General features: G+C 43.3%; 3 protein-coding genes across 13 annotated transcripts; all 3 read right to left on the bottom strand.

The window, feature by feature from the left end:
• Positions 1–2,185: 2,185 nt before the first annotated feature.
• On the bottom strand, positions 2,186–10,828 carry LOC110534008 (histone acetyltransferase KAT5). 6 transcript variants are annotated; one of them, XR_016483730.1, is made up of 15 exons: positions 10,756–10,828; positions 10,582–10,648; positions 10,121–10,189; positions 9,691–9,953; positions 7,416–7,484; positions 6,846–7,028; positions 6,654–6,734; positions 5,833–5,898; positions 5,383–5,578; positions 5,094–5,183; positions 4,856–4,996; positions 4,604–4,697; positions 3,623–3,782; positions 3,442–3,523; positions 2,186–3,332 (listed from the first exon to the last, which is right to left on the bottom strand). XR_016483730.1 is itself a non-coding variant. In XM_021618628.3 (15 exons), the coding sequence occupies exons 1-15, from the start codon at positions 10,777–10,779 to the stop codon at positions 3,198–3,200; spliced, it is 1,773 nt and encodes a 590-aa protein (XP_021474303.2). In that variant the 5' UTR covers positions 10,780–10,828; the 3' UTR covers positions 2,186–3,197. The 6 variants fall into 6 exon arrangements, 4 of the variants coding, with proteins under 4 accessions (XP_021474303.2, XP_090042893.1, XP_021474304.2 ...); XM_021618628.3 differs by having other exon boundaries at positions 5,330–5,578; XM_090186767.1 differs by having other exon boundaries at positions 5,330–5,578; positions 9,817–9,953; positions 10,756–10,816.
• Positions 10,829–12,740: 1,912 nt separating this feature from the next.
• On the bottom strand, positions 12,741–37,591 carry LOC110534009 (fermitin family homolog 3). Of its 6 annotated transcripts, none has more exons than XM_090186769.1 (12): positions 37,378–37,591; positions 36,595–36,690; positions 28,013–28,167; positions 27,717–27,879; positions 27,503–27,571; positions 27,040–27,384; positions 26,842–26,891; positions 26,417–26,541; positions 26,028–26,184; positions 25,401–25,616; positions 25,174–25,299; positions 12,741–13,148 (listed from the first exon to the last, which is right to left on the bottom strand). In XM_090186769.1, the coding sequence occupies exons 6-10, from the start codon at positions 27,133–27,135 to the stop codon at positions 25,577–25,579; spliced, it is 468 nt and encodes a 155-aa protein (XP_090042895.1). In that variant the 5' UTR covers positions 27,136–27,384; positions 27,503–27,571; positions 27,717–27,879; positions 28,013–28,167; positions 36,595–36,690; positions 37,378–37,591; the 3' UTR covers positions 12,741–13,148; positions 25,174–25,299; positions 25,401–25,576. The 6 variants fall into 6 exon arrangements, with proteins under 6 accessions (XP_090042895.1, XP_090042899.1, XP_090042896.1 ...); XM_090186770.1 differs by lacking the exon at positions 12,741–13,148 and adding an exon at positions 16,474–16,954; XM_090186772.1 differs by lacking the exon at positions 12,741–13,148 and adding an exon at positions 16,474–16,954 and having other exon boundaries at positions 36,595–36,719; positions 37,378–37,511.
• Positions 37,592–40,228: 2,637 nt separating this feature from the next.
• Positions 40,229–56,062, bottom strand: LOC110534007 (stress-induced-phosphoprotein 1). Its single transcript, XM_021618627.3, has 14 exons — positions 56,025–56,062; positions 54,837–55,046; positions 54,592–54,733; positions 54,330–54,471; positions 53,933–54,098; positions 53,492–53,618; positions 52,789–52,891; positions 52,388–52,508; positions 52,163–52,259; positions 45,738–45,862; positions 45,539–45,575; positions 44,370–44,473; positions 41,123–41,298; positions 40,229–40,987 (listed from the first exon to the last, which is right to left on the bottom strand). Exons 1-14 carry the CDS (start codon positions 56,031–56,033, stop codon positions 40,915–40,917), a joined length of 1,632 nt encoding a protein of 543 aa, XP_021474302.1. The 5' UTR covers positions 56,034–56,062; the 3' UTR covers positions 40,229–40,914.
• Between the last annotated feature and the right edge of the window lie 296 nt (positions 56,063–56,358).

The following is a 56,358-nucleotide window of genomic DNA, read 5'->3' as shown; positions in this document are numbered from 1 at the left end:
TTGTGTGACGCATGGTCTAGAAGTTGGGCATCATCAGTCATCATCACCATGTAAATACCTGAGCTCATTATGTACATTTTCTTGAATTTTTATTAAAGGTGCACCCACATTCTAATCTGCCCTGTCCTGTACATTGTGGTGGAATACTTCACTTTCCTCAAGTGAGTAAGCTTAGAAATGTTGCAACAAAACACTACAGTATGTTTATTTTACATTGTGATTTTCCCTGCATAGTCTATTCATTGCTGTCCTTGTCAACAACTTCCAACTGACAATCAAGAAACGGATAACGTCAAAAGATCCAAAAGCTATTCAGACCATGACAAACAATAGGGCAAGACAGATACTGGAGTAGATTTAGCTGAACATTACATTCTTTCTCTATTCTTTTCTACTTTAGAGGACATAAACTCAGCAAAAAAGGAAACGTCCCTATTTCAGGACCCTGTCTTTCAAAGATAATTCATAAAAATCCAAATAACTTCACAGATCTTCATTGCAAAAGGGTTTAAACACTGTTTCCCATGCTTGTTCAATGAACCATAAACAACTAATGAACATGCACCTGTGGAACGGTCGTTAACACACTAACAACTTACAGACGGTAGGCAATTAAGGTCACAGTTAAGAAAACTTAGGACACTAAAGAGGCCTTTCTACTTACTCTGAAAAACACAAAAAGAAAGATGCCCAGGGTCCCTGCTCATCTGCGTAAACTTGCCTTAGGCATGCTGCAAGGAGGCATGAGGACTGCAGATGTGACCAGGGCAATATATTGCAACGTCCGTACTGTGAGACGCCCAAGGGCTTGTAGGCCTGTTGTAAGGCAGGTCCTCACCAGACATTACAGGCAACAATGTTGCCTATGGGCACAAACCCACCGTCGTTGAACCAGACAGGACTGGCAAGAAGTGCTCTTCACTGACGAGTTGCGGTTTTGCCTCACCAGGGGTGATGGTCGGATTCGCGTTTATCGTAGAAGGAATGAGCATTACACTGAGGCCTGTACTCCGGAGCGGGATCGATTTGGAGGGTCCGTCATGGTCTGGGGCGGTGTGTCACAGCATCATCGGATTGAGCTTGTTGTCATTGCAGGCAATCTCAACGCTGTGAGTTACAGGTAAGACATCCTCCTCCCTCATGCAGTACCCTTCCTGCAGGCTCACCCTGATATGACCCTCCAGCATGACAATGCCACCAGCCATACTGCTTGTTTTGTGAGATTTCCTGCAAGACAGGAATGTCAGTGCTCTGCCATGGCCAGCGAAGAGCCTGGATCTCAATCCTATTGAGCACGCCTGGGACCTATTGGATCGGAGGGTGAGGGCTAGGGCCATTCCCCCCCAGAAATGTCCGGGAACTTGCAGATGCCTTGGTGGAAGAGTGGGGTAACATCTCACAGCAAGAACTGGCAAATCTGGTGCAGTCCATGAGGAGATGCACTGCAGTACTTAATGCAGCTGGTGGCCACACCAGATACTATTACTTTTGATTTTGACCCCTCCTTTGTTCAGGGACACAATATTCAATTTATGTTAGTCCCACGTCTGTGGAACTTGTTCTGTTTATGTCTCAGTTGTTGAATCTTATGTTTATACAAATATTTACGTGACGTTTGCTGAAAATAAACGCAGTCGACAGTGAGAGGACGTTTATTTTTTTTCTGAGCTTATATGAGGACGATATGCAGTCAATGAAGAAGTTAGGTTGGTCCTACAATTTCAAAAGGCTCCCACATAGCACGTGGGCGAGGCTAAATGCAACCAATAGGCATAAGACCGAACTGACTCCCCTTCACGTTACCTGCCTGTAAAGCTCCAGTAAACCACAGACGAGAGGAGTTCATTCTATGAAATTGAGTTCCTCAAATTTACCTAAAGTGACAAGTATGGAAAGAGGTAAGAGACTAAGCTTCTTTTCTTTGTATACAAAGACAGCAGAGCACACTAGACACATTTTACTTCCATATAAATGTACGTGTCTGCTGCCTAAGAATGTCTAAACAGCCCAGGAATAGATCTTTGATTCAGTTCCTAAACTATGTTGTTTTGACCTCCTTTTCAGTCAAATGAGGACATTCAGGGGAATGACATGGACAAAACTTTAAAAAACAACATATTTCTCCATGTGAGTGATGACAACTCAGTCAGATTTTATCATTTGAGAACTCATTAAAGCCATGAAACACAGTAAAAGTGTCCTGGTTTATTAGATGTGTAAAGCCATCTCTCTGTAAGGCTCTTATATCAAATCCCATCTGTTGGTCAGATTTATAGTCTTTTTCAATATATAGCCAAACATCTAATTCAACAATTTGATTCACCCATTCCTTAACTCTAAACCACTTACAAAGAGAAGATGACTCCATGTAGAATTTACACTTAAATATGAAGGGAAATAGAATAGCTGTCTAACCATTGAACACAATAACAAAGTATGAATCACTTGTTACAAATGAACACACACAAATGTACAGTAAATAGTCTCATTAAATTAAATGACACGCTATTGTGCCAAACGTGTTAGTTTACATTCCATTTTTTTTAAAGGACAAACAACTGTAGAGGTATCCAAATATACATTCTTGTAAGAGTTCAACATGGCTTATTTTCTGTACTGAGCATCCCCGCACATCTCTTTTAACATACAGAAATGCATCACACCTTAAAAATCCTTTATAAAACAGTATATCACAGTATATACAATTACTACTGGTCACAAGCAGTTAGGGGTTAGATCTGTAATTCTCATAGTGCGTTGGATCAATGAGACTGTGGATATGTGCAGTCATTATTCAAGATCACATCCAAAACAATAATAGTATTATGTGCTTATGTAGGTGAAAAATAACTAACTAATTACTGACTAGTCCAAGAGTGTTGAAAGCGGAGTAAAACAAATGCCAGGAAAGCAAAGAAACAGACGGTAGGAGTCATCTATCCAACATTAATAGATGACAATTCCTACTACTGAGACTAAGCAAATGGATCTACTGTTGCTAATGACAGAGAATCTGGTGAGGGCAATAGGAGGATGGACATGATTTAAAAAAATGATGCTGTATATAAACACAGTTCTTGTTCATTTTTAAATCTTGTATCCTCTCTGGGGAGACCTGCGTGGTGCTCTTCACCCGGAGTGCTTCAGGAAAGTATGCGGTAAGAGAGAAAGAGAGACCAGGAGAACCAGATAGGGTCCTACCACTTGCCCCTCTTGCTCCAGTCCTTGGGGGTGAAGTGAAGGCATTTGGAGTCAATGCGCAGGTGACGCTTCTGCATTGCCCTCTCATGCCCCTCCACTATGTCCTCCGAAAGAGTCAGGATATACTGGCCCTGAGAAGCCACAGGGAGAGAAGAGGTTCAAATATGCTGATCAAGATTGCCCTTTCATTTAAAAAAAAAAAAAAAGTGAAGTGCTGTTCCCTGCACTAGTATTCCTCACCTTATAGTAGTTAATTAGGTTAAGGTACTGAAGTGTAGATATGACATCCTCTTTCTTCACACTGGTGATCTCGCTGATGTCACTGGAAATACACAAGACACATGATATTAAGTTACAGAAATAACAGCAGATTGAGCTGTAAGAGAGAACAAGCTGGGAGAACAACAGGACAGAGGCGTACTTGATGGTGATCTGCGGCCGCTCCCCGTTGTCAGGCTTGAGGTCCATGAGTATCTCCAGGATGGTCTGGGACCAGTAGGAGCGGTAGGAGAGCAGCCCCAGGTCAGACAGAGGCTTCTCTGGTGTGCCCGTCTTCCCCTCTACCTTAGACAGCTCATAACCTGATGACCAAAAGACGAACACCTTCAGTTATGGCATACTGAATGGCCACATTTCAACACACTCCCACACAGGTAGAACACTGTGTAGACTGTTTGTACAGATTTAAAATGTTTATTTCACCTTTATTTAACCAGGTAGGCCAGTTGAGAACAAGTTCTCATTTACAACTGCGACCTGGCCAAGATAAAGCAAAGCAGTGCGACAAAAACAACACAGAGTTACACATAAACAAACGCAGTCAATAACACAAAAGAAAAGAAAAATAGAAAAATCTATGTACAGTGTGTGCAAATGTAGACGAGTAGGGAGGTAGGCAATAAATAGGCCCTAGAGGCAAAAATAATTAACATGTAGCATTAATACTGTAGTGATAGATATGCAGATGTTGATGTGCAAGTAGAGATTCTGGGGTGCAAAAGAACATGAGGGTGTAATAATATGGGGATGAGGTAGTTGGGTGTGCTATTACAGATTGGCTGTGTACAGGTACAGTGATCAGTAAGCTGATGCTTAAAGTTAGAGAGGGAGATATAAGTCTCCAGCTTCAGAGATTTTTGCAATTTGTTCCAGTCATTGGCAGCAGAGAACTGGAAGGAAAGGTGGCCAAAGGAAGTCTTGGCTTTGGGGATGACAAGTGCAATATACCTGCTGGAGTGCATTCTACGGGTGGTTGTTGCTATGGTGACCAGTGAGCTGAGATAAGGCGAGGCTTTACCTAGCAAAGACTTATAGATGACCTGGAGCCAGTGGGTTTGAACGCGCTAGATCCAAAATTAAAATCCACGTTTTAAAGTCAGTAACTTCTTTCTGGTTCACTTACTGAACTCAATGAGCAATTTGCCGTAGCCTCTCCGCTGGTAGGGAGGTAAGGTGAGGATACAGGCCACGTTGTAATCTTCCGTTGACTCTTTCTCCTGTGCACAGAAAAAAAAAAAAAAAGACTAAGTCGGCTACATTTTCAACATGTCTAAGGGTTTGGTTGTAATGTCAAGTATTACACAGTATTATTGCTGATCTTCATGAGCAACGGGTTTAACTGCAAGGTGCAGGTGATAAGAAGCCTTTCATGTACCTTGGAGAAGTAGCCCACTATGTGGAAGCCCTTGGAGTCGTACTCTGTCATGACGTAGAAGAGGAAGGGGTCTGTGTCATAGTACAGCGTCTTGTGGTCCAGGAAACACTTGGCCAGTAAACACAGGTTCTGAGAGTATGTCTGGCAAACATGGAAGAAACAATAGTTGTTAAGCGAGAAACTCATTACAGTGATGAGGTGTGACCAGGCAGCAGGGAGGATCATGGACATTACTCACTTTGTTTTTTCTGCCATCTATTTCAAAAAAGGAGATGGTGCCCTTGCGGTAGATCTCATTGCCAGGTGGATGCCGAAGATTACACTTGGTCTGAATGAGAGAGGAGGACAATAATATGTGACAACATGTTCTGCAGTTCAAACGCAATACCACGACTGCACAGCAACCCTCTCCCCTCTGGCTCTTGTATTGGTGTTACATACATTTCATTGAGATATTCCAATCTAGTATCTCACCAGATGCCTCTGCAGACACTTGAGGCTCTTGAGGTACTTCAAGCAGAACTCACAGAGGTAGAGAATAGGCAATGTGGTCAGTTCCTGTGGGTAGGGCGAGAAGTACCAGGGCTTCAGCCTGTGGCGGCCCAGTTCAATGCAGTCAATGTTCTTCATACGCGTGACAATGTCGTCATGGCTACGGTCCGACACCAGACTGCCAGTCATGCGAGGGGTGGAGGGGATGCCATCAGAGCTGTCCTGCGAGTCCTGATGCAAGATGGTAGGAAGGGAGCAGCGGAAAGGAAGAGAACGATATTATTACATTGTCTGATACATCGCTTAGAATCTTGTCAAAATAAAAGGGAACTAATAAAGATGAAATAACTGATTAAAAATATGGAGCATTCCTTACAAAGCTCTCACATGAGATACCAAAGGTCTGATTGAAGGCCATAACCTTTACAAGAATTCCATAAACAAAGAGACAGGCCAACAGGCAATGAGAAGGAAATGAGACGGACCTCTCCTGGCTGCAGATAGACATTGGCACATCGAGGGCTGTTGTTATACTGGAAAACCTTTATTATCTAGCAGAAAAACACAAGCGGACGAGGGCTTTTGGACACTGATTTAAAAGGGAAGGAAAATTATTATTGTTTATACTAATTTTATCAATGTGGGAAGATTCAGGAGTTAAAGGTCACCAGGGATATTTATGCATATATTATATTGACCTGTTCTTTATTTCCTTGTTAATTTGGGAGGGATATCTTAACATTAAAACAGAAAGGGGAAGGCAATAATTCACAATGGTCAATAATTCCAGAATTCACACATAATTATGTAAAATGCAGTTCCGCCTTCTCACACCATCACTAGCTACAATGCTGCAAGTAACATTGTTGAAAATGTGCTTGTGCTGATACCAACATTGAATTGACTCGGCTTGCTCAGATTACTGTCTAACTGAAAGCATATAACCATGAAAGGTAAACGTATAGGACCAGGAAAGTACGATCCTGTTAGTCAACGCTAATCTAGTATCCCGGCTCATACTAGTCTAGCATAGTAAGGGCCCTATCGCTAACTGGGTATTAGTGACATCCATAAGAAGTTTGTCCTGTATTAAAATCTGTTTTCTTTTTGACCTATTCAAGCTAAAAGGATGCTGACGTAATGTCTGAAAACAGAAGAATGACTTGTTTATGCCAGTATGTTGCTATAGTGTGTTACTCTACAAATGTGACTGATGGGAGCAGATACGGCGGTCTACAGTTGAAAGGAGGGCAAATAATGACTTGGTTAAAGAAGCAATTCCCATAATCCCTAAAGTGTTCCATACCTCATCGGTTCCCCCGCAGTTGGGAGGCTGCTTCCTCTTCCTGCCTGGCTGATTGGGCATGGGGCGACGGGCAGTACCATTCTGGGATCATTTGAAAAGGGGGGAGATAAGAAACCAAACACCAACAGAGTAATAGTGGGAGACTAGCAATTGATCATTACTGGAACGCAAAGTTATCAAATGTTGGTTTACCGTAGTGAGAGAGGTAAGCTGCTCATGGTCATCGCGGGCGTTGGATTTGAGGTTGAAGGTGTTGGTGTCCCTTACAGCAGGGTAAACAGATGCCTGGGAGGCTTCAGCCAAACCTGGCAAGGATGGCACGGGGGTTGCCGGGGACACTTGTGTTGCCAGGGACACAGACTCTGCTTTCCTCTTCTGTATGAGAGATGAGACATGGGCAGACATGAGAAAAAGCTCTGGAGCAACTGAAAATAATGAATATTTAAAGATTATGTTGATGGGATTTCAAATCCCAACCACACCACAGACATAACAGGTGTTCTAGCTATATTTTACATTACCAAACAGTCATATACTAGGTCCGGGACAAACCCCCGCACACAGTTATCAATATCACTTACTTAGAAATCATCTACTTTAAGATGTTTCTCCTTGATTTTAGAATTATACAACTGTAGGAGTTCTTACATAAATGTGTTTGTTGTCGTTACTATTCCAAGTGTAGCTATGAACCCATTCTGACTTTGTGGACCAAACAGGTCTTAATCATGGCTGTGTAGAATGGGTAAATTGATGCTGTACCGGCGTGGGGAGAGTTTTGCCTCTGGAAGGAGCTGTGGCAGTTTGAAGGTTGAGGTCTAGACTCTTCCTCTGAATTTGAACAGAAAGAAGGGGGATTAACTGACAGTCACACTCAAACAATGCGCTGTATTTTCACTTCAACTTATGTTATTCATTGAACATTGTAATAAAAGCCTAATCAATAACCCAGTCAAGATAGCATATACTTGAGTAGATCAAAACAAAAACATATGGTTTGCATAGAGACTGAGCATGATTTAAAAATAGAATGACCTAATAAAAAGGTCAAGACAATACAAACCTGTTTATGTTTCATAATAAACTTAGGCCGGACAAAGTTGAATTACTGTTCAACGGATGCCCCGCCTCACTTTTCTCCCCCCCCCCCCCCCAAAATAGAAAAATAATAAGCAAAGGAGGCACTGAGTTTGAAGGTAGGCCTTGAAATATATCCACAGGTACACCTCCAATTGACTCAAATTATGTCAATTAGCCTATCAGAAGCTTCTAAAGCCATGACATTCTTTTCTGGAATTTTCCAAGCTGTTTAAAGGCAGTCAACTTAGTGCATGTAAACTTCTGACCCACTGGAATTGTAATACAGTGAATTATAAGTGAAATAATCTGACTGTAAACAATTGTTGGAAAAATTACTTGTGTCATGCACAAAGTAGATGTCCTAACCGACTTGCCAAAACTATAGTTTGTTAACAAGAAATTTGTGGAGTGGTTGAAAACTAGTTTTAATGACTCCAACCTACGTGTATGTAAACTTCCGACTTCAACTGTATGCGGCACTTTGTTTATAATGCACTGTCCGCTCTCCCTTGAGGCTTTCCCAAGTTGATGCTGGCACCTGCAGGCAACGTGCAGATGTTTCATTTCTCTCTCATGACGGAAGTCAGCGCAAAGTCCTACTACTTATGTGTCCAGGTTAAACGTGGGACGTCCCTCATTATAAACAAACAGTCAATTAAATCCATGGTTATTGCATCATTTTCAGATCTATTGGAAGCGATTAATAGATGAAACAATGTAATTTAACCAATTGGCTGGCCAGAGATTAGGGCATTCATCAGCAAAGACGCAGTGCAAGCTGATAGTATTTTGGACAACCAAATTGAAGTCAAAATGTTCTATGAAATCGAAGTGTGTCAGCTGTATGGTGATTTGCAATTCATTACTTACATTTTACCGGTACTACCAGTAGTAGTAGGCCAACCGATAATATCACGACGGAATGCGTTTGAAGTGATGATGCACCGCCAAGAACAGCCTAGCATGTCCAGTAAAGTACATCGCCAGTGGCACGCACACAAATCAGCAGGTGGGGGCTTTTCGTGGCCACCAGACGAGACAATTGAAGGAGGATGCGGTGAGAAGTTACTGGGCTCAAATTTATTCACGCTTGATCTATATAGATTGATGCTTCCAATTGTGCATGTTATAAACAACATTTTCTTTGATGATGATGATATGTTATACTCTATAGCTAGATTTATGTATACATTTCCAATGCTACATTCATTTGGCAGACCTAACTTGATTGACCCTCTTTCTACAAGGCCTAGTCTATGAGAGGCCTAATCATATTTGTATGAATATTTTGATAACACCTATAGGCTATAGAGATGCATTCAGGTAATGAACTCATTATTATGCATCAACATTTTAATTTTATTACAATGATTTATTGTTAACCACTCTGGAATTTGTTAGACTACCACAATGTGGTAAAGTACTGTTATTAATTATCACCTTAATTTTTTTGTTTTGTTGCTTGCCCGCCACACTTTTCTGAGGGGAAAATCCATTAAACAGTGAATCAATTTTGTCTGGCCTTAGGCTAAAACATATGTAAATACATTTGTATATCATCCAACAGAAGAAATACAACACCCCTATTTTGACAATTCTGTCTCTCATCAGAGGCAAGACCAGAGAAACGTTATTTCACAGAAATCTTGAATTAAGCTACTGGAAGTAGCATTTCACAGATCTTTGAAATGATTCACGAAGCACAAATTGCAAGGTCTATCATTTCATCATGTTCATTGGTCTAATTTAACTAAAACATCATAGCTCCAAAAGACTGCAGACCAAATGGTGGTGATAAACAACTACTCTACAACCCAATTGTTAACAAAAACAGCGTTCCAACATCTCAGCATTAAGTATGAACCACGACTGCAGGAAAAGAACATTGGTTATAATGTAGATAGCAAGCAAACAGGGTACAATTGCCAGGAATGGGCTTAAGACACTACTACCAAACCTGAGCTTGTTGTTGCAACACTTGAAAGTCTGGTAGAGAAGTTTTGGTGGATATAGACTTCTGCTGGGCTTGCGGCTGTGGGGGCCTGCTGGGAGTATGTTGGGGGCCAGCTCCGGCCACTCTTACCACTTCGCTCTCCGGGGAGCTGGGCCGCGACCCCGGAAGCCCGTTCTTAGTGGGCGTTTTAGCTTCCTTCTTAGGGAACTGGAGCTTCTTCATGTCAAGCCTGTCCGGCGTAACCCACTCATCCAGACGCTTGTTGACTTTAAACAAGCAGAGGCACAAACACATATACACACACCTGAGTTGATCTCTAGTCAAATGTTTGCCAACTTGACATTTACCCATATCTGCTTCTTCTGTCAATATCACTGATGTAAATGTGAGTGTATAACTCCAACATTGCCATGATGAAGTATAGGCTACTCACAGTCAATATAGTGGACATAGTAGAGTTTTCTCCCAGGGATCTCTTTCACACTGAGAATTTCAGCCAAGGCTGCAAGGAAAACATCACACGACATGACAGATCTAGAAACCTATCCAATCTGTGGGTCTCTTCGCTATCTGAATTTATACATTGGCTACGAAGCTAGCTAGCAAAGTTTTTGTCTACAAAACACAACATCGTTACGTTAAATGTAACTAACTTCAGCATAGCTACAGAATTTAAATACTTATCTAGCTAACGTTAATGTTTTCGTAACTGATAGACAATTAGTAAACAATTGAAACCTCCATTAAACGTCACCAGTTCGTTTGTTTACTATGTGCCACGACCGTAACTAGCCGCCTGTGTTTTCAAACATTCAGTCATGCCAGTTGTTTTATTAAGCAGCTATTAACCTTTTCGCCAGTTACCCTAGTGGTAGCCAAGAGGACGATACTCACGCCACTCATCTTCGTTTTCCTGATTTTTTCGGAGAACAGGGAGCCTACAGCCCTCGACAACATCGACCTGTCGAAAGATAATATATTGAAAATATATATTCACGAAAGTTGAGGGAACACATCTGGATAAAAACGTTGTAGTTGTATAATGACTTGGGACTATCGAGTACCCACCGACGAATCCGCCATTTTGGTCATCTGCGAACGTACAATGTAGAAGCGCGCAAGTAGTTATGGGAAAATGGCCTGCTCAATGGTTATGGGTATGTTCGAGGGAGTCAATTGTTTACGCAGCATTGATGCGGGTAGTTTACTTCACTATCATTGGAAGACTACTAAAAGTACTGGCTACATGTACATAATCACAAGAACTATGTCCGCAGTCTTAAACTTAAACGAATAAATAAAGCAGTGAGTCCTTAACACAAATAGAAACCTTTCTTTTAGGCATTTAGGCAGTTTGCATAGTTAAATCAAAGTTTATTGGTCACATACACAGATTTGCAGATGTTATCGCAGGTGTAGCGAAATGCTTGTGTTTCTATCTCTAACAGTGCAGTAATAATTCTTAGCAATACGCACATAATCCAAAAAGTAAAAATAAAAAAATAAGAAATATCAGAACGAGCAATGTCAGATGTCAGAGTCCGGAATAATATATATTACAGACTCTGACATTGCTGGATGGAAGCGGGGTGAAAAGGCCGTGGCTTGGGTGGCTGAGGTCCTTGATGACCTTCTTGGCCTTCCTGTGATAGCAGGTGCTGTAGATGTCCTGGCAGGCAGTCAGTGTGCCCCCAATGATGAGTTGGGCAGACCGTACCACCCTCTGCAGTTGTGGATGGTAGAATTGCCATATCAGGCTGTGATACAGCCCGACAGGATGCTCTCAATGGAGCATCTGCAGAAGTTCGTAAGTGGGCTAATAATTCACTAACTAGCAAAGAATATTAACAAATGTGCACGTGGCTACATGCAGCCTTCGCTTTGATCTCAAAATAAGCTCGTAATAATCGCGCCCGCTCATGCTGTAAAACAGTCCAGTGAATGGCACAAATCCATATTGGGCAATGGTCTATTTGCATATAAGCCTACTGCAGCTCTGATTGGTCATAGCGCATTAGTCCGTGTAGAGTATAGGCCTGAGTTGCGCCTGTCAATGTAATAGAATCCTATTCCAATGCGCTGTGCTTACAACAAATTTTCTTGCATAGTTAGTTGTGCATACTAAGTCTTGCATAGTTGGTTTTGTTTCGGTATGTTGCATTGAAAGTGGCTAATATTGTGTTGATTCGATCACAGTTGCTACAGTAAAGGGAAACATTGATAGTGGGAAAACTCTAGAAAGCTGAGTGAAGTTCTTGTGATTCTCTGCGCAGGCTGATATTTATTTTGCATGGCAGTCCTGACATAAGCGCAGTTTAGAGGGAACATTGGTTGCAAAGTTGCTAATTAGCTCAAATGTTAAAGTTGTCCGTGATGATATTTGAACACACAACCTTTGGGTGGTAGACTGGTTAGGCTGGTCGACTAGCTGGATAAGCTGGTATTTTTAATAATTAGCTAAAATGCTAAAGTTGTCCGTGATGAGATTCAAACACGCAACCTTTGGGTTGGTAGACTTTCACGTAAGTAACCTTCTGTCTTAAGTAACAATACCAAACGTAGCATATCATACTCATTTGAATGTCCTGGATTTTCATTTACTTTGTTACATCTAGTCTATGAGGCCAGGCTGGGTGACTAACATGTGCTGGTTTTGCTGGTGACAAGCCTTCATTGTGTTTTAGACACTTTGATGCTTGTATGCTGGTGATGCTGCAGCGTACCAGCTTAAACTGGCCACCAGCAAAACCAGCATCAAAGTGTTTAACCTCTAAAAGTCTGAGCTGTAGAGGGAGGGGGGTATCCAAAAGGTAGGTTTCCAAAAATAATATTACTAAATTATTTGATGAAATATTGAATTTGGTATAGCCCATAGAAACGCATTGAGTAACACATACATAAATGCCAAAATAGACAGTAAAAAAATGTATCATAAGGAATACATTTTTGAAAGGTCTTTCCTACATTTGTGAATGCTCAGGAAATATATATACTGTATATATTTATTTTTTTAACACATATTTAACTAAATTTTTTTTGGGACACAAAACTACCTCCATTTGTCCAGTGACACACGGCCACCTTCCACCGCAGATGAGGCCGAGGTGGATTGAGACGCAGCCCACGCAAAACTGATATCTGTAGCTTAAACTGAAGGATTTTGATGTTTTTTTTATTATTATGTTACTTAGATTGACACAGATTGACGCACCCGCAAGCTGTCTGTGTTACTTAGATTGACACACCAGCTAGCTGTCTATGACAGTATGATGAAACCATAAAGAGAGTTCCAGAGCTTCATCTCATGGATATTTAGAGGGCTTCATGGCCACCAGTCAGCTTGTAAAAGAGTTCCTGGTTCAACACCTCTGTCTGCTCTCTGGTGCGTGTGGCAATGAAGATGTAGCCCCCAATGTACACGTGCACAATCTTGCAGGTAGCAGTCACACAGCTGAAGGCATCTAAAAAAGGAATTATTTAATACGGCAGCAAATATGGCAGCAAATATACTTACAATATTCATAGGAAATTATTGTAATATCTGAATTACAGTATATGGGTGGGTAACATTTAGACATAACATACATTTTAAGTGTATTCTATTAAAAACATACAACAGACATTTTAATTTAGCCTTCTAAGGTCTCACATATGGGACATACACATTTCAAATGACTTGCATGCCACTGTCTGATGTCACTAGCGCAAGCAAAGACACACTAATTCAAGAAAGATGGAGAGTCCGCCGCGAGGAGGAGCAGGAGGAAGAAAGGGGGGAAAAGAAGAGGAGGAGCAGGAGTGGGAAGGAAGGGGAGGAGAGGAGGAGGAGCAAGTGGAGGAAGGGGATGGGGGAAAGCAGGATGGGGAGAACAGGAGGAGGAGGAAGGAGGGGGAGGAGAGGAGGAGGAGGAGGTGGAGGAGGAAGTGGGATGGGGGAAAGTAGTAGGGGGAGGAGGAGCAGCGGGAGGAAGGGGGAAAGCAGGAGGGGGAGAAGAGGAGGGGAGAAGAGGAGGAGCAGGTGGAGGAAGGGGGACACGGGAAAGCAGGAGGAGGGGGAGGAAGGGGACTGGGGAAAGCAGGAGGAGGAAGGGGACTGGGGAAAGCAGGAGGAGGAGGAGGAGGAAGGGGATGGGGAAAGCAGGAGGAGGAAGGGGACGGGGGAAAGCAGGAGGAGGAAGGGGATGGGGAAAAGCAGGAGGAGGAAGGGGACGGGGGAAAGCAGGAGGAGGAGGAAGGGGACGGGGAAAGCAGGAGGAGGAAGGGGCGGGGGAAAGCAGGAGGAGGAAGGGGATGGGGAAAGCAGGAGGAGGAAGGGGATGGGGGAAAGCAGGAGGAGGAGGAGGAAGGGGACATGGGAAAGCAGGAGGAGGAAGGGGATGGGGGAAAGCAGGAGGAGGAAGGGGATGGGGAAAGCAGGAGGAGGAAGGGGACGGGGGAAAGCAGGAGGAGGAGGAGGAAGGGTACGGGGAAAGCAGGAGGAGGAAGGGGACGGGGGAAAGCAGGAGGAGGAGGAGGAAGGGGACGGGGGAAAGCAGGAGGAGGAGGAGGAAGGGGACGGGGGAAAGCAGGAGGAGGAGGAGGAAGGGGACGGGGAAAGCAGGAGGAGGAAGGGGACGGGGGGAAGCAGGAGGAGGATGGGGACGGGGAAAGCAGGAGGAGGAAGGGGATGGGGGGAAGCAGGAGGAGGAGGAGGATGGGGACGGGGAAAGCAGGAGGAGGAGGAGGGAGGGGACGGGGGAAAGCAGGAGGAGGAGGAAGGGGACGGGGAAAAGCAGGAGGAGGAAGGGGACGGGGAAAGCAGGAGGAGGAGGAGGAAGGGGACTGGGGAAAGCAGGAGGAGGAGGAGGAAATGGACTGGGGAAAGCAGGAGGAGGAGGAGGAGGAAGGGGGCGGGGAAAGCAGGAGGAGGGGGAGGAAGGGGACTGAGGAAAGCAGGAGGAGGAGGAGGAGGAAGGGGACGGGGAAAGCAGGAGGAGGAGGAGGAGGAAGGGGACGGGGGGAAGCAGGAGGAGGAAGGGGAAGGGGGAAAGCAGGAGGAGGAGGAGGAAGGGGACGGGGGAAAGCAGGAGGAGGAGGAAGGGGAAGAATGACTTTGATAGCAGCAGTGAATCTATTTAGATAGTGGTGCTCTCTCAACTATCATTCTCACAATAGCACATTGGTAGTAGTCAGTGACAAATATCAAAGCTAAGCTGGGCTTGGTTAAAACCCTGGATAGGAGGTGCTGCCCAACTTTAACTATGGAAACTCATACTGGAAAATGTATATACAAATATTGTATTTTTCTTATAGTAATTCTCATGTTTTTTTATATGTTGACTTGTAAAAAATACCATGTGAAACCCATAAGGAAAGCATTTATTTTGTAGAACATACACCTTTCTTATAATATTCATAGATGACTCATAATTCATATATTTTACTCAAATAGGTCATACCATATCTATGTTGTAAATTCACCACATTAATGTATTCAATTGTGTATGTCATATAAGGCATATAACACATATACAAGTACATCACTGACATATAAGGGAAAACATACAAAATCTTACCAGATCCTTATTTGATAACTTATTAGATATTGGTACAAATACTCTTCTTCTGCCATACAAGATTCTTATTTGATTATTTTCCATATGGGTAATCCGCTAGACTATGCTGGTAAACCAGGATAGCAAGCTAGACCATGCTGGTCAAACCAGCTAGACCATGCTGGACAACAAGCATAACCAGCTAGACCATGCTGGTCAGACCAGCTAGACCATGCTGGACAACAAACATAACCAGCTAGACCATGCTGGTCAGACCAGCTAGACCATGCTGGACAACAAGCATAACCAGCTAGACCATGCTGGTCAGATCAGCTAGACCATGCTGGACAACAAGCATAACCAGCTAGACTATGCTGGACAACAAGTATAACCAGCTAGACCATGCTGGTCAGACCAGCTAGACCATGCTGGATGTTACGGATACAGGTATCCTGTGTCTGTGTGTGTATCCTGTGTGTGTTTCTTTTCTCTCCTTCTCCCCTCACAGGTGAAACTCATTACTCCCCAATCAGTCAACAATCAACCCATCAATCAGAAGACACACCTCCTCATGTTTCCTACCCAATCACAGTTCCTTTCCCTTGGTTTAAAAACCCCATCAGTTGTTTGCTCTAGAGCTCAATCTCTCTGTGTAAATGCCATGTATGTAGATCGCTCTGTTTCACTCTCGCTTTGTGTATTAACCTCTCTTTTGTTTGAGCACCTCCATAGCACTTTGTCATCACCTGTGAGTAGTGTTTTTGGTTATGGTGTTTGTGTTTGATTGCTGGTGGGAAAAGGGGAAACCAAGACAAGTCGCCCATGGGCATACACTACCCGTAGGTAGACTTTGTTAAATACACTAGTTAGAACTGGGCGGACCACCCACTGTATTAGTTAGCTGTTGTTAAAGTAGGCTAGTCTAGCTTAGGGATGTTTTTGAATACTTATTGTTTCTTTCCTTGGGTCCAGCTCAGCCCCTTTTTCCTGCTCCTCCCATTACCATGTGTTTATTAATAAACCTTGAGTTTGACGGTAGATTTCAGTTGCCCTGGTTATTACGTTCACACTTTTACTTTGTCACTATTATAATTTGCATGAGTTATGTTACGGGTCTCATTACCATCCCCCCTAGACTGTCGGGCCAAAAGGGATTCGTAACACTGGACAACAAGCATAACAAGCTAGACTATGCTGGACAACAAGCATAACCAGCTAGACTATGCTGGACAACAAGCATAACCAGCTAGACCATGCTGGTCAGACCAGCTAGACCATGCTGGACAACAAGCATAACCAGCTAGACTATGCTGGACAACAAGCATAACCAGCTAGACCATGCTGGTCAGACCAGCTAGACCATGCTGGACAACAAGCATAACCAGCTAGACCATGCTGGACAACAAGCATAACCAGCTAGACCATGCTGATCAGACCAGCTGGAACATGCTGAACAACAAGCATAACCGGCTAGATCATGCTGGTCAGACCAGCTAGCTGTCTATGACAGTATGATGAAACCATAAAGAGAGTTCCAGAGCTTCATCTCATGGATATTTAGAGGGCTTCATGGCCACCAGTCAGCTTGTAAAAGAGCTCCTGGTTCAACACCTCTGTCTGCTCTCTGGTGCGGCAATGAAGATGTAGACCCCAATGTACTCATGCACAATCTTGCAGGTAGCAGTCACACAGCTGAAGGCAATGTTCACATTGCCATTGAACTCGATGGCCACCTGGAATAAAGAATAGAGGATTTTGGCAATGAAGCCCTTTCTCTACATCACCAGAGTCCTATAAACTCATGGATCAAAATTTATCTCGGCATCCAGTATGAAGGAAGTTAGAGGTAGTTTTCGAGCCAATGCTAACTAGCGTTAGCACAATTACTAGAAGTGTATGGTATATATCTAGTACCATGCTAGCAGTTACCATAGATTTCCAGTCATTGTGCTAATGCTAGTTTGCAATTGCTCTTATGCTAGTTAGCAACTTCCTTCAAACTGCACGCAGAAGCATAAAAATGGTATCCACGAGTGACTCTGGGAAGTAGATAAAGGGCTTCATTGCCAAAATCCTGAAGTATCCCTTTAATGGTCTTCAGATAAACATTTAAGTCATAATTAGTTGGGCCAGGCCCTGGCATATCGTCAGATGTACATACACAGAGACACTGAACACTGTACACAAGTCATAATGTACAGATCTCATTGCAAATTGTGAGGGGAAACCCAGATTTTTGTTGTAAAGAAATTAGTTAAAACCCCAGATCCTTTACCCCCTCCATTGAGCAATGCAACAGTTTTATTTAATTTCCCCAATACAAAATCAAGGACATCTACTGCACTGTACAAACTACACCTTGCTTAGGACCTGCCCCTCTGCTTCAGACTGAGCCTCCCAGCTGCAGTTTAAACAAATTCTAATTGACAACCCCAACATCTGTCTCTGAAATTGTCCAAACTATGAGTTAAACTATCTGCCCCTGTCCCTATTCTAACAGCAATCATAAAATCCAGCCTCATTCTTCTCAGAAAACTGCCTCCCTTATGCTAACATTGAAAAAACCTGGACTGGACCCCAACACCCTAAGCAATTACATACCAATTTCCAACTTGCCATTTCTATGAAAGGTCTTTGTATGTGTGGTCTCAATACAGCTACATAACTACCTTTCAACCAACAATCTGCATGAACCCTTCTAGTCCGGCTTCTGTGCATGGCAGAGAACAAAGACAGCCCTGGTAAAAGTAACAAATAGCTTGTTGATGGCAGCTGATGATGGAGACACTAGTATCCTTTTACTTCTGGGTATGACAGCAGCATTTGACACACCGAATCACAAGCATTTCGCTACACTCGCATTAACATCTGCTAACCATGTGTATGTGACAAATAAAATTTGATTCTCATCAGCAGACTTAAGAACTTGCTTGGATTCTCTGGCACAGAGACTGACAGACAAGAATTTGTGACTCTTGGTAATTATAAATCCAACCCTGCCACAGTCACTCAAGGGGTTCCACAGGGCTCTGTTCTGGGGGCCACTCTTGTTCTCTATATACATGCTAGCACTTGGTATACTAATCTGAAGATCTGGATGAAACTTTAATATTTATGCAGATGACACACAAAAATACACTACATTACGAAAAGTATGTGGATCAAATCCAATCAACTTATTAGCCCTTCTTTGATCAGCTTACATCTCAAAGTGCTGTACAGAAACCCAGCCTAAAACCCCAAACAGCAAGCAATGCAGGTGTAGACACCTGCATGTCGAAAATCATGGGCATTAAAAATGGAGTTGGTCTCCCATTTGCTGCTATTACAGCCTTCACTCTTCTGGGATGGCTTTCCACTAGATGTTGGAACATTGCTGTGGGGAGCATTAGTGAGATCGGGCACTGATGTTGGGCGATTAGGCCTGGCTCGCAGTTGGCGTTCCAATTCAATCCAAAGGTGTTCGGTGGGTTGTGGTCATGGCTCTGTGCAGGCCAGTGAAGTTCTTCCACACTGATCTCGACAAACCATTTCTGTATGGACCTCGCTTTGTGCAGGGGAGTATTGTCATGCTAAAACAGGAAAGGGCCTTCCCTAAACTGTTGCCACAAAGTTGGAAGCACAGAATCATCTAGAATGCCATTATATGCTGTAGTGTTAATGTGTCTCTTCACTAGAAATAAGGGGCCTAGCCTGAATAATGAAAAACAGCCCCAGACCATTATTCCTCCTCCACTAAACTTTACAGTTGGCACTATTCATTCGGGCAGGTAGCGTTCTCCTGGCATCCGCCAACCAGTCTGTCGGACTGCCAGATGGTGAAACGTGATTCATCACTCCAGAGAACGTGCTCCAGAGACCAATGGTGGCGAGCTTTACACCACTCCAGCCGATGCTTGGAGTTGCGCATTGTGACCTTAGGCTTGTGTGCGGCTGCTCGGCCATGGAACCCCATTTTATGAAGTTTCTGACGAACAGTTCTTGTGCTGACGTTGCTTCTAGAGACAGTTTGGAACTCGGTTTGGAACCAACAGTTTGGAACCGAGGACAGATGATTTTTATACGCTAAGCGCTTCAGCACTCGGCGGTCCCGTTCTGTGAGCTTGTGTGGCTTACCACTTCGCGGCTGAGCCGTTGTTGCTCCTAGACATTTCCATTTCACAATAACAGCACTTACAGTTGACCGGGGCAGCTCTAGCAGAGCAGGAATTTGACGAACTGACTTGTTGGAAAGGTGGCATCCTATGACGGTGCCACGTTGAAAGTCACTGAGCTCTTCACTAAGGCCATTCTACTGACAACTTTTCTTTTTTAACTTTCTTTTTTTACCACCTTTTTCTCTCCAATTTCGTCATATCCAATTAGGATCTTGTGTCATCGCTGCAACTCCCCAACGGGCACGGGAGAGAAAAAGGTCGAGTAAACACCTGCTTGCCTAACTCAGTTGAAACACTGCACCCGGCTCCCTGCACCCGGCTCACCACAAGGAGTCGCTAGAGTGCAATGAGCCAAGTTAAGCCCCCTCGGCCAAACCCTCCCCTAACCCTATTGACGCTGGTCCAATTGTGCGCCACCCTATGGAACTCCCGGTCACGGCCGGTTGTGACACAGCCTGGGATCAAACCGAAGGCTGTAGTGACGCCGCAACACTGCGATACAGTGCCTTAGACCACTGTACAAACTCGGGAATCCTCGTCAACCCACCTCTAACCCACATTGAATCCTGCCTCTCTGCAATAAAAACATAAATGCAACAAAACTTCCTCTAGCTCAACAGTGATAAAATGGAACTCCTCATAGGCACCAAATCCACCTTCACCAAAGCTGGCAACCTCACCCTCATCATTGATGACACCATTGTCTCTCCCTCCCTCCACGCACGCAACCTTGGTGTCATCCTGGACTCCACCCTCTCCTTTGACCACCACATAAGAGACTGTCAAATCCTCATTCTTCCACCTCCACAACATTGCCAAAGTCAGGTCCTCCCTCTCCCGTCCTGCCCCTGAAACCCGCATACATGCATTCATCTCCTTCCGTCTTGACTACTACAATTCACTTCTCTCCGGCATCAACTCAAGCTCCCTCCATAAGCTCCAAAATCTTCAAAACCCTGCAGCCCGACTCCTCACCCACAGTCCTGGCAGCACATCCCCCCCTGTTCTTCCATCAACTTCACTGGTTCCCTGTCTCCCAACGCTGATTACAAGATCCTCTCAGACCTTCATTTCCCCTGCCAACCCACACACGCACTCGGTTCCACCAAAACAGGCCATCTTGTCATTCCTAGGTCGAAGCTCCAGAACTTTGGCGACAGGGCCTTCTCCAGGGTTTCTCCTAGGCTCTGGAACTCCCTCCCTCCAGCCAGCCATGAGTCCATCACTATCTTTCAGTCTCTCCTAAAGCCCCACCTCTTTGATAAGGCCTTCCCTTAAGCCCCCCCCCCCCCCACACACACACACACACACACACACAAGCTAAGAAATACACTACAAAGACACTCCTTTCTTCAACATACTGAGCAGCACCTACCCCTTACCCTAAACCGGGTTCGCATCCTAACGACCAATCCCGCCCCTTATCCTAAACCAGGTTTGTATCCAAATCCCAACACTCCCCTCCCCATACTGATACATTACACTCTTTCCCTTCTGTGAGCCAGCCCCTCTCTTTACTCATATTCTGATGTTTTGTTTTGACTCCTGTTTTTCATTTCCTTTCTACAATTGTTAAGCGATTTTGGGTCCTTGAAAAGTGCAGTCCCATGTATTATTATAATAGCTAAGTGAGTTGTTAGATGCATTTTTCCCCTTACCGCATCACTTTATACACAGAAGATCACTGCTAAACATAAAATAAATATGTTTATCTGTCTCTTGGTGACCACCCGTAACTTCACAACGAAGTCGACTACAAATACAAAGCTGCCAATGTCTTTGCAATTGTTTTACTTACAAGAGAAGCACAAAAAGATGCTTCAAATGAAAAACTGAGATCACTGCATTAAAATATAAATAGCCTACTGTCATGACGTTGCCCTCTTTGGGTACAGCGATCACCATCCCCCGCTCTCTGCTTCTACAACCAGACTGCTGTGGTCAGAGAGAGGTCGTAAATTCCTGAGGAGAAGACCCTGCCTCATGGCCACACAGTATAAGAGACAGAGTACATTTTCATAGAGAACATAGGAATTTCTTCCACCTCACAGAACTTGAGGTCCTAACAAATTTCATGTTCCGGAGAAGGTATAAAAGATCGGTGAAGAATGCAGCTACTAACTGGTCCGTTTGTTACAACTTGGGGAAGCTCATGGGAGACGGTGTGGCCATATTACCATAACGATGTTTATATAATAGCCTCAGATATGAGGTTTATTTCTTATTGTTGTATAAGATGAATGAGTGAGTATGATACTGTTTGTAAAATTGTGTAATGTGATTTTGGAATGTTTAATGAAGGAAACTCCAATTCCCTTTTGAGTTTAACTAAATCAGAGGACCGTCCATGAGCCCAGTTACCCCAACTGGCATCCTGGGACAGCCCCTTTTCGGCAATTCCGAATAAAACCCAACTTTGAGAAATCCTCAGGCAGACCATGTTTCTCTCAATCACAGGAGTACAAAGGTTGCAGACCATTGCTGAATCTTTTAACCATACCATGTGGTTAAACTCTTAGACTATCGATACCGACATAATAAGAACAAGTCTTTGATATTAATTACTAGTCTGCAGCTAGGAATTCGGTATCATTGAACGCGAAGAACGACAACCGCTGAAACATCCATCTACAACAACATGAATGAATGTCACTATGAACTATCCACTATAACAGAGAGAGAGAGGGAGAGAATTCTACAAAAGAAATAAACTTTTCAACAGCGATCAAGACGACACACTGACCGTAAATATATATATTGATTGCAATTGTTCCCGAATGAGTGAGTGTTCATGTGTAAAGGATTAGCATTTCAATTGTTATAATTATTAACTCTGTAGTGACTTCTTAGTCGACCCCCACTTCCCTTTTGTCTAACAAGCCACGATGCCGGTTTAGCCCACTAGGGCACATTCTCTTATAATTTCTTGTAACCATATTTACCTTGTTGTTTTGTTTATGCATTTCTGTGAATTACTTAGTTAGTAATAAATAAATGATTTAAGACTATTGATGTATGGATGACTCATAGTGAAGACTGGGTTCATGCAGATAACCAACAATTTACGACGTTTGGAATGAGACTAACGTGAGGTAAAATAAATAAATAAATAATCAGAAGACTATTGATCAGATATGAAAATATCTGAAAGGTTATATTGGGAAATTATACCTTTGTAATCTGAATATTTTCCTTGGTGCCCGACTTACTAGTTAATTACGGTTAACATGATTAATCAGTTTGATCGCATAATACACTAATTACAGAGAATCTTTGATAAAAACTAACTCTTCAATTTAATGATAGTAAACACACAACACTACCTACAGTACAAGCTACATAGGCCAGTATTTCATGTTCATTCAATTTTGTTTTATTTATTATTTGGCTACTTTCTGTCATTTTTGCCTCAATATATTTCATGATATGTAGCTTAATGTGCGCAATGATGTGCCAAATCTTGATTAAGGGCATTATTACAAGGTTAGCATTAGAATAAGCCGCCTCAATATTTGCAGCTATAGGTGATATCTCTCTAGGAGCTGATCCATCGTCAGTATTGTGGAATAATATTAAGGTAAGATTTAAATGGAGAAAGCGGATCTGAGAGCAGCACTGCTTTTCTTTCGAATCTATCAGTATCAACACATGCCTTAATGACGCACATAGCGACTGACCGTTCTCTCTGCATGGTGTTTTGGGTAACACGTGTTACATCTTTGGCCATTATAGGAAAGCTGCATCGTTAAAATACTCGTAAGCCTAAGTTCCATCGCTATCGGGAAACCAGGCCCTGGTCACACCAGTCCACAAATCTGTGCAGCATGGGTGACAGGCCCTGGTCACACCAGTCCACAAATCTGTGCAGCATGGGTGACAGGCCCTGGTCACACCAGTCCACAAATCTGTGCAGCATGGGTGACAGGCCCTGGTCACACCAGTCCACAAATCTGTGCAGCATGGGTGACAGGCCCTGGTCACACCAGTCCACAAATCTGTGCAGCATGGGTGACAGGCCCTGGTCACACCAGTCCACAAATCTGTGCAGCATGGGTGACAGGCCCTGGTCACACCAGTCCACAAATCTGTGTAGCATGGGTGACAGGCCCTGGTCACACCAGTCCACAAATCTGTGATGGGTGACAGGCCCTGGTCACACCAGTCCACAAATCTGTGCAGCATGGGTGACAAGCCCTGGTCACACCAGTCTACAAATCTGTGCAGCATGGGTGACAGGCCCTGGTCACACCAGTCCACAAATCTGTGCAGCATGGGTGACAAGCCCTGGTCACACCAGTCTACAAATCTGTGCAGCATGGGTGACAGGCCCTGGTCACACCAGTCCACAAATCTGTGCAGCATGGGTGACAGGCACTGGTCACACCAGTCCACAAATCTGTGCAGCATGGGTGACAGGCACTGGTCACACCAGTCCACAAATCTGTGCAGCATGGGTGACAGGCCTTAATGTGGCCTCTCGGCTCTGGAATGTTCTACCCGCACATTCATTTTTGTGTGTTTTGTTTTATACCTTATGCACATTGAGCCTGGGAAATGCACTTTACAAATTAAATATTATTATTATTAATACATATTTGATAGAATACAGACCAAGTAACAGATACATGAAGAAACATAATTAAGTAGAATGTGAGACGTGTACCTGCTGGATATCCCAGTTGACATTCCACTGCTTCATGGTGTTGTATCTCCATGTCTTCACCACATCTCCGGTGCCGAGGTCAATGGCGGCAGGGTAGCCTAGTGGTTAGAGCATTGGACTAGTAACCTGAAGGTTGCAAGTTCAAATCCCCGAGCTGACAAGATCTGTCGTTCTGCCCATGAACAGGCAGTTAACCCACTGTTCCTAGGCCGTCAATGAAAATAATTTGTTCTTAACTGACTTGCCTAGTTAAATAAAGGTAAAATTAAAAAATGCGAATGAGACGGTTGTTGGTGACGCCGAGGACCTCATCTTTATGGCATCCCTTAAACCTGTACAGGAAATGTGTCGAATTTGGGTAATTTCAAGTGAGATCAGATTTAGTGCTATGTAAACTATTCCCCCTCAGGAGACTGAAAAGATTTGGCATGGGTCCTCAGATCCTCAAAAGGTTCTACAGCTGCACCATCTAGAGCATCACTGCCTCTGGTTGCATCACTGCCTGGTATGGCAACTGCTCGGCCTCCGACCGCAAGGCACTACAGAGGTTAGTACGTATGGCCCAGTACATCACTGGAGCCAAGCTTCCTGCCATCCAGGACCTCTATATCAGGCAGTGTCTTATCAAGCCCTAGAAATTGTCAGACTCCAGCCACCCTAGTCATAGACTGTACTCTCTGCTACCGCACGGCAAGCAGTACCGGAGCGCCAAGTCGAGGTCCAAAAGGCTTCTTAACAGCTTCTACCCCCAAGCCATAAGACTCCTGAACAGCTAATCAAAGGACTACCCAGACCTCTCTTTTACACTGCTGCTACTCTCTGTTTATAATCTACGCATAGTCACTTTAACTCTACCTACATGTACATACAACCTAAATTACCTCGCCTGTACTGGTACCCCCTGTATATACCCTCGCTTGTTATTTTACTGCTGCTGTTTCATTATTTGTTACTTTTATTTTCTACTTATCTATTTTATGCAAAACACTTTTTTTTCTTAACTTCTTAAAGCATTGTTGGTTAAGGGCTTGTAAGTAAGCATTTCACTGTAAGGTCTACTACACCTGTTGTATTCTGCGCATGTGACAAATACAATTTGATTTGACTATTTGACAAAAAGACATGTACTCACCTCACCACAAGATAACACACCCCGCATTCAGGTTAGAGCCTGCCAGATCTGAAGAAACCTGAGGAGAGCATCTGTTAGAGAGAGCTGGGCCACATACTAATAGGATTCCAGGATGCGAGGAGTTAGCTGACAGAGCAGAGGAATGGTTAGAATCCCTGGAGACGGAATCTTATTGTTTGCTTCTCTTACCATACATTCGAGTTCTGCCCAGATCACATGACTCTTACCTGTTTGGACTTGTACTGTTTGTGGTAGTGTGGGGATACAAGGCCGTGTGTGTTGATGATGTCATCAGTCTGAGCAGCATTGACCCCGGGGGTGGTTCGCTGCATGGCCAGGAAGGACTGGATATTCTGCACCTCATTAGAGAAGGAGCTGTCTGCTAGGGTCTTCCCCTTGGAGGCTAAACGGCAAGCTGCCATCCACCTGCTGTACTGCAGCTCCTAGTGGAAGGGGGAGGAATGGACATATGGAAAGATGGAAAGAAATCATAGCATAGTGGGATATAGTACATTTATATGTAGGGTCAGGGTGACACTAAAGAGGAAACTGTTCTCATAGCAGTTGGGTCTATTCCTTGGGACAGGTTACAGTGGGGCAAAAAAGTATTTAGTCAGCCACCAATTGTGCAAGTTTGCAAATAAATTCATTAAAAATCCTACAATGTGATTTTCTGGATTTTGTTTTCTTATTTTGTCTGCCATAGTTGAAGTGTACCTATGATGAAAATTACAGGCCTCTCTCATCTTTTTAAGTGGGAGAACATGCACAATTGGTGGCTGACTAAATACCTTTTTTGCCCCACTGTATATACATGTACATTAATCAGTGATCAAATTCGAATAGCTTTTTACTTATAGGAAGAGTGCTTCGAACAGAGTGAGCTGAGCATTGAGTTCCTTCCATTCTCACAGCGTAGGTAGACCTCATTCATGCCCTGAGCCCCAGGAATCAGCAGTCTGATGCAGAACTTCTGACCAGCCACACTAACGTCTGGGACCACCTCACAGCCTGGGGAGCACAGCACTTCCTTATGGGACCAGTTTGGACTCATTTGGCTTGTTAATAAAGTCACCAGTGAAGAAACGTCATTATATCTAGAATGTCCTTTCTGATGCTCTACGTACTACACATCTTCGTGTCAACTTGTGTGGTTGTGGTTCTATGTGAAAATGTGGGCTGAATGTAGAGTATGTGCACGTGGGTGGGCATTTTCATCACAGTGAATGTCAGTACATATGACCTTTGAGGTTCATCTGCTGAATGGGCTCCGTGAGGCTCTCCTCTTTACTCTTGTAGTAGGAGATGGATGTGTTGTTGAACGTGAACCAGAACTGCTTATAGCCCTTTAGTGTCAGTCTCTTTGGTCTAGGAGAGAGTGAGATGAAACAAACTAGAATGCTAAGGGTTTTCAGCAACATTGGAAAGGGTACGCAGTTGTATGTCTGTGTGAGTGAGCATGTCAATATAACCGTAGCTGCGGTTAGTGTGTGTGTGTGTGTGTGTCTATAAACACTCATCCAGACTCTCAGAGTCTCATATATCTTGTGTGATCGATATCCAATCTAAAATCCATGGCAGGAAAAGGTGGTCACCGGCAGAAAGATGGATGTGAGTCAGAGGGCGTTCAGCCAGCCAGCAGTGATGTATGTTGTCAACCCATCTTACCTGAAGATGTTCAAGTAGTCATGCAGCTCTGGTGCTACCCTCATTGTTTCCTGTGAAGAGATAAAACCCTGTGTCTATTTTGTGTCATGTGCGGTTGCAATTAAACTTTTTCCATGTTACTTTTTTTGCTTCCTTACAAACCAACCCTGATCACCATTACAGACTGCTACAGTATGATGGAGAATCAGAGGGACTAACCAGCATGTCTTCAGCGCTGCTCTCCTCTGCATCCATCTTCACCTCCAAACACTGAAGGGCGGAGTCAAGGTCATCCATGGCAGGACATGATGTCATCAGCCGGGGCTCTGGCAGAGACACCTTACCAATGTGGTGCTGAGGATAGCGCACACACAAACGTATAACAGTGTGAAAGACAAGGGAAGCAATGTGTCATAGACAGAGAATACCCTTTGGGGACAGTTCTTGTTTGTTTTCCTGAAGGGCAGCAAAGAGCATCATCTCTTCCTCTGTGCAGCCAACATCCTCCAACAAGATGGCCCAGCGAGCCTGCTAAAACATCTGGGTCAGACGGACTGCGTCATACTGGAGACGGAGACGAGGTAGATAAAGTGACCGATTACACACAGCACAATTCATGGCCACCATGAGGTAGAAGAAGGAAATAATCGATAGCCCCTCAGAAAGCATGTTGCAGGCCTACCTTGGGCTGCAGGTCATGGAAGCAGTAGTATTTGAAGTGTAGCAGCAGTCTGTCATGCTCCTGCACTCCCTGTTGGAGCAGAGAACGAGACGAATCCAGTCCACAATAAAACACATGTAATTAATTGAATTACACCCTGTTCTTTTTCACTAACAATACACAGAGTAACATACGCATACCTAAACATATTTGTTGTGAACACACAGACACTCACCTGCTGTGAACTTGGGCCTTGTCCACAAGGCTGGTGGGACGGGGCATCTTGGTGATAGCCTCAGGAGCAGGTAGGCTGACAGACAACATCTTATACACAGCCTCAGTCTGGGGTGAGTCAGCAAAGTGCACAGGCTTGCCATTGGACAGGGTGTGAGCTGGACCTGTCGTTATTACACATGCAGTTAGGATATGTTACATGACATTTGGTATGTACTGTACAGCGAAAGCTATTGTACTTAATGTTGCCCATCCATTTTGAAATTTGAAGTGTACCACCAATTCCACTGGACCTACCTGACGAGATACGAAGGCTTGTTAGATCATATACTACTACTTCCTCCTCCGTGTCTTTCTTCTTTTTCTTCTCCTCCACCGGCCGTAACAACGACAGCTCCTCTGGGTGACGCATGTCTGAGAATGAGCAGTGCGAGGGAATACTGATTTAACACCTGCAACAATAAACCTCTAGTTAGAGAGCTCGGTATAGCCCAGATGCACTTCTTCAGGTACCTGCAGATTCGCAACTTTACAAAAAAGATTTCCCCTCTTTCCCATCTCTCCCACCCACCAGCTGGCTTGATGAATGTTTGAGCCTGGATCCGCATGTAAAGCATTCATGGGAGGTGAGATTGGAGGTGAGATTTCTGAGTAAAGGGTCTGAATACTTATGTAAATAAGGTATTTCAGTTTTTTATTTTTAATACATTTGCAAAAATTTCTGAAAGCCTGTTTTTGCTTTGTAATCATCTGGTATTGTGTGTAGATTGATAAGGGGGGAAAAAATATTTAATCAATTTTAGAAAAAAACTGTAAACATAACAACGTGAAAAAAAGTCAAGGGATCTGAATACTTTCCAAATGCACTGTATTCCTGTATTCCGGTAATGACTAAAAATTATTTCAATACCATGGACCAATATCGAATTCATTTAGGGCATTTCCAGACATTATGTATAAATTGTCCATAGCCCCTACAACAGTCCCAACATTTGTCAGACACTGAAGGTTGCATGAGTTTCAATTTCCTAGGGGTCAAATATTCTCTATACAGAAATTTGAAATGGATACAATTATTCAAAACATTTCTTTTTTCCAGATATGTTCCCATATTTCAGAAGAAAGGTGGACACCTACAGTGCCTTGCGAAAGTATTCGGCCCCCTTGAACTTTGCGACCTTTTGCCACATTTCAGGCTTCAAACATAAAGATATAAAACTGGATTTTTTTGTGAAGAATCAACAACAAGTGGGACACAATCATGAAGTGGAACGACATTTATTGGATATTTCAAACTTTTTTAACAAATCAAAAACTGAAAAATTGGGCATGCAAAATTATTCAGCCCCTTTACTTTCAGTGCAGCAAACTCTCTCCAGAAGTTCAGTGAGGATCCCTGAATGATCCAATGTTGACCTAAATGACTAATGATGATAAATACAATCCACCTGTGTGTAATCAAGTCTCCGTATAAATGCACCTGCACTGTGATAGTCTCAGAGGTCCGTTAAAAGCGCAGAGAGCATCATGAAGAACAAGGAACACACCAGGCAGGTCCGAGATACTGTTGTGAAGAAGTTTAAAGCCAGATTTGGATACAAAAATATTTCCCAAGCTTTAAACATCCCAAGGAGCACTGTGCAAGCGATAATATTGAAATGGAAGGAGTATCAGACCACTGCAAATCTACCAAGACCTGGCCGTCCCTCTAAACTTTCAGCTCATACAAGGAGAAGACTGATCAGAGATGCAGCCAAGAGGCCCGTGGTCACTCTGGATGAACTGCAGAGATCTACAGCTGAGGTGGGAGACTCTGTCCATAGGACAACAATCAGTCGTATATTGCACAAATCTGGCCTTTATGGAAGAGTGGCAAGAAGAAAGCCATTTCTTAAAGATATCCATAAAAAGTGTTGTTTAAAGTTTGCCACAAGCCACCTGGGAGACACACCAAACATGTGGAAGAAGGTGCTCTGGTCAGATGAAACCAAAATGTAACTTTTTGGCAACAATGCAAAACGTTATGTTTGGCGTAAAAGCAACACAGCTGAACACACCATCCCCACTGTCAAACATGGTGGTGGCAGCATCATGGTTTGGGCCTGCTTTTCTTCAGCAGGGACAGGGAAGATGGTTAAAATTGATGGGAAGATGGATGGAGAATACAAATACAGGACCATTCTGGAAGAAAACCTGATGGAGTCTGCAAAAGACCTGAGACTGGGACGGAGATTTGTCTTCCAACAAGACAATCATCCAAAACATAAAGCAAAATCTACAATGGAATGGTTCAAAAATAAACATATCCAGGTGTTAGAATGGCCAAGTCAAAGTCCAGACCTGAATCCAATCGAGAATCTGTGGAAAGAACTGAAAACTGCTGTTCACAAATGCTCTCCATCCAACCTCACTGAGCTCGAGCTGTTTTGCAAGGAGGAATGGGAAAAAAATTCAGTCTCTCGATGTGCAAAACTGATAGAGACATACCCCAAGCGACTTACAGCTGTAATCGCAGCAAAAGGTGGCGCTACAAAGTATTAACTTAAGGGGGCTGAATAATTTTGCACGCCCAATTGTATTCGGCCCCCTTGAACTTTGCGACCTTTTGCCACATTTCAGGCTTCAAACATAAAGATATAAAACTGTATTTTTTGGTGAAGAATCAACAACAAGTGGGACACAATCATGAAGTGGAACAACATTTATTAGATATTTCAAACTTTTTTAACAAATCAAAAACTGAAAAATTGGGCGTGCAAAATTATTCAGCCCCCTTAAGTTAATACTTTGTAGCGCCACCTTTTGCTGCGATTACAGCTGTAAGTCGCTTGGGGTATGTCTCTATCAGTTTTGCACATCGAGAGACTGAAATTTTCTCCCATTCCTCCTTGCAAAACAGCTCGAGCTCAGTGAGGTTGGATGGAGAGCATTTGTGAACAGCAGTTTTCAGTTCTTTCCACAGATTCTCGATTGGATTCAGGTCTGGACTTTGACTTGGCCATTCTAACACCTGGATATGTTTATTTTTGAACCATTCCATTGTAGATTTTGCTTTATGTTTTGGATCATTGTCTTGTTGGAAGACAAATCTCCGTCCCAGTCTCAGGTCTTTTGCAGACTCCATCAGGTTTTCTTCCAGAATGGTCCTGTATTTGGCTCCATCCATCTTCCCATCAATTTTAACCATTTTCCCTGTCCCTGCTGAAGAAAAGCAGGCCCAAACCATGATGCTGCCACCACCATGTTTGACAGTGGGGATGGTGTGTTCAGCTGTGTTGCTTTTACGCCAAACATAACGTTTTGCATTGTTGCCAAAAAGTTACATTTTGGTTTCATCTGACCAGAGCACCTTCTTCCACATGTTTGGTGTGTCTCCCAGGTGGCTTGTGGCAAACTTTAAACGACACTTTTTATGGATATCTTTAAGAAATGGCTTTCTTCTTGCCACTCTTCCATAAAAGGCCAGATTTGTGCAATATACGACTGATTGTTGTCCTATGGACAGAGTCTCCCACCTCAGCTGTAGATCTCTGCAGTTCATCCAGAGTGATCATGGGCCTCTTGGCTGCATCTCTGATCAGTCTTCTCCTTGTATGAGCTGAAAGTTTAGAGGGACGGCCAGGTCTTGGTAGATTTGCAGTGGTCTGATACTCCTTCCATTTCAATATTATCGTTTGCACAGTGCTCCTTGGGATGTTTAAAGCTTGGGAAATCTTTTTGTATCCAAATCCGGCATTAAACTTCTTCACAACAGTATCTCGGACCTGCCTGGTGTGTTCCTTGTTCTTCATGATGCTCTCTGCGCTTTTAACGGACCTCTGAGACTATCACAGTGCAGATGCATTTATACGGAGACTTGATTACACACAGGTGGATTGTATTTATCATCATTAGTCATTTAGGTCAACATTGGATCATTCAGAGATCCTCTCTGAACTTCTGGAGAGAGTTTGCTGCACTGAAAGTAAAGGGGCTGAATAAATTTGCACGCCCAATTTTTCAGTTTTTGATTTGTTAAAAAAGTTTGAAATATCCAATAAATGTCGTTCCACTTCATGATTGTGTTCCACTTGTTGTTGATTCTTCACAAAAAAATACAGTTTTATATCTTTATGTTTGAAGCCTGAAATGTGGCAAAAGGTTGCAAAGTTCAAGGGGGCCGAATACTTTCGCAAGGCACTGTATAATCTCACAGAAACATTTTAAAATTAGATTCTTTATCCCTTCCCAGTACTTTGGATTGTACCACAGGGCTCGACGAGACAACGAACATTTGTTAATGTCAAAGACCTCTTGTTCTATGACCTCCCAAGGAGTGGGATTGTTGTTATAAGCCCATTTAAGAGGGTACCTTGCAACAAATAACAAATCGTTTTTTCTGAATATCAGGAAGGCCCAGGCCACCTCTATTTCTGTCCATTTATCATTTTGAATGGCTGACTCAAGGGGGTTTGTTTCTCTCGCCAGAGAAACTTCCTGAAAAAAGTAATGAACTTCTTGAACCATTCTCCCGAAAAGGGGAGAGGGATTACACTGAGGAGGTATGTTATAGCTGGGCTAGACAATCTGGATCCTCTCTTTCTAAAATTATCCACCGAAATTGTTGCAACCGTTATTACTAGCCTGTTTAACCTTTCTGAGATCCCCAAAGATTGGAAAGCTGCCGTGGTCATCCCCTTCTTCAAAGGGGAGACACTAGACCCAAACTGTTATAGACATATATCCATCCTGCCATGCCTTTCTAAAATCTTTGCAAGCCAAATTAACAAACAGATCACCGACCATTTCAAATCCCACCGTACATTCTCCACTATGCAATCTGGTTTCCGAGCTGGTCATTGGTACACCTCAGCCACGATCAAGGTCCTAAATGATATCATAACCGCCATCGATAAAAGACTGTACTGTGCAGCCGTCTTCAGCGACCTGGCCAAGGCTTTCGTCTCAGTCAATCACCGCATTTTTATCAGCAGACTCAATAGCTTTGGCAGTCAAATGACTGCCTCGCCTTGTTCACCAACTACTTCTCAGATAGAGTTCAGTGTGTCAAATCGGAGGGTCTGTTGTCTGGACCTGTTGCAGTCTCTATGGGTGTGCCACAAGGTTCAATTCTCAGGCTGACTATTTTCTCAGTATATATCAATGATGTCGCTCTTGCTGCTGGTGATTCTCTGATCCAACTCTACGCAGACGACACCATTCTGTATACATCTGGCCCTTCTTTGGACACTGTGTTAACAAACCTCCAAACGAGCTTCAATGCCATACAACACTCCTTCCGTGGCCTACAACTGCTTTTAAATGCTAGTAAAACTAAATCCATGCTCTTCAACCGATTATTGCCTGCACCCGCCTGCCCGACTATCATCACTATTCTGGACGGTTCTGACTTAGAATATGTGGACAACTACAAATATCTAGGTGTCTGGTTAGATTGTAAACTCTCCTTCCAGACTCACATTAAGCATCTCCAATCCAAAATAAAATCTAGTATCAGCTTCCAATTTCTCAACAAAGCCTCCTTTACACATGCTGCCAAACATACCCTCGTAAAACTGACTATCCTACCGATCCTTGACTTCGGCGATGTCATTTATAAAATCGCCTCCAACACTCTACTCAGCAAACTGGATGTAGTCTATCACAGTGACATCCGTTTTGTCACCAAAGCACCATATACTACCCACCACTGCGACCTGTATGCTCTCGTTGGCTGGCACTCACTACATAATCGTTGCTAAACCCACTGGCTCCAGGTCATCTAAGTCTTTGCTAGGTAAAGCCCCGCCTTATCTCAGATCACTGGTCACCATAGCAACACCAACCCATAGCACGCGCTCCTGCAGGTATAATTTACTGGTCATCCCCAAAGCCAAAACTTGCTTTGGCCGCCTTTCCTTCCAGTTATCTGCTGCCAATGACTGGAACGAATTGCAAAAATCACTGAAGCTGGAGTCTTATATCTCTTTCTCTAACTTTAAGCATCAGCTGTCAGAGCAGCTTACCGATCACTGTACCTGTACACAGCCAATCTGTAAATAGCACACCCAACTACCTCATCCCCATATTGCTATTTATCCTCTTGCTCTTTTGCACCCCAGAATCTCAACTTTCACATCATCATCTGTACATCTATCACTCCAGTGTTAATACTAAATTGTAATTATTTCGCCTCTATGGCCTATTTATTGCCTTACCTCCCTACTCTATTACATTTGCACACACTGTACATAGATTTTTATATTGTGTTATTGACTGTACGTTTGTTTATGTGTAGCTGTGTTGTTGTTTTTAATCACACTGCTTTGCATTATCTTGGCCAGGTCTCAGTTGTAAATGATAACTTGTTCTCAACTGGCCTACCTGGTTAAATAAAATGTAAAAATATGTGGAAGAATGTTCATTTTTATTGTGTCTATTTTACTCAATGTTTTATATATACACTAGATTTCTGACAGATAGCGTTGTGTTGAAGCCACCGCGCCTCCATCTTGGCACTTTTTTTGCCACGTTTATTCTATTAGACACCTTAATGCATACTTTTACATTATATTAAACAAACAAATAATACATAAAAGAACGTACACATTATATTATGTAAGCTAAAAATATAAACGCAACATGTAAAGTGTTAGTCCCATGTTTAATGTGCTGAAATAAAAGATCCCAGAAATGTTCCATATGCTCAAAAACCTTATTTTGCTTGAATTTTGTGCACAAATTAGTTTACATCCCGGTTAGTGAGTATTTTTCCTTTGTCAAGACAAGCCAAGCCATTCATCTGACAGGTGTGGCATATCAAGAAGCTGATTAAACACCAAATTTGGCAGTACATCCAACCGGCCTCGCAACCGCAGACCACGTGTAACCACGCCAGCCCAGCACCTCCACATGTGACTTCTTTACATGTGGGATGGTCTGAGACCAATCACCCAGACAGCTGATGAAACTGTGGGTTTGCACAACCAAAGAACTTCTGCACAAACTGTCATGAACCGTTTCAGGGAAGCTCATCTGCCTGCTTGTCATCCTACCCAGGGTCTTGACCTGACCGAAGTTTGGCAATGTAACCAACTTCAGTGGACAAATGCTCACCTACGACGACCACTAGCATGAGTGCCCCATGGTGGCGGTGGGGTTATGATATGGGCAGGCATTTTACATTTTATCAATGGCAATTTGAATGCACAGAGATACCTTGACGAGATCCTGAGGCCCATTGTCGTGTCAATCATCTGCCGCCATCATCTCACGTTTCAGCATGATAATGCACGGCCCCATGTCATGAGAATCTGTGCACAATTCCTGGAAGCTGAAAATGGCCCAGTTTTTTCATGGCCTGCTTACACGCCAGACATGTTATCCATTGATCATGTTTGGGATGCTCTGGATCGACGTGTACGGCAGCGTGTTCCTGTTCCCGCCAATATCCAGCAACTTCAAATCACATTTTATTTGTCACATACATATGGTTAGCAGATGCCAATGCGAGTGTAGAGAAATGCTTGTTTTTCTAGTTCCGACAATGCAGTAATAACAAACGAGTAATCTAACCTAACAATTCCACAACTACTACCTTATAAACACAAGTGTAAAGGGATAAAGAATATGTACATAAAGATATATGAATGAGTGATGGTACAGAACGGCATAGGTAAGATGCAGTAGATGGTGTTCACAAAGCCATTGTGTTCACAAAGCCATTGAAGACATTTTTTTAAAGGTATCTGTAACCATTAGATGCATATCTGTATTCCCAGAAATGTGAAATCCACACGGTAGATTAGGGCCTATTGAATTTATTTTAATGGACTGATTTGCTTATGTGAACTGTAACTCAGTAAAGTCTTTTAAGTTGTTACACGTTGCGTTTATATTTTTGTATTTTTTTATATTTTTATCATTGACTTCACCACAATTTGTATGCCTTCTTGTTTTTAATTGGAAGTCCGATACCAAGCCATCACATGCTCACTGGGTTATGGAATGTTATGGCCCATCTCAAAGCTAAAATATTTCACCCGTGGCTCCACTCAAAACTTAGTTTTACAAGGTCTGGTAGCCATTCCTCGACTACTTTGAGAGTAACCTCTCTGCTGAGAACTTAATGTGGCCCCTGCACCCCCCCTTGTCTTATGATATTTGGTTGTTTCTCTCCTTAATTTCCACCAGCGGTTCCATAGGATAGTACCCATGTAATCTTAACGGATGCGTCCAGGTGTAACAGGGGAATTTAGTTATTGTACCTGATGTTGTATCATGTTTGTTACTGTAGATAATGTTCTGCTTTTATGCGTTCCAATTACAATAATATCTGCAACAATAACTTCTTACTTTTATTTAGGTAGGAACTCCTCATACATGTACTTACTCAGCAGACGACAGACCCCCATAACAGTTTGGAAGACTGGACTAGAGAAGCAGGCCTGAAGCCTCAGAGTGGTCCCGTTGGGTAGGCCCAGTGTCAGGGGCTTGTGCTGGGGGGGGGGGCTCAGGCGAACATCGGCATGGATCTCATACTTCTCAAGGGTCAAGTAGAGCTGGAGCAGCTACTGCTGCTTCTGCTCCCACAACAGGGCATGGTCTGACCAGTCCTGCTTTATCTATGTGGTGTACAGAGGAGTCTGTCGCTGCTTTATATTAACACATTTATGGCGTGTCTCATAGATACTTTGAATCTTGTTTTGAAATCAATTATTCATGTTCTGATTTACAGATTGTGGAGTACGTCTATAATCACTTACTACACCCCACGATTAAAAGATATCAACAACCCTGAGAAATTACAAAATAGATACTCATATGCAATCTAAAAATATACTGTATCTTAAATATAGTCCCAAGATGGAAGTTGAAGTGTACATTGGTAGGGAACTCACGTGTCTTCTCCACAATTCTGAACACAACACCACCAATGTGCAGGTCTGAGGTCACGCTAACTTTGAAGGGTGTAGCCTCAAGGCCAAGCTCCTCCACTGTCACAGACAGATCCCAAGAAGCCATACTTACAGAGGGAAAATATAGCACTCATCTTTTACTATTGGTATTAATTGTGATAAGTGATGCTACATTATGGCTTTAACAATAAACTCTCGTTTGAAGACGCTGTATTACAATGTGGTAATACAACCATCGGGTTATGCCACATTTAAGATAGTAACACACATTAACACGTTTTTTCAATTAAAGCAAAAAGTAAAGTAAAATGCTGAACTCTGATAGTGTACGGTTATTTATAAACAGACAAAACTGGGGAACATGGTAATGCCCTGAATCAAACTACAGGTCAAATCTTAGGCAACCCTAGTCTTGGCTATTCCCCACATTAAAATATACTGTAATAATGTACTCCACCAACACATTATAATAAGACAGAGCAAAATCATATTACTTCCTGTAAATGAATGACCCCTTTCTTAGTCATCGGTTCAATTACCCCAATACCCCCTATCCAAGCTTTATATCTGCTCCTCCTTTTAGGACAAGGCCAATTGGACTGTTAGATTATCATAAAACGTTACACCAGTAAGCCACTATTCAGTGTGGGCAATTCTATTACTGGCCTGTGCCTCAACATCACCCTGTCTGTCTCCATTTTCATAGAGTATCTCTATCAGTGTCTCTATAGTCTCTGCCCCGGGAGGACATTGTTGTTCCCTTACCTAGTTGTAGTCCCAAACCAAATGTTCTTTAGAGTCAAACACCAGGTGCCCTCAGTCTCTACCACTGTTGGGTGGTCATTGCAGCTTGTGAAATATCTCGGTCACTTCCTCCTGTTTATCTCCCTCTCGGTCTTAGTGGCTGCGGTCATATCCTGTGTAAAATGTCAAGAGATAGAGGACTGTTCCTCTTTCACATACCATCAGGGCTGTAGGTGGTTGTTTTAAATGGGGAGTTATCAGATACTGTTGCTGAGCAACTATTGTTTTGACAAACATGCAAGAATCATTTTCCATATGTGTAAACACATATTGGTATTGGGATAGTTATAAGAACAACTTGACTAGTTGCCATCTAAAAAATATATATTCTACAATAAAAATTGGAGAGAAGAAAAATGGATAGTTAAAGATGCAATCCAGGATCTTAAGCGCTTATACATTTTAAAATATTGTACGAATTGGAAATTGTAACATATTTTATGCAGGACGTAACATATCATACGAAATGGATGACGTAGCACACAATGTTCAGGGACACGTTTTTGACTCGAGCACTACTTACAAAACTACTGGAAAAAATGATACCAAAGCTCTAGTGCATCACTAACATAGTCTGTTAATGGGTCGGTGGAGTTTAGACACTCCTGAGAAAGACCCTCTAGTGGTCAATTACAGGTTAATCATGAGATGCAAGGTTTGTTTTCAGGGCATTAGGGAAATACTTTCCCGTACATTTAGAAAGAACAGTAACTTTTTTTTAAACCAAGCAGTACGAAAAGCCATACTGATTAGCAAAAGTGGAACATGCTCTAAGGTTTTTCCCAGTTTGGAAAAATAGAAGCAGAAGAAAATAGAAGCAGAAGGATGCATAACCACAGAAACGGATCAATATAGAAATAAACGTCCTCTCACTGTCGACTGCGTTTATTTTCAGCAAACTTAACATGTACAAATATTTGTATGAACATAAGATTCAACAACTGAGACATAAACTGAACAGGTTCCACAGACATGTGACTAACATAAATGGAATAATGTGTCCCTGAACAAAGGGGGAGGGGGTCAAAATCAAAAGTAACAGTCAGTATCTGGTGTGGCCATCAGCTGCATTAACTACTGTAGTGTAGTGTAGTGTAGTGTATCTTCTCCTCATGGACTGCGCCAAATTTGCCCGTTCTTGCGATGAGATGTTATCCCACTCTTCCACCAAGGCACCTGCAAATTCCTGGATATTTCTGGGGGGGAATGGCCCTAGCCCACACCCTCCGATCCAACAGGTCCCAGATGTGCTCAATGGGATTGAGATCCGGGCTCTTCGCTGGTCATGGCAGAACACTGACATTCCTGTCTTGCAGGAAATCATGCACAGAACGAGCAGTATAGCTGGTGGCATTGTCATGCTGGAGGGTCATATCAGGATGAGCCTGCAGGAAAGGTAACACATGAGGGAGGAGGTCTTCCCTGTAACGCACAGCGTTGAGATTGCCTGCAATGACAACAAGCTTAGTCCGATGATGCTGTGACACACCGCCCCAGACCATGATGGACCCTCCACTTCCAAATCGATCGTGCTTCAGAGTACAGGCCTCAGTGTAACAAACATTCCATCGATGATAAACACAAATCTGATCATCACCCCCTGGTGAGACAAAACTGCGACTCGTCAGTAGAGCACTTTTTGCCAGTTCTGTCTGGTCCAGCAACGGTGGGTTTGTACTCATAGGCAACGTTGTTGCCGGTGATGTAATTCAGGTCCTAACCAGACAACAGGCCTACAAGCCCCCAGTCCAGCCTTTCTCAGCCTATTGCAGACAGTCTGAGCACTGATGTAGGGATTGTGCATTCCTGGTGTAACTTGGGCAGTTGTTGCCATCCTGTACCTGTCCCGTAGGTGTGATGTTCGGATGTACCAATCCTGTGCAGGTGTTGTTACACGTGGTCTGCCACTGCAAGGATGATCAGCTGTCCCTCCTGTCTCCCTGTAGCTGTCTTAGGCGTCCCACAGTACGGACATTGCAATTTATTGCCCTGGCCACATCTACAGTCCTCATGCCTCCTTGCAGCATGCCTAAGGCACATTCAAGCAGGGACCCTGGGCATCTTTCTTCTGGTGTTTTTCAGAGTCAGTAGAAAGGCCTCTTTATAGCGTCCTAAGTTTTCATAACTGTGACCTTAATTGACTACCGTCTGTCTGTAAGCTGTTAGTGTCTTAACAACCGTTCCACAGGTGCATGTTCATTCATTGTTTATGGTAAATGGAACAAGCATGACAAATAGTGTTTAAACTCTTTACAATGAAGATCTGTGAAGTTGTTTGGAATTTGACAAATTCTTTCATTTGTTTCTTTTTTTGCGGAGTTTACATTGAGATACATTTTGCATAACAGGATTAATTTCACTTGTACACCATGTGACTAACTTTGTGTGTGACTAACATGTGTGAGAGTGCCACTTCTGAGAATGGGCGAGTTGTGTAATCATAGGACTAAAATATGATAAAATCTCCCATATTTCTACTCTAGTTCAATTTAGTGGCATCCAGTGTTATGAACTCCAGCAGACCAATGGCTTTGGTGAGACGCTGAAATGAAAAAAATAAATAAAAGCTTGAAGGGAACAGTACATATATTTTAAACACAATCCTCCCCCCCATTACTCTTTGAAACAAGACAAAACATCCATGGGTATGACATCGCAGACCTTCAGGAAACGGTGTCCTGCGGTTGTTGGCTGGCAGCCATTTTGTGCGCCATGTGAACTAGAAGAGCTTTTATACAAAACACCAACTACAGAGGCTACTTTTCCCAGCTCTGTATTGTCAGTCAAAGGGGTTTAATGAAGGGAGAAGAGATTCAACGTTCAATCACCTTTAATCCAGTTTGAACACCTGATCCCAAGATCAGTACTTACAAGACCGAACAACATTTAATTCTAAAGATCTGGAAAGCACAGTAATGTGAGATTGTAAGCCCGTCTCTGTACACCGGTAGCAAAACTACATTGACCTCAAGTTATGAAAGATATCCTGGGGGGGGGGGGGGGGCATCGTAGTCAGGCGCCCTACATAGATATTGACTGGCTATCTGATCCAAGCAGGAACCAGCAGTTTTAAATACGCAAAGGAAGTGAAAAACAAAGCAGTCATATTGCACCTTGACATTGTTCGAACACCCAACAGAGACCACAAAATAGAGCATAACGTATTTTGTTATTAGCTGCAGTATCATCGTACCAAACAAAGCTCTAGCCTCGTCTTCAGCTACTTCAACAGGGCTTTGATACCTTTTCCCAATTCAATTATTTGTTTCGGAAAGTTCTCTGATGAGGAATAGATTAAGTACAATTTCATTAAGGCCATAAGATGGACAAAGTAAAAATGAAACCCTTTGTTGGTTGAAGTTTCGGTAAGATGGCGAACAGTATAATTTTGAGGGTGGGAGGGAGAGGGGGGTGTTGTTATAACTGGAGGGAACGGAATCTTGATCCACTGTGGTCTTGCTGTTCTTCATGGGTCTGGGCCTGTTCTCTTCTTACTCATCACCGGATGGCTATAAGTCCCACATCTATCAGTTTCTGGATCTTCTGAGCAATGCCTGGATTCTTAAGGTGACTGAGAGGGAGAAATAAGAGAGGGAAAACCAATTTAAAAAAAGCCAATTAGTGTGTGATTATGGTGCATGTGCTGTATACTGTGTAGTGAGTGTGTACATGTGCGTGTGATGATGCATAGAGCTGGCCCGCTTACTCGCTGAGTGCCTGTGGATCCTTCTGCATCTGCTCCAGGATCATGCGCATGGCTGGGTCACTCATGATCTGCTGCACTTCCGGGTCAGCCATGGCCCTCCTCTTCACATCCTCTGGACTGTCGTCGTTCCTCACGTGCTGGCTCATCAGGCAGCGCTGAATGCCCTCTGTGGCCTCCTGCACCCGGAATGGAGAGCCAGATAGTTCAACGGTTAGCCTCAGCTTGGTCAGTGACACCAACAACAAACAAAAAAAGGTAGAAGAACTAAAAGCCATGGAGTCATATTTAATAGATATTTATAGGGCTCTACTTTCAGCGTTAAGTCGGCGCAATTGTCAAACGCACGTTAGTTCGCAATTTTCAACCAGTTAAAGCCAGTGCCCCTAATTTCAAACCCTAGTGCCAGGATTTGTTTTTACTTGTTTTATAATGAGCTTGCTTGCGCTGAGGTGGGAGGGGTGGAAATATCTAAGGTGTGTCCTTAAAAATCATGCGCCAAAGTACCAATTTCAGCATGCACTGGTGGGGGTATTTAAGACCAACTGAAAGCTGGTCTTTGAGGTAACGCATGGATTTTGACAACAGAAGCGCAGCCTAACCAATTTGCATCGTTCAATTTGCAAAGAAAGGAATCGGTGAAAATCTAAACGTTGTTTCAACCAGTCAAATCACATTCGTATGTATTCCTCAGAGATCCTAGAATGTAACCAGACTTCACTATATCATTAGGGGTGTAGTATATCCTATAGGACACCAAATTTGGTCAGAGAGCGATGCCTTCATGGCACGCCGATGACGAGGGCGGTCTTCACTTGATCGACTCTAACTTTGTCAAATAAGCTCCAATCGGGGTCAAACAATGCGAGCTAGATAGCCAATGAGCTGGGCTTTACGGGAGTATCTGGAAAATGTAGCTGCTAACCATGTGCGACAGCATGCCTTTTCCTTTTGGACAAAAATTATAAGAATATTCAGAATTATGAAAACCGGTTGTTTTGCAAAAGTTGAACTTATAATATGGCTACTAATACTAGAAAAGCCAAATCAAAGTCCAAGTTGACAGATTTAACGATATTCTTGCAGAATTGTTTTATATGAATGCAAATGTCTCCTTCACGATTTGCCCAAATGTACCTGGATGACTTCACACTAAATGTAATGTAGCTCGCTCATACTTCAAGTTATCCGTCTGAAACCTTGCACATACACTGCTGTCATCTTGTAGACACCATTGGAATTACAACCAGAGTGATGGTTAGAACAGGGACCTTTGTTGCATTTCAAAGATGGTGGTACCAGATCTATTGTGTTATATTCTCCTACATTAAATTCACATTTCCACAAACTCCAAAGTGTTTCCTTTCAAATGGTACCAATAATATGCATATTCTTGCTTCAGGGCCTGAGCTACATGCAGTTAGATTTGGGTATGTCATTTTAGGCGAAAATTTTAAAAAAGGGGGCTATCCCTTAACAGATAGTGGGTTAGTTCGTTAGCTAGTTTCACACAGATTGCCAGGGTCCAGTAAGCAACTAACGAGTTAGAACTTGAGGAACGGCAAGGAGTCGTATACCAGTTAATACTATAGCGAATTGGTTAGGTTACTAATGTTAGCTCATCTGAGCCATCTGACTTTATTAGCAAGCTAATTCCACACCATAAACTAAATTATTTGATCCGTTAAATTGGCTAATGTTGCTCAACATTACTCTGGCTAGCTAACGGATAATTTAATCCAGCTAGCAAGATACTTAACAATGCTAATACTTGTTCCACCATACTTTCTCCCTCACCTCAAACTTTCCAAATGCCTGTTGTTTTTCAGTTACAGCTCATGACGTAACGTACGCTAACCCCATTCCGTACAAATGTGTGCAACCGCGACATTCAAACGAGGCTGCAAAGAAAACGAATGGGACTGTAGCGACTGTGTTGACATCAAAATCTTGGGTGTGAACAAGGTTTCTATTCAAGCGTTGACTGACATGGTAATGGCTCTATAGTATAGGAGAAAAGTTGAAAAAAACTGACGCTGTACGTTACATCGTGACGTAACATACAGCACGCATAAAGCAACTAATTCTGCTTACAGCCTCTCTCCACCAGGTGTAGCACTTCTCTCACCATTTAAAAACAAGAAATGGACAGTGACAGGGGTAAGGGGGATACCTAGTCATTTTTTGCGTCATCACTGCAAGCTATCATGACTCTCAAAAGCCGCTGTTTACTTCTGAAGATCACTTTAGCACCGTGCTAAAAACCCGATTCAAATTCGACACAAACCTTAAAATAGGTATGTAACGACACATTATATAAACTCTTTAGTGTTTTATTTACATTTTAGAGGCGATAAGGTGATAAGTTGGACAGAGTAAAAAAAGGCAATTTTCCCACACGACATCTGTCCTTCTCACTATCACTCATTAGGTTTAGCTTCCCCACCCGCCATTTTTTAAAAAGACCCGACGGAGATCATTGCCTTCTTGAATCATGTAGAGATGGGCATCATGAAGGTCTCGTCATTGATTTTGTTGGAAAGGGGAGAAATTGTGCTTTACAATGGTATTGATATTACAGTTGATCTAGAAGTATTACGTTTTTTGGGGGCACTAAAATAAAGGTCAATTGTACGGACCAGAGTGATGTACAAAAGTGAGTTAGCGCGCACTTATGCTGTAACTAGTAAATTAGTTGTCTCTTCTTTCTGCAGTCGAGTGCTGCTCTGCATTCTGTTGTTATGTGAACGATTGGCTGAGCCTTGGATACAGCCACTAGTGTTGCTCCAAACGCGCATTACTTGTTCGCTTACAGCCAGTAGGGATCCCAACACTGGATGTTTTTTATTTTAGCCTATGCTATTAAATAAACTGTCATATCAGTCCACATTGGACTAGGACGAGAAAATTCCATGCCCCCAGCCGAATTGAAATTGATGACAACACAAAGCCCGTCAATAACCTACAAAACTTGAGACAAGCACATGCAGTATTAAGCCATGGAACACCTTGATTGGCCAAGCCCTCGTCACACCTACAACTTGTTTATTCATCAGAACCCAGCTCTTTCGCACCACCAACAGCGATTGTGCTCATAATAACTGGCTGTGAAAACTACTAAAATATTTCTGACACACCCCCCCGGACCTATAACGCTACTGCTAGCACTTAGATTTACCGTTGCGTTGTTTGTTAAAATAGAGTAAAGGAGATCCTGCTAGTGTACCAATATAAATCTGTCATACTGTACCTTGGAGGTAGAGTCAAGCTCCAGAGCCTTCTCGTAGGCAACCATCGCTTTAGTGAAATCTTTCATGGCCTCCAAAGCTGCTGCCTTCCGTGTGTATCCCTTTACTGTGGAGAGAGAAGTTAAACGAGGTCTATGCTTTTAAAGGGCCCCCGTTCGATGCAGTTCAAAACAACTGTACGTCAGCATTCAAGTACTCAAGACACAGCCTATTGCTTTCAGTCTCCTGATGCCCAAAATCAAGTAGGAGCAAAAGGGACCTGTATGTGCAAAGTAAAAGACTGGTGGACCGACAGGAGTTTGAGTAAAATACTCCTTTAAAAAAATCAAGGTTTGAAATCAACTCAAAGCGAGAATAAATCAATATAACTATATGAAGGCATCCAAAGTTGAACACATCACAAATTAACAGTTAGATATAGTAGACCTTGACAGTCTTTCAATGCATTGATCCGGAAACAAAGTAGCCCACTCAAAAAATATACTTTTTGGACCGGCAAATAATGTAGGCTACAGAGGAGTTAGCATTTCAGCAGCAAATACATTAGAAGATCATTTCAACCCAGATCAGAAGCATTGTGGTCACAATCTTGCTTCCAAAATTCCACAATTGGCCTAGCGTCGTCTGGGTTAGGGAGGGCTTGGCCGGTAGGGATATCCTTGTCTCATTGCGCACACCCCGACTCCTGTGGCGGGCCGGGCACAGTGCACCAAGGTTGCCAGGTGCACTGTGTTTCCTCTGACACATTGGTGCGGCTGGCTTCCGGGTTGGTGACGCGCTGTGCTAAGAAGCAGTGCGGCTTGGTTGGGTTGTGTATCGGAGGACCTTTCAACCGTACAGGAGTTGTAGCGATGAGACAATATAGTAGCTATTAAAACAATTGGGTACCATGAAATCGGGGAGAAAAAAGGGTAAAAAATAAATAAATAATATTTTTAAAAAGTTGGCCGAGTATTGTCCAATGAGGTTGTGGGGTGGGCCCAAAACATCTCATTGTGCACACACCGGCAGGGCTAGACAGCCACGACGTGTTACACAAAATTCACAATTTTCAGAGACACTTTTTGGGTCTTTAGTGCTACTTTCAAAACTACTGGCTTAAAGTCGCCAAAACCTTAATAAACGCATCTTTAAACACAAATATAAAGCAGTTTCAAAGCTCAATACATACTGAAGGCAGGGTCAAGTTTGATACAGTCCTCACAATCCTAAAAGATAGGAGAAAGGAAATATCAGTCAGTCCTTTTTGATTGATGAAGTACTACAGTGGATATAACATAATACGATAATCAAGCTGGTGTTTATAAATGAGTAATGGCGAGGATGAAGCTCATACATGCATGCCACGACTGTAGTGAAGTGTGCTGTACCTTCAGGGCAAGCTGGAACTCCAGCAGCTTCGTGTAGCAGGCAGCTCTGTTGCTGAAGAGCTTGGCGTCATTGGGGTTCCTCTTGATGGCCTCTGAGTAATGTCTCATGGCTGAAGGATAGTCTCCTGTAGAACAGAGAGGATAAACGCATCATGTCAGATAATCTCACACTACCAGTGAATCTTTGGATCACACGCACAACTCAGGGCTGCCAACATTTGAAGAAAGTTTGGAGTGAGATTTGCTATGTGAATTTCATTACCCCCTGGCATAACCCCTAGACCAGAATATTTTATTGTGTTAAAGCTAATTTCCTGCAATTCTATATATTTTGACATGGCTTAGGCCCATGACCAGGGTGTAATATATATATATACATATATATATATATATATATATATATCACTGCTCAAAAAAATAAAGGGAACACTTAAACAACACAATGTAACTCCAAGTCAATCACACTTCTGTGAAATCAAACTGTCCACTTAGGAAGCAACACTGATTGACAATACATTTCACATGCTGTTGTGCAAATGGAATAGACAACAGGTGGAAATTATAGGCAATTAGCAAGACACCCCCAATAAAGGAGTGGTTCTGCAGGTGGTGACCACAGACCACTTCTCAGTTCCTATGCGTCCTGGCTGATGTTTTGGTCCCTTTTGAATGCTGGCGGTGCTTTTACTCGAGTGGTAGCATGAGACGGAGTCTACAACCCACACAAGTGGCTCAGGTAGTGCAGCTCATCCAGGATGGCACATCAATGCGAGCTGTGGCAAGAAGGTTTGCTGTGTCTGTCAGCGTAGTGTCCAGAGCATGGAGGCGCTACCAGGAGACAGGCCAGTACATCAGGAGACGTGGAGGAGGCCAACAACCCAGCAGCAGGACCGCTACCTCCGCCTTTGTGCAAGGAGGAGCAGGAGGAGCACTGCCAGAGCCCTGCAAAATGACCTCCAGCAGGCCACAAATGTACGTGTGTCTGCTCAAACGGTCAGAAACAGACTCCATGAGGGTGGTATGAGGGCCCGACGTCCACAGGTGGGGGTTGTGCTTACAGCCCAACACCGTGAAGGATGTTTGGCATTTGCCAGAGAACACCAAGATTGGCAAATTCGCCACTGGCGCTTCACAGATGGAAGCAGGTTCACAATGAGCACATGTGACAGACGTGACAGAGTCGGAGACGCCGTGGAGAACGTTCTGCTGCCTGCAACATCCTCCAGCATGACCGGTTTGGCGGTGGGTCAGTCATGGTGTGGGGTGGTATTTCTTTGGGGGGCCGCACAGCCCTCCATGTGCTCGCCATAGGTAGACTGACTGCCATTAGGTACCGAGATGAGATCCTCAGACCCCTTGTGAGACCATATGCTGGTGCGGTTGGCCCTGGGTTCCTCCTAATGCAAGACAATGCTAGACCTCATGTGGCTGGAGTGTGTCAGCAGTTCCTGCAAGAGGAAGGCATTGATGCTATGGACTGGCCCGCCCGTTCTCCAGACCTGAATCCAATTGAGCACATCATGTCCCGCTCCATCCACCAACGCCACGTTGACCACAGACTGTCCAGGAGTTGGCGGATGCTTTAGTCCAGGTCTGGGAGGAGATCCCTTAGGAGTCATCAGGAGCATGCCCAGGCGTTGTAGGGAGGTCATACAGGCACGTGGAGGCCACACACACTACTGAGACTAATTTTGACTTGTTTTAAGGACATTACATCAAAGTTGGATCAGCCTGTAGTGTGGTTTTCCACTTAAATTTTGAGTGTGACTCCAAATCCAGACCTCCATGGGTTGATATATTTGATTTCCATTGATAATTTTTGTGTGATTTCGTTGTCAGCACATTCAATTATGTAAAGAAAAAAGTATTTCATAAGAATATTTCATTCATTCAGATCTAGGATGTGTTATTTTAGTGTTCCTTTTATTTTTTTGAGCAGTTTATATACATATATATAAAAACTTAACCACAGATCTTCATTGTAAAGGGTTTAAACACAGTTTCCCATGCTTGTTCAATGAACCATAAACAATTAATGAACATGCACCTGTGGAATGGTCATTAAGACACTAACAGCTTACAGACGGTAGGCAATTAAGGTCACAGTTATGAAAACAAAGGACGCTAAAGAGGCCTTTCTACTGACTCTGGAAAAACACCAAAAGAAAGATGCCCAGGGTCCCTGCGTGAATGTGCCTTGGGCATGCTGCAAGGAGGCATGGGGACTGCAGATGTGGCCAGGGCAATAAATTGCAATGTCCGTACTGTGAGACGCCTAAGACAGAGCTACAGGAAGACAGGACGGACAGCTGACCGTCCTTGCAGTGGCAGACCACGTGTAACAACACCTGCACAGGATCGGTACATCCGAACAGCACATCTGCGGGACAGTTACAGGATGGCAACAACAACTGCCCGAGTTACACCAGGAACGCACAATCCCTCCATCAGTGCTGAGACTGTCCGCAATAGGCTGAGAGAGGCTGGACTGAGGGCTTGTAGGCCTGTTGTAAAGCAGGTCCTCACCAGACATCACCGGCAACAATGTCACCTATGGGCACAAACCTGTCGCTGGACCAGACAGGACTGGCACAAAGTGCTCTTCACTGATGAGTCGCGGTTTTGTCTCATCAGGGGTGATGGTCGGATTCGCGTTTATCGTTACACCGAGGCCTGTACTCTGGAGCGGGATCGATTTGGAGGTGGAGGGTCCATCATGGTCTGAGGCGGTGCGTCAAAGCATCATCGGACTGAGCTTGTTGTCATTGCAGGAAATCTCAACGCTGTGTGTTACAGGGAAGACATCCCCCTCCCTCATGTGTTACCTTTCCTGCAGGCTCATCCTGACATGACCCCCCAGCATGACAATGCCACCAGCCATATTGCTCGTTCTGTGCGTGATTTCCTGCAAGACAGGAATGTCAGTGTTCTGCCATGTCCAGTGAAGAGCCCGGATCTCGATCTCAATCCCATTGAGCACGTCTGGGACCTGTTGGATTGGAGGGTGAGGGCTAGGGCCATTCCCACCAAACATATCCATGAATTTTCAGGTGCCTTGGTGGAAGAGTGGGGTAATACCTCAGAGCAAGAACTGGCAAATCTGGTGCAGTCCATGAGGAGATACACTACAGTAGTTAATGCAGCTGGTGGCCACGCCAGATACTGACTGTTACTTTTGATTTTGACCCCTCCTTTGTTCAGGGACACATTATTCCATTTCTGTTAGTCACATGTCTGTGGCACATGTTAAGTTGATGTCTCAGTTGTTGAATCTTATGTTCATACAAATATTTACACGTCAAGTTTGCTGAAAAGAAATGCAGTTGACAGTGAGAGGACGCTTCCTTTTATGCTGAGTTTATATTTTTAACCACAGGTCAGGTGTATTCAGGATACTTTGAACAGTAAATGAACAAAACGTTTGACAACCTTGCTACTTTTAGATTTTTGGTGGATAAATAAAATATATATATTTTTTTTTTAGGTGGTTTGACACTTTATTCAGATAGTAATGAGATGGGAGAGACCGGCAAATGCTAGAAAAAGTGGGAAGGTTGGAAGCAGGAATTGATCCCCGTTCTCAGGTGGAAAGTTGTATGCGACAGGTCCCGGCAGTGTTACCACTGTTACAGGCTTTGGTTGGACATTTGCACTTGGAGCTCAACAATTGGTGTTACCTCATTAGTCAGTATGTGTTACACCTGTGCTGGTTTGTCATCTCGTTAGTGGGAAGGTGTTTCACCTGGGCTGGCCCAGGGGATATTTAAGAGTGGCTGGCCAGTGCTCCAGTCTTGAGAGCTGTGGAGGATTAACACCTATAGTTGGCGCTCCTCATTTGATTTCTAGAAAAACAAATCCTTCATCTGATGTCTCCTGTTGCTTCCATTTCTCCTGTCTAAGTTTGGTGTGGATTTTTCTTTTGTTTGCCTCTTCTTGGGCAGATTTAGTGGGTGTCTTTTCACTCCCAGTTGTTGCTAGTCAACTTTCTTTACACTTAAAACCCGTGTTTTGAGAGACATTTGGTTTTCTTGCTGGAGAATGTAATACCACTACACCGAGGCTCTGCACAGGAAAATGGTTGATGGCAGTCAGTAACCAAATCATAGATTGCAGTCTCCTTGTCCGTAGACTGCCTTCAACACTTAGTCATTTGGCTGAACTCTTGAATTAAGGCTTCAAGAAAATCCTGCTAGCTCTCCAGGAGGGTTGGCCACCCCTGATTTGTTTCCCTAAGTGCTGGGTGTTTGAATACGTTTCTCAACCAGACCAACCTTTCTCAATCACTCAACACAATCTTGGTTGAGAGCTTCAAGTTCCTTGGTGTCCACATCACCAACAAACTAGAATGGCCCAAACACACCAAGACAGTTGTGAAGAGGGCGCAGCAAAGCCTATCTCCCCCCCCCTCAGGAAACTAAAAAGACTTGGCATGGGTCCTGAGATCCTCAAAGTTCTATAGCTGCAACAGCGAGAGCATCACTAATTGTTATGGCAGAATTCCCCCAGCCACCCCAGTCAGACTGTTCTCTCTACCGCATGGCAAGCGGTACTGGAGTGCCAAGTCTAGGACAAAAAGGCTTCTCAACAGTTTTTACCCCCAAGCCATAAGACTCCTGAACAGGTAATCAAATGGCTACCCAGACTATTTGCATTGTGTGCCTCCCCAACTCTTATGCTGCTGCTACTCTTTATCATATGCATAGTCACTAACTATATATTCATCTACATACTACCTCAATTGGCCTGACCAACCAGTGCTCCCCGTACATTGGCTAACCGAGCTATCTGCATTGTACCTCAATCAGCCCAACTAACCGGTGTCTATGTAGCGTTGCTACTTTTATAGCCTCGCTACTGTTATTTGATTTACTGTTTATTTCTTTACTTACCTATTGTTCACCTAATACCTTTTTTGCACTATTGGTTAGAGCCTGTAAGTAAGCATTTCATTGTTGTATTTGGCAAACGTGACAATTTTGATTTGATTCCAGAAAATATGAATATGAATATTCAGGTGGTTGAGGCCTTTTAAGTTAAAGATCCTTGTCCTCATCTTATTCCATATAGACAAAATATGATGCGTGTATGAATTGAGTCCCCTTGCCATCTCTGCCTAGCATGTGCACACCACTAAAATGTCATTCTATTTGATTCCTGGAGCATTTGATATCCAATGCTAATTAGTATGACTTATTCAAAAGGGTCCAATGAATGGCTGCAATAATGCCGCCTCAATTTTCAAAGGCAAGTAGGCATATCCGATTTCAAATGTGATTACACTGGCAAAATTGGGTAGTGGAATAATAAGACAAGTGTGGGGAAGTGTTCTTGCTGACAACAATAATTACCCTATAGTTTAGCTACCCAGACAGCTGATGACAAGTATTTGTTTGTAAAAATGCCCTTTTGTGGGGATGAAGTCATTCTGACTGGCTGGGCCTGGCTCCTCAGTAGGTGGGTATGGCTGCGCCCCTGCCCAGTCATATGAAATGCATAGATTAGGGCCTTATGGATTTACTTCAATTGACTGATTTCCTTATGAATTTTAACTGAAATTGTTGCGTTCATGTTTTTGTTCAGTATAGATAAATCTCCGGAAGACAAGATTACTAATCTTCCCCTACACCTAACCAAATTATTTGTCCATTTATCCCTCTATAATCAAACTTGAACTTTTGGGTTCACAATGTTTGACAAAATTATTTTCATAGTTCCAAATCAGGTCACCCTGCCAAACTTCCCTGCTGAAACGTACTGTATGTCTGTTTGCTGCCTTTTCATTGTCACAGTCTAAAAGCCATTCTCGAAACGAGGGGACTAATGTAAATGAGAATTAAACGGGCTTTAGTACATGCTGTCAAAACGCTGCATTCTGCAATAGGGATGGGAATTACAGCAACCTCATTTTGTTGACAACAGTGTACATAAAACAGCGCTACCGTGCTCCCCTTTTTGCAGTTTTATAAACTCAGCAGACAACGTTTATTTTCTCCATTAAACTCCACTCTAATCTTGAGGGGTATTTCTTTAAAACGTGCGTCCAATCCCATTGATCCCTTACATAACTAGACCAATCATATTCTTCAATGTGCAGCGGTTCACAATGCTGTGGCAAGACAATGAGAGGATCCGCTCGTGATGTTAAATTGCAGGAACAGATGCAACGATTTAGAGCACAGTTGAAAAGTTAAACGCACTATATACAATGGACTAATTAGAAAAATAAAAAAGCAGTACTTTCCAATGCGTGCGATAGAGGTGGCGTGAGAACGGTCAAACGTGTGTCACGGCCAATGCGTGAGTTCGCAGCTCTGCACAGCTGCTCGTTGATAATCTAAAATGGTACGCAGACAACTAGAGAAACCATACCACTAAGCGCACCAATAGGAATGACATACTTTCAACCACTGTAGCTCAAAACACACCTTTCTGGAAGGACTCGTTGCCCTTGTTCTTCTCTTCCAAGGCCTGCTCTGGGTTGATGTAGGCCAGCTTCTCCTGCTCCTTCAATACTTTCTCCGCCTGCAGACACAACGACGGGATAGTGAGACAGTGAGGGGCTAGTGAGCAACGATTGGTCGGATTGGTCATCTACACCAGAACAATACATCCCGTCAGCCCTCATTCAATGCGGGCAACACGTTCTGTACCTGCTGGCACTTCTTAAGGACATCAGGAGTGCGATGCTCTGTCAGACTCTTGTTGTAAAATTGGACTGCTTCTTTGTATTTCTCCTGCTTGAAGTACGAGTTGCCAATCCTAGCCAAGGCCCTGAGAGAGGAGGATGGGGATAAAGAGACATTAAGCATTGAGTGTATGCACTTAAAATTAGAAAGCTGGATGACTCATGCTGACATTTACATTTCCCTGGTTTGTAGCAGAGCCCACCGTTACCCGGCAATGGTGAATACGACTTAATTGGCTGCTTATTCAGGAGACCTCATCTTCCCTCATCCCATGATTGTTTGTCCCCAGCAGACACCTAGCAGTTTATACCCTAGAGGGTGACTCGCATGTATAATTACTTTCAGTGAATTGAGAAGGAACTCACTTGGCAATCTGTCTGTAGTCCTCCCGGTTCTCTCTGCCCACCTCGATGGCCTTGTCACAGAGCTCCCTACACTTCTCATACTCTGCCTTCTCAAAGAACACAGCTGGGATGGACACAGAAAAAGAGAGGAGACACTTTAGAACCCAATGCAACTAGTTCATTATCAATCTGATTTTAAAGATTACAAAAACAACCAATCATACTGCATTACATTGACTGCATGATGGTGCCATGAGACGATTTCCATGGTAGGAAAAGCTCTCACTTGGAAAGTTATTGAGTAGACTGTTTAGCCTTTTGACAATAATTATTTGTATAAACCAGACAACTATTCTGCAAAATCACTTGCTGAGGATCCACATAAATCAGCATAACATTTAATAATTTTATCTGCCCTTGATCACATGGAAATACATTTACCCAGGATTAAGGGGTAGAAATGTTCACTCAGTTAATCACAATTCCGATTAAGCCAAATAATTCCACAGCTAATTAGTTATCATGGATAAAATGACTTAACTATACAGACTTTCGAAATGCATCACTGTGGATAGTTAAAATGGTAAGTACAGTAAGTCATGAAATATTAACGCCTCTCCTAAAACCATATTTGAGTCTAAGGCGGCAGCTAGAGCGAGTTGTAGAAGATTCTAGAATTCACTCGCACACCATTGTCTCGGTCTGTGTAGTGATGATTCTATACCTGCTTGGTTTGAAATATACGTCATGTTGGTTGGGTCGTGCATGAGGGCTTCTTCATAATGTTTCAGTGCAGTGGCAAAGTCTTTCTTCTTGTATGCCTCGTTCCCCAGGTCCTTCTCCTTCAGAGCCTGTGAAAGCAGAATGGACATTTAAGCTGTAAAAGACAAAGCGCTGAGAGGGCAATAAATACTGCAAATCCGTCTGTGTGCAGAGAGGAGATGCAGGCATGAATTACTATTTCCCCCAGACTGAAGGTCTATAGCCCTCAAACTCTGGACCCCGAAGCCAGTTCCACTAGATTTTTTTTATTGTTACACTAATCAGGGACTGCTTTAGACCTGGGACACCAGGTGTGTGCAATTAATTATTTGGTAGACCAGAAAAGCAGCAGGCTCCGGAACTTGTAGGGTAGAAGTTGAATACCCCTGGTCCATCTACTTACCTGTCTCTTGTTCTCGGGTAAGTCTTCCTCCTTGGGAGGAGGTGGCTGAGTCTCTTTGGGTTTGGGAGGAGGGGGTGGAGTGGGCTCGTCGTCTTCATCCATGCCTGCCAAGTCTAACCCCAGCAGGACTGACAGGGTGGTCATTACTCTCGGGTCCTGGAGCTTCCTACAGGAAGAGGGACAGAGGCAAAGAGTATTTGATTCAGATCACAGAAAAGTAATAGGAGCTACAAATGAATTTAGTGTTCTGGGGCATATTACTAGTCAGACCGACTGGCATGATCTTTGTGCTGAATTAATTTTGCATTAGGAAGGAGACTGCATCAAAGTATGCAGTATATTTCTAAATGTACAGATGTAGTGCAACAAGACCAGTGGTATCCATGGAAACACTCACGAGCCAAGCTCAGACGGTTTATCCCTGAGCTGCTCCAGTAGCGCTCTGTACTCTGGGTCTTTCATCAGGGCATGGGTCCGAGAGTCACTCTCCAGCTTCGCAAACATGTTGGGCATGGCAAAGGGGTTCATCATCTTTTTTTCTGGTGAGGCAAGATGAGGTGAAATTCACCACAGGCCAAATAAAGAATGGTGCGCAAACAAGATCCCATATTGTGTTTTCTTTAATCATGTGAGGGAGCGTGACGTTCAAATGTTTCTACCTGCTAGCCGGGCTTCTATATTCTGCAGTCCCTCCTTGAGCTGCTGATTAGTGGGTTCTTGTCTGAATCCCTCTTGGTAAGTCGCTTTGGCATCCTCAAACCTTCCAAGGAACTCCTGGGCTGCTGCTTTCCTCGAGTACCCCTGTGCAAGCAAAGATCATGGTAATGGAGGCATGTCACTTTTGACAACAGCTAGTGCAAATCTACGACGCCCTCTCTGGACAACTGCTGTGATGTCGTCTCACCTTTCCCCAGTCAGGTTTAATCTTGATGGTCTGGCAGGCGTCCTCCAGAGCACTCTCGTAGTTACCATTCTTGGCATGGGCAGCCGAGCGATTGCTGAAGAGGACGTGGTTTGAGGGGTCGAGGGCCAATGCTTCGGTGTAGCAGCGTATGGCCTCGTCGATTTTCCCTGCACTCAGTGCCTTGTTGCCCTGATCTTTCAACTGTGACACCTGTGAGTGGAAAAGGGGACTTTGATAAATTCACTTTAGCAAAATTGTAAACATATTGCCCAGTATAGTACTTCTTCACTTGTCAGCTTAGGCCAAAACAAGATTACGTTTTTTTTCACTACTTGAGATCTGTAAACACCAATCTGATTCCTAAAGCAGACGAGGTCTGTAGGAACTAGCTGTAAGGTTTAACCCGTCCCAAGCCAGTCACCTGTTCCTGACACTTATATGCCATGACGATGAACGCAGAAACCATGAAGCACATTAGCCATCTTTCAGCTAAACCATGTAGGTTAACGCACATTTGAAATATGATTTCCTGAGGTGAACTGTTATTTGATAACTAGCTAGTAAATGTGATTTCTGACTGTCTTGTAGTCCTGCGCAACGCGAACTGTTAGCTAGCTGGTTAATTTGTCAGCCATGTCCTCTTGCTCGCTAACCAGTACCCTAGCTAGCTTGATATATAGTCGTGTTAACGTTAGTAAACTTGAATTAGCGAGCTACCTAGCTAGCATTAATGTTAGCAATTTCAGAGCATGGTCATCGTGGCCGCACCGGATCGACAGAACAGGCCTACGTTAGCTAGTTAACGTTATATTAGCTAGGTACATACATAGTTGGCTAACTAACGTTACTGATAGCTATCTAATCGGCTGGCTAAACTGTCTGGTTATACTCACTGTAAATGACACTCGCTATGGACAAAAAATATTTGCCGTCTAAATTAGATTCGATTGTAGATACAATTGAACTCGGTTGTATAGCCAGCTAATAATATAGAAACATTACCGGTTAGCTAGCTAACAATAGCACTTGAGTCCGCATAGTAAGATATCTAGCTACTGCTTTCTGTCAATCATAAAATAAGTTAAACACCCCTTAATGATCACCAATATCGTTAAACGGTGCGACAATACTGTAAATCTCGCAGAGAAAATAGTTTGACCATAACATTGACAATTGCTAGATACTCACTTTCTCCATGTTGTAACCATGAGGTTCCAGAAACTACTGTGAGACGACAGGATGAGAGCTCCACCCCCTGCAGAATATGAATCTCGGTTGCCAGATTCTATGCCAGATAATTTTTACTTGTTTAAATCCAACAGTCTCAGTTTCTTCTAATTGGTTTGTCTTATTTATATGGTATGTAGCTATGTATTAGAAAATGTATCAATATTAAAGTGTTTATAAAGATGAGGTTGAGAACCAAACTGTGCTCATACACTAACCTTATGATCACTCTGGTATGCATTGTAACGCTATTGCTTTCCCATATATTTCTGAAATATTGCGTTACGATGTGTGA

Source organism: Oncorhynchus mykiss, chromosome 10 (genome assembly GCF_057628025.1).
Source record: "Oncorhynchus mykiss isolate SJ-2025 chromosome 10, ASM5762802v1, whole genome shotgun sequence".
NCBI lineage: Eukaryota > Metazoa > Chordata > Actinopteri > Salmoniformes > Salmonidae > Oncorhynchus > Oncorhynchus mykiss.
Note: the sequence above shows the minus strand (reverse complement) of the source record. Positions and strands in the feature narration are given on the sequence as shown.

Coding starts and splice junctions, on each gene's coding strand:
- LOC110534007 (XM_021618627.3), bottom strand. Junction 52,892..53,491: donor GTATATTTCAAACCAAGCAG/GTATAGAATCAT, acceptor TGTCCATCCCAG/CTGTGTTCTTTGAGAAGGCA. Junction 52,260..52,387: donor TCCTTAAGAAGTGCCAGCAG/GTACAGAACGTG, acceptor TTGTGTCTGCAG/GCGGAGAAAGTATTGAAGGA.
- LOC110534009 (XM_090186769.1), bottom strand. CDS start 27,135: ATGACATCATGTCCTGCCATGGATGACCTTGACTCCGCCCTTCAGTGT. Junction 26,892..27,039: donor GCAGCGCTGAAGACATGCTG/GTTAGTCCCTCT, acceptor ATCTCTTCACAG/GAAACAATGAGGGTAGCACC. Junction 26,185..26,416: donor TCAGCAGATGAACCTCAAAG/GTCATATGTACT, acceptor TGTGCTCCCCAG/GCTGTGAGGTGGTCCCAGAC.
- LOC110534008 (XM_021618628.3), bottom strand. CDS start 10,779: ATGACCAAAATGGCGGATTCGTCG. Junction 6,735..6,845: donor AGCTTACCTCTCTCACTACG/GTAAACCAACAT, acceptor AAATGATCCCAG/AATGGTACTGCCCGTCGCCC. Junction 5,579..5,832: donor TCTATCTGCAGCCAGGAGAG/GTCCGTCTCATT, acceptor ATCTTGCATCAG/GACTCGCAGGACAGCTCTGA.